This window comes from Chiloscyllium plagiosum, chromosome 14 (assembly GCF_004010195.1).
Source record: "Chiloscyllium plagiosum isolate BGI_BamShark_2017 chromosome 14, ASM401019v2, whole genome shotgun sequence".
In the NCBI taxonomy this organism is placed as follows: Eukaryota; Metazoa; Chordata; class Chondrichthyes; order Orectolobiformes; family Hemiscylliidae; genus Chiloscyllium; species Chiloscyllium plagiosum.
Window position 1 is genome coordinate 60,489,994 of NC_057723.1, and position 72,089 is coordinate 60,562,082.

The 72,089-nt window shown below is 42.0% G+C and overlaps 1 long non-coding RNA gene across 1 annotated transcript; it reads right to left on the minus strand.

The window, feature by feature from the left end:
* Positions 1 to 9,534: 9,534 nt before the first annotated feature.
* LOC122556764 lies at positions 9,535 to 36,265 on the minus strand. Its single transcript, XR_006313653.1, has 3 exons — positions 36,208 to 36,265; positions 22,338 to 22,357; positions 9,535 to 9,605 (listed from the first exon to the last, which is right to left on the minus strand). It is a non-coding gene; the product is annotated as an uncharacterized LOC122556764 (long non-coding RNA).
* Positions 36,266 to 72,089: the final 35,824 nt, after the last annotated feature.

The window sequence follows — 72,089 nt, forward strand, 5'->3', positions numbered from 1 at the left end:
ACTCAAGCTTGACTGATATTGATATCCCCTGTGATAATTGGAAATGATTCAGAAACATAATGGTTCAGCACTGTGGCATACTTGACTGCCACTAGCAGTGATGTTCCAGAGTGCTAATCAATTGGAAGGTTAGATTTAAACTGATAACACAGTTTCCTCACAGTCTTCTAACTGAAACAAAGGGTTTTCCTTAAGTATATAGGTCTACAGACCCTGGGATTATGTGAATAAAGACATTCACTCTCTGGTGAAGTATAACCTGCACAGTATTCTGTAATCATCCTCTTCCTCTTCCAAATGAAACAAATCTTGTTAGAATTTACCTTTGCAGATTTCCAAATAAAAAATGTCCTAAAACCTTCAAAACAAATTTGAAAATATAAGTACCTTGGTAACTCAAATCAATTTTAGCTTTGCAGGGGCCCTGTCTTAAACTTTGACTCATGTCAGCCCAGAGCTTTCCTGATTCTGTAACTCTATTCTGCGAGATTCATTTGACTTTAACACTACATCCCCAAGTGACAGAACTACAGAAATGAATTCTGTGCTGATTCCCATCTCAGCACCTGTACCAGAAACTATGGTATTAGAAAGATTAGAGTTTAATCTTGCAGAATGTTTCTCAAGAAGAAACTTGATGTCACTTGATGGGCAGAAACTTGATGTCACGTTGAGGTATATTTTTCACGATCTGGAGAGCTAGCGAGAGGCCCTGGCTGGCTGTTCAAGTGAAAGCCTGTCAAACTACATATCAATCAAGCAGCACCCACTGGAGTCTCAGGAAACAGGTGACTGATATGGATTAGATTATTAACCCTTGTGGTAGCCCCCTACTTGACATCCAATCCCTCAAACAAGCCCTGATTGCTTTTGTTATAGGAACTCAAAATGCTCTTTAACATGACGTGATGATCTGCCTGCAGAATCATGACTATTGTGAAACTGAGGAATTCTAGGCAGGTGTTCAGAAGGCGAAAACCTCATAGTGTTATCAATGGACAGTTAATCCAGTGACCCAGGTAAGATTTTGAGTGCCTGCATTTGAATTACTGAATTTGAATTCAATATGAAAGGAAAAAAAGAATTGAGAATCTAAAGATGACCATGAATATTTTGTTGATTGTCAAAAAAAAAACAATCTTGTTCACTTCCTACAAGTGATTCCAGAACCACAGCAATATGGTTGACTCTTAACTGTCCTCTGGGCATCAGAAATAGGCAATAATTGCTGCCTAGCCAGCAATGCTGTCATCCTGTGAATGAATAAATAAATAAATTAAATGGTTATTTGAATAAAAATGCTGTGATGGGAAATGTGGAAAAGCCAAGACATTAGCATTATGTAATGGGGAACTCATGGAGGCACATGAGCCGAAAGGCCTCCTTATTTATTCTATACAACAGACCCTCCTGCAGTTTAGTTAATGCTTTTGAGTGGTTCTTAATTGCTGTAGCATTGAAAGGTCAATGATGGGCCTTCCTGTCCATCATTTAATACTGGTGGGAGGGTGGCACCCCATATAATTACACATCCTTCTCATCTCCAGCTTTGTCATCTCCAGGAGTAGACAATTTCACCCAATGGTTGGAAAAAGGACAGAGCAATCTTCATCTAATTTCCACCTCCTTCATAGAAAAGGTTTTATCATGTTGCATGGATCAAATGATAAAAGCAATTCTTCAGCATTCTAATAAAGGCCAAAGTAATCTCAAAGTAATATCAGCAGCTTGATAAATTATAAGAGTGCACAAATTATGCAATAAGTTTCTTGCTACTTTCTTTCCTCTCCCAGTGTGTAGAGAAAGAACAGAGCTTTTCAAGTCTTAAGCATATCATTACTTTTATTGTGATCCTGACACCTGCTTTATTTTTCTCTAGGCTTTCTGAGAGATGTATAGTTACTGAGGTAATACGCCTTGATGAATAGATCTTATTTTACTCTTTTATCATGTCATGCTCTCAATTTCTTTGATCTAATAGATAAATTTCCCGATTACCTTGATTTCTATTTGATCTTTTATCTTTTTTCATCAATGAACTTATTATTCGTATTAACACATTTTGCTCAGATTGATCATATACAAAGTAATTTCTTCAGGATGCTGTCTCAAATATCTCCCACAGAATAATTTTGACAAGCATTTTATAGCATTTTAAACCATGCAGTTGAGCAAGTTTGAAAGTATCAAACGCTGTAATTCTTTCGACTGAGGCATAGATGGATTTGTACATGTCAGCGTTTGTCAGATGGTTGTTATCACAATGGCACCCTTGATATGCCATATCTTGCTTCTGTATAGGTAGAGGACACCTTTGTGAGAAGTAGATCTTCGATCCATCTGTACAAGGCCAGCAATGACCAGGGGAGACACTGATTTGGGTCATAGAGTCACAGAGATCTACAACAGGGAGACAGACCCTTCAGACAAAACTGGTCCACGCTTACCAAAATGCCCATCCACGCTAACTCTATTTCCCCAGACTTGGCCCATATCTTTCTAATCCTTTCCTTTCCATGCATTTGTCCAAATGCATTTTAAATGTTGTTAATGTACCCATCTAAACCACTTCCAATGGCAGCTCATTCCATATGCGTACCACCCTCTGTGTAAAAATGTTGCCCCTCATGTTCCCTTTTTATTCGTTCCCCTCTAACCTTAAGCTGATGCTTTCTAATGCTTGGTTCCCAACACCGAGTGCATTCACCCTCCACGCTGCATAAAAAAACCCTCTCAGTCTCCTATGCTCTAAAGAAAAACATCCTAGCTTGTCCAACCTCTGAGTCCTGGTAACATCCTTGCAAATTCTTTTCTGCACTCTTTCCAGTTTAATAATATCCTTCCTATAGCAAGGTAACTAAAATTGAATATAACCTCCAAGTGTAGCTTCACCAATGTCCTGTATAACTGCAACATAAGTTCCCAAATTCTATACTCAATGCCCTGATCGATGAAGGCCAGTTTGTCAAAAGCCTTCTTCAGTGCCCTGTCTATCTGTGACTCCACTTTCAGAGAACTGTGCTCCTAAACTCCCAAGGTCGCTCTGGTTCCACTACACTCCAACATCTAAATACCTAACACCTAAACCATTCATCATGAAACTCTAACCTTGACATGACTTTCCAAATGCACGACATCACATTTATCTATATTAAACCCCATTGCCATTTCTCGACCACTTCCCCAGCTGATCAAGATCTGCTGCAAATTCTGATAACCTTCCTCACTATTCACAATACCCCCTATTTTAGTGTCATCTGCAAACTTACTAATCATGTCTTGCACATTCTTATCTAAATCACTGATATAGATAATAAACAGCAATGGGCCCAGCACCCACCTCTGAGGCACACCACTAGTCACAGGCTTCCAGTCCAACAAGCTATTGTCTTCTATTAACTTCTGCTTCCTACCATCAAGCCAATTTGTATCCAATTTTCCAGATCCCCCTGGATTCCATGTGATCTAACCTTCCAGAGCAGCCTGCCATGTGGAACCTTATCAAAGGCCTTACTGAAATGCATATACATCTTTCACTCTGTCTTCATCAACATTCCTGGTCACTTCATCAAAGAACTCGAACAAATTTGTGAGGCACAATTTCCCATGGACAAAGGCATGCTGATTATTCCTAGTCAAACCCTGTTTTTCCAAACACATGTATATCTTATCTCTCAGAATCTTCTCAAGTAACATACCTACCACAGATGTTAAGCTTACTGGTCTATAGTTACCAGGCTTTTTGCAGTCCTTCTTAAATAAGGGCATATCATTCACTACCCTCCAGTCTTTTGGGACCTTGCTAACAATGGCAAAACTATCAGCCAGGACCCCCACAATTTCTTCTCCAGCCTCTTGCAGGGTGCTTGGATATATCTGGACAGGACCAGGAGATTTATCCACTTTCATACATTCTAATATTAGATTAGATTCTAATATGTCCAACTTTGATGTGGACTATCCACTAGATATCACCACAAACATCCCCAAGTTCTTAAGTCTTCATGTCTTTCTCCACAGTCAACACAGAGGAGAAATATTCATTGAGAACCTTGCCCATCTTCTGCAGTGATGTTCCATTAGAGGAAAGGAAGTGTATTGTTGAGCAACTTCATGGTGATGGGATATCTGAGGAATAGAGTCTGAGTTTCCACTCATGGACAGCCTTGCTGGAGAAACTGAGTCTCTGATGTATCTTCCTGAAATGTTATTTGAAGATCTGGTGGTGAATGGTCTGCACTCATACCAAAGGTGTGGAGGTGACTAAATTAAGAAAACCAGTTGCTTAGTCCTCCTGCTTCTCTTTGATCACCAAGAAAATAATAAAGTCCCTTCTTCTTTCAGAGATAACCTACTCATGCAGCAGTGGATAGCAAACTCTGAGATGTGACTAATGCCATCTTTCAGAAAGCAGCCCTGGGTGTAGAAATTAAGGGCAACATTAATCTTGAGGATTATTCTTTTCCTCACTCTGCTATGCGGCTGCTGACATGACTCTGCAGAGGCCAGCATTCAATCACTAAATCATCCTTTATTCACCCATGGAAAGTTCTTGACACTAATCCAGCTTCCTTGGAACCAACTCTCAAGTGAACAGAGCCTCTGACACTTCTGTTTCTATCTGTGGGCCAGAGCTCTCTGAAGTTGTAAATCTGGTCCAGTCAGGGAACCTGTATTCTATGAGGCCCACCTGCCTGACCTTATTGCAATCACCACATCTACATTCCAAGTAGTTGAGATGGAAAGGTTCAGTCAGCATTTCCTAGGGAAATGCAACTACCTGCTTATTAACATGGTGATTGGAGAGGTACTCCATCTTTTTTCAATGGACAGTTCCATTCTCTGCTACAATAAAAAAAAGATGAAACTCAGTGGGTATGGCAGTATCTGTGAGAAGAAAGCAGAGTCTGGTGACTCTTAGCAGAGTTGCTGAATTTTGCCAGCAATGTCTGTTTTTATTTCATATCTCAGCATCCTTTAGTTCTTTGTTTTATTTTCCTTCTCTGCTGCCTGTTCTCCATTTCCCATGTTTTGTTACAACTCAATAAGCATCCTTTCCTGGAACAGCCTTTCTCCTGACAAGCCTTCCAGCACCTCTGATCCTGCTAACAAAATCCAGCAGTAGTACTTTATAAGTCCAAAAGATTCATAAAATTTTATCAATGACACGCAACATGGGTAACTCTACATTAGCAAATGTAAGTCAAAAGTACCTCATCTGAAAATGAATAGTTATCCCTTCAAATAGTGTGTTTGTGTTAGGGAAAAAGGGTATAAATGAAAATGTGTTCAAATGGGAATATAAAGTTCAAAACAATAAATCGTATGGCAGATTGGTATGAGATGCTGTTTGAACTTGTCTGCACCCATACTGCATTTCTCCAGCACACACACACATGACATGTACACACTAGTACCTCTTACAGTCAAGAAAACCAGTGTGGCCAGCAATAAAAGTATCCCTGTTGATATCTTATGAGTTTCAAGTTCTGCAGCACAGGCCACATGGAGCCAAATTTCACTGCCCTTTTCTTTGCTGCATTAAAGTGCTTAAGTGCAGACAGTAGCACAAGTTAATGCGAGTATGCAAGTGTGTGTACAAGCTTAACAATTGTCAAGTCAAAAGTTATAGCTTTCTCTCTATCTCTGATAAAATATACACTGGTTATTTCCATTATCATTGAAAGTGCTATTGAGGTCATTTTACATTTATGGTGCCTGAGGTAGTGATGTCTGAGTTAATGACTGCATGCTATGTGGGCTAATAGTCTTTCACTATAGATGAAGCTCTTGGGTCTTATTAACATTTATAAAATTAATCACAGAGACATTTCTGCAAAAGATTTTTAAAACAAACTATGGAAGCTGCAGATGGATTCTTTTTAACGACAAGAATGAGAGAAAAATAGACAATACAAATATTACTATTTAACCTTTACCACAATTGCATGATGCAATGTCTGGGAAGATGTGAATAAAATAATCTTTTGATATACTGCCTTGAGTTATTTTAATGTACAAATAGACTTGTTTGTCAATGATGTTAAGTTATGATCTAATCATCTACTTGGAACTAGATTTATATGTTTGAAAGAAAAAATCAGATCTTCACTGGTTTAATGCAAGTCACAAAGATTCTGACAGTCAGAAAGAGATAATTGTTTATAGAGCAAGCTCAAAGCTGGATTTAAACCATGAGAATGTTTGAAACTTTCAAGGCGTGAGTAGATGTTTCACACCAACTGTTGAAAGGATTGATTTACAAAGAGGTCTTGTTTATGGAAATTTGAAAGACCACCATCCAGCTTCAAAAGATGACTCATTAATAGCAGGAAACCATTCCTGTGACTTGGAAACTCCAGTGAAGTGCCAAGCCTTATGAAAAATGATGGTATGGAAAACTGGAGCAAGGGAGATGCTCAAAGCTGATTAAAATGCAGCAGTATTATGGATGTTGAGGAGTTATTGCTTATGCAGATTTCTGTCTTTCAAATCAAATTCAGGTCAAGGGCACAATTCTGTTCACAAAAGAGGAAACCATTTCAGATGAAGTAAGAAAGGAAGACAAAACCCTCCAAGAAGAGGGATGTACATGAATTGTTCAATCAATCATCCAAAATGGGAAAAAGTTAAGGTGATTGAAAATTTAGAGTCAATGGCCAGAACTTCAGAAATATAGAAAACGGGAGTAGTTAGACTATTCAGCCTTTTAAGCCTGCTCCCCTCTTCATTATGATCATGGCTAATCATCCAACTTAGTACTCTTTTCTCACTTTCTCCCTATACCCTTTGATTTCTTTAGCTCTCGGAATTATACCTAACTCCTTCTTGAAAACATTCAATATTTTGGCCTTAACCACTTTCTGTCGCAGAGCATTCCAAAGGCTTACCACACTCTCGTGAAGGAATTTCTCCTCATCTCTTAAGCTTTGAATATTTTTCAGTTTGGTTGATCAATTATCTTTTAAAAATGTTGTGAGTAACTTTGGTATTAAGAACAGAGGCTACCCTTATAAGGACAGACTTGGCTATCTTGAAATGCAGCAGTCAGAAGTAAAAGTTACCTTCCTTTACAAAAAATAGAACTCACAATAAGACAATTTTTCTTATGGCCATGCAGTAAAACTGCTGTTTGTGTTAATTATCTGTTAATTTATTTTATTGGTACCAATCTACAAAGGCTGAATGCACAATTATAAATGTGTCTTGGAAGAGTAAAGTGTTGCAGACTCGGTAAAAATATGAACAAAAACACTTGAAATTTCAAATTAAAACAGAAAATGCTGGAAACATTAAGCACCTCTGTTCTGTTGAAAGAAATAAAGCAATCTGACAACTGTTCAATTTTGTAATTTTGGTTTCTGCCTCTGATAGGCCACAGCAATACTAGTCCAGGAAAACAAAGCCAAGTACCATGGAATGAGAAAAAAAGGTTAACTGTTACTCTGGTGCTGAGACCCCAGCTATCATTCCCAACTCTGATCTCCAGGTCTACCCTTCCCAATGTCCCCTGTGACCACAATCTGAAGCTTTCTCAGAGCATCTGGTATGTCCTTTTCCAGGTTTCCAACACCAACCACGTATACTGTCACATCACATTCTAAGGCTGAGTCATTCCATCTCTAGTCTTCATCCAATAACTTAGCTAAATACCAGTGCACCAACATTTGTAGACTACCACTGCTTGCATCTTCCACACAGTGTTGAGATACAGGATTCAAAAGCTCAAAATCCTCCCACCTCCTCATTTGAATATAGATTGTTAGCATTCTGAAGTCAGGTTCCTACAATGGAATGTTGTCAAATGTCTAGCCAACAGATCTTATCATTTAATTGGAAGATTAATTAAGCAATCAATATGGAATTCTTTCATTCATATTCATGTAACTGAGTTTCACTTGACTGGTTCTTGGAATAAGGTGAATGTCCTGTGAATAAGGATTGGGTATGCACCAACTTTTTTTCGTGGAATTCAGAAGAACAGGAGGGGATCCATTGAAATATATAAAACTATTCAGGAGCTTGACAAAATGGATGCTGAAAAAATGTTTTGCCTGGCTGGGGAATCTACAACACAATGAAAAAGGAATCGACTATTTAGGACTGATTTGAGAGAAATTTCTTCTTTCAATTGTTGGTGAATCCTCAGAATTCGCTAATGTAAGGAGCCATTAAGTATGTTCAAGAGAGAGGTTGATGGATTTTTGGCCAATAAGGAGATTCAGGGATATGGAGATAGAGCAAGAGTGTGGAGGTGAGGCAAGATCCTCCATGTTGGATGTTGCCATATGGGCTACGCTTCCTTCTATTTCATATGTTCTTATTCACATGTTGTGATAATTCTGTATTCAGGCAAATTGTACCAGGAAATAAGATTTAGAAAGCATAGTGCTCAGGGAAGAGGATGCATCCCGAAGTCTATAACTAGCTGGAGTTTCAGACAGTACATTCTGGATTGTTCACAATACATTTTTATTTAGCACCACATCCAATTTCACAAATATCGAGGAGCTAGTCACCATTGTCCATTCCTTAATGATTGCTTTATGTGGCTTTGCCTGTCTGAGTGCTCCTAGGCAATTTTATCCCAATGTTTCCAGCATGTCTGGTGGAAGGCTGCTGATGTTTAGTGGGGGAAATTGCAGAAGGCCTGGATTCAAACTGTATCACTTTGGCATGGATAGCACCAGGCTGAGATAGCTGCTGAGAGGCAATAGCAATAGCACAGGTGAAGTGGCACTGGTTAAAGCACAATTCTGTCAACCGAGAGCTCAGCGCAGATACCATATTGTGGTTATTTTGGGTATCTGAAAGTAGAAAAACAGTGGTCAGAATCTTACAGAGGTGACAAGGGTCTCAGAAGCCAATTGGAGAACCACCAATCCATATATCATCTTCTTCCAGCAGGCTCATCATATTATGTGCCATTCAGGCACTTCACAAGCCAGCAGCAAGCCTTCCCCCCCCAGAAAAAAGACCCAAGCGCAGAGGTTCCACTCACCAAGTCTAACCACAGGCTCCATCCAATGGCAACACCACCAAGATAGTGATGGCTGCTACTAGCATGATGATATACTAATGCCCCTGTTTGTTGCTGGACTCAATATGTTGGCAAGCAATGAGGGTGGAATTGGATTTCACAGGCTGGAGCAGTAAGGAGGTCAGCAGCAAGGGCATGGGATGGCTTTCATTGGCTGAACACTTTTTCCAACACCATGAGCTGTTGCCCATGGTCTGAATAGCTAGCCCAAAATCAGAATGGGAAACTTTTGAGACAGGTCCATGGGACTTTCAGAATAGGTCAAGCACAAAGCATTTGTGGGAGACAAAGTTAGGAGAGGTCCAGACTTGCACTGGAAAACAAGACTGGTTTGTGTATTGGAGTACAGCAAGCAGACTTGCTCCCCCAGCCAGGTTTCCACCTTGATCATGTATGGAGAGGGAAACGAACCTTTGACACATCATGGATCCATTGGTATTCTCTTAGAAGATTGCTTAAGACCACAGAGTGTTCTGGAAGGATGCAACAGGGAGGGATAAGAAGGAACATCTGGCCATTGCCTCAGCAAACATTTGACTTGGCTTAGCAACAGAGCTCCAACCACCTGGACAGAGCAAAAGAGAAGATGACCACATGTGAGGCCAACCCTTACCAAATTCATCAAAGCAAACTACACAGTCTGGCCATGTTTAACTGCGTGGATAATACCTATTCTGGCAGCCAGTAGTACTTTAGATAAGAATTGCGACAATGACTTAGTGCTGTAATTGGCAGTGTAATTAATATAAGAATCAGCTCGGTAATCACAAAAGAGTAGGGTTTACATAATATTCAGCCATATGGCCCCTTTTGTATCTTTAGTGTATTTTGTGAATAAATTTGAAAGTCAACTCTGACCCTTTTGTTCATCTCATAAGTACCGTACCTGAGTAAAACAAGTTTACGTGTCCATCACACAAACAACAGCCAGGTCACTAAGTGGGCACTACGTACATTTGAAAGACCTTTCCAAGAGCCAGCACGTAACACTCAATGGGGAGGACATTGGTTTCTGGCAATAGATTTGGTTATATTGAGGGGAGGGAGAAGGTCAAAGCAGATGTATATGCTTCCATTATCTGCTACTTAGAGGGTTGTAAAAAATGATAGCAGTTTTGAACAGGAGGTGAACGATGAGAGGAAGGATTAAGTTTGAGGATCACATCAGTTTCTAATGATTTATTCCTGCCTCTGGTCATGAACTGAGTACCAGCTACACTTAGTGAGCTGTGCTGTTATGATAGTGAGCATTATTTCATAAGTGCATTATTGCGTAGGAGAAGATGAGCAACTGGTTAAAGGGCCTGTGATGTGTTGAGCAGTGTGTGACATACTGAAGCAGTGAGTGGAATTTGATATTTGATAAACATTGACTGACTAGACAATTTGTGTGAGATCACTATACTTCTTATAATACTGCATCTAAGACCTTAAAGTCTCACCGTCAGAGCGACCTGACACTTCTGTCTTTTGAAAGTTCATTTTGAGGTGATATTTTGATACCCTATGGATATATGCCACCTTATACTACCCCTACAGTGTGGAAAGAGGCCATTCATCTAATGAGTTTGTATCAACCCTCTGAAGAACATCCCTCCCAGACCCAGCACCTATCCCGTCCCTACAATTGCCATTCCAATCCACCCAGCCTATATGTTCTTGGATACTACAGACAATTTAAAATGGCCAATTCTCCTAACCTGCTTATTTTTGAAGGGTGGGAGGAAATTGGAGTACCCAGTGGAAACCTCCGGAAACATGGGAAAAATGAGGAAACTCCATACAGACAATCATCTAAGGCCGAAATTGAATCTGGGTCCCTGGCACGGCGAGGCAGCAGTGCTAACCACTAAGCCATGATATCACTCTTAACCTTTTTGCATCAGCTTCTCCATTGCAATACCTGAAATTCTTGGATACCAGGTTCTGCCCTGTTGTAGAGAAGAAAGTGAGGTCTGCAGATGCTGGAGATCAGAGATGGAAATGTGTTGCTGGAAAAGCGCAGCAGGTCAGGCAGCATCTAGGGAACAGGAGAATCGACGTTTCGGGCATTAGCCCTTCTTCAGGACGGCTAATTCCTGAAGAAGGGCTAATGCCCGAAACGTCGATTCTCCTGTTCCCTAGATGCTGCCTGACCTGCTGCGCTTTTCCAGCAACACATTTCCATCTCTGCCCTGTTGTACCACTCTTGTCTCTCTTCCAAGTTAGAATCAGTTATACAGTGATAGAGTCATAGGGATGTACAGCACAGAAATAGACCCTTTAGTCCAACTCATGCATGCTGACCAGATGTCCTAAATTAATCTGGTCCTACTTGCCAGCACTTGGCCCATTAATCTCTAAAGCCTTCCTATTCATATACCCATTCAGATGCCTTTTAAATGTTGTAATTTTACCAGCCTCCACCACATTCGCTGGCAGTTCATTCCACTCACGTACTGCCCTCTACATTAAAAAGATGCCCCTTGGGTCCCTTTTAAATCTTTCCATTCTCACTCTGAATGTACGCCCTCTAGTTCTGGACACTCCCACCCCAGGGGAAAGACCTTGTCTATTTTAGATTACTTAGATTAGATTAGATTACTTTACAGTGTGGAAACAGGCCCTTCGGCCCAACAAGTCCACACCGACCCGCCGAAGCGTAACCCACCCATACCCCTACATTTACCCCTTACCTAACACTACGGGCAATTTAGCATGGCCAATTCACCTGACCTGCACATCTTTGGACTGTGGGAGGAAACCGGAGCACCCGGAGGAAACCCACGCAGACACGGGGAGAACGTGCAAACTCCACACAGTCAGTCGCACAGTCACATACTCTATCCATGCCCCTCATGATTTTATAAACCTCTATATAGCCACCCCTCAGCCTCTGATGCTACAGGGAAAACAGCCACTCCCCTATAGCTCAAACCCTCCAAACCTGGCAACATCCTTGTAAATCTTTTCTGATCACTTTCAAGTTTCACAGCATCCTTCCAAAACAGGGAGACCAGAATTGCATGCAATATTCCAAAAGTGGTCTAATCATTATGCTATACAGCCAAATATGACCTCCCAACTCCTATACGCAATGGTCTGACCAATAAAGGAAAGCATACCAAATGCCTTCTTCATTATCCCATCTACCTGTGACTCCATTTTCAAGGTACGATGAACCTGCACTCCAAAGTCTCTTTGTTCAGCAACACTCCCAAGGACCTTACGATTAAGTGTATAAGTCCTACATTGATTTTCCTTTCCAAAATGCAACTCCTCACGTTTATCTGAATTAAACTCCATCTGCCACTCCTCAGCCTATTGGCCCATCTGATCAAGATCTCATTGTACTCCAAGATAACTTCACTGTCTACTACATCTCCAATTTTGATGTCATCTGCAAACTTACTAAATATACCTCCTGTGTTCACATCCAAGTCATTTAGAACATAAAACATAGAACATAGAACAATACAGTGAAGAACAGGCCCTTCGGCCCTCGATGTTGAGCCGACCTGTGAATTATTGTCAGCTTGTCCCCCTACACTATCCCATCATCATCCATGTGCTTATCCAAGGATTGTTCAAATTTCCCTAATGTGGCTGAGTTGACTACATTGGCAGGTAGGGCATTCCATGCCCTTACCACTCTCTGAGTAAAGAACCTGCCTCTGACATCTGTCGTAAATCTATCATCCCTCAATTTGTAGTTATGCCCCCTTGTACAAGCTGACATCATCATCCAAGGAAAAAGACTTTCACTGTCTACCTTGTCTAATCCTCTGATCATCTGGTATGTCTCTATTAAATCCCTTCTTAGCCTTCTTATTTCCAATGGGAACAGACCCATGTCTCTCAGCATTTCCTCATAAGACCTTCCCTCCAGACCAGGCAACATCCTGGTAAATCTCCTCTGCACCTTTTCCAATGCTTCCACAATCTTCCCGAAATATGGCGACCAGAACTGTACACAATATTCCAAGTGTGGCCGCACTAGCGTTTTGTATAGTTGCAGCATGATATTGTGGCTCTGGAGCTCAATCCCTCTACAAATGTAAGTGAGGACTGCAGATGCTGGAGATCAGAGCTGAAAATGTGTTGCTGGAAAAGCGCAGCAGGTCAGGCAGCATCCAAGGAACAGGAGAATCGACGTTTCGGGCATAAGCCCTTCTTCAGGAATGAGGAAAGCGTGTCCAGCAGGCTAAGATAAAAGGTAGGGAGGAGGGACCTGGGGGAGGGGCGTTGGAAATGCGATAGGTGGAAGGAGGTCAAGGTGAGGGTGATAGGCTGGAGTGGGGTGGGGGCGGAGAGGTCGGGAAGAAAATTGCAGGTTAGGAAGGCGGTGCTGAGTTCGAGGGATTTGACTGAGACAAGGTGGGGGGAGGGGAAATGAGGAAACTGGAGAAATCTGAGTTCATCCCTTGTGGTTGGAGGGTTCCAATACCATACAACCCAGATGGCCTCCTTCTTCAAAGACCGCAATTTCCCCCCAGACATGGTCGACGATGCCCTCCATCACATCTCCTCCACATCCTGCTCCTTCGTCCTTGCGCTTTTCCAGCAACACATTTTCAGCCCCTCTACAAATGAAACCTAACACACCGTATGCCTTCTTAACAGCACTATCAACCTGGATGGCAACTTTCAGGGATCTATGTACATGGAGATAAGATCCCTTTGCACATACACACTACCAAGAATCTTTCCATTGACCCAGTACTCTGCCTTCATGTTACTCTTCCCAAAGTGCATCACCTCACATTTAGCTGCCTTGAACTCCATTTGCCACCTCTCAGCCAAATTCTGCAGTTTATCCAAGTCCCCCTGCAATCTGTAACATTCTTCCAAACTGTCCACTGACTTTAGTGTCATTCGCAAACTGACTAATCCATCCACCTATGCCTGTGTCTAAGTCATTTATAAAAATGACAAACAGTAGTGGTCCCAAAACAGATCCTTGTGGCACATCACTAATAATGGGACTCCAGGCTGAATATTTTCAATCAACCACCACTCGCTGCCTTCTTTCAGAAAGCCAGTTTCTAATCCAAACTGCTAAATCACCCTCAATTCCATGCTTCTGCATTTTCTCCAAAAGCCTACCATGTGGAACGTTATCAAAGGCTTTACTGATGTTTATATAAATGACAAAAAGCAGTGGACCCAGAACAGATCCTTGCAGCACACCAATGGTCACAGGCCTCCTGTCTGAAAAGTATTCCACTGCCCATCCTCTGTTTTCTACCTTTGAACCAGTTCTATATGCAAATGGCCAGTTGTCCCTGTATTTCATGTAATCTAACCTTTCTCACTAGTCTACCAACAGGAACCTTGTTGAATGTCTCAATGAAGTCCATACAGATCATGCCCACTACTCTACCTTCATCAATCTGCTTTGTTACTTCTTCAAAAAACTCAACAAAGATAGAGAGATATGATTTCCCATGCACAAAGCTATGTTGACTAACCCTAATCAGTCCTTGCCTGTCTAAATATATATAAATCCTGTCCCTCAGGGTTCCCTCCAACAATTTTTCCACTGCTGTTATCAGGCTCATTGGTCTATATTTCCCTGGCTTTTCCTTACAACCTTTCTTAAATAATGGCACCATGTAAGCCAATCTCCAGTCTTCCAACACCTCACCTGTAATTATCAATGATACAAATATATCAGTAAGCAGTACAGCAATAATTTCCCTTGCTTCCCCCAGAGTTACATAGAACATAGAACATAGAACATAGAACAATACAGCACAGAACAGGCCCTTCGGCCCACGATGTTGTGCCGAACATTTGTCCTAGCTTAAGCACCCATCCATGTACCTATCCAATTGCTGCTTAAAGGTCACCAAAGATTCTGACTCTACCACTCCCACAGGCAGCGCATTCCATGCCGCCACCACTCTCTGGGTAAAGAGGTAAATCTTCTCTGCACCCTCTCCGAAGCTTCCACATCTTTCCTAAAGTGAGGCGACCGGAACTGCACACAGTACTCCAAATGTGGCCTAACCAAAGTCCTGTATAGTTGCAACATCACTTCACGACTCTTGAATACAATCCTTCTGCTAATATACGCTGATACACCATAGGCCTTCTTACGAGCTCTATCCACCTGAGTGGCAACTTTCAAAGATCTATGAACATAGACCCCAAGATCCCTCTGTTCCTCCACCTCACTAAGAACCCTACCGTTAACCCTGTATTCTGCATTCTTATTTGTCTTTCCAAAATGGACAACCTCACACTTGGCAGGGTTGAACTCCATCTGTCACTCCTCAGCCCAGTTCTGCATCATATCTAAGTCCCTTTGCAGCCAACAACAGCCCTCCTCACTATCCACAACTCCACCAATCTTCGTATCATCTGCAAATTTACTGACCCACCCTTCGACTCCCTCATCCAAGTCATTAATAAAAATTACGAACAGCAGAGTTCTAGGCTACACCTGAGGATTTATCCACCTTTATGCATTTTAATACATCCAGCACCTCCTGCTGTGTAATATGGACATTTTTCAAGATGTCACCAACTATTTACCACTTTCTTCATCTTACATGTATTTCTCCACAGTAACCACTGACGCAAAATACTTGTTTGGTATCACCCCCATCTCCTGCACCCCCCACAAATAGGCTGCTTTGATGATCTTTGAGGGCCTGTATTCTCTCCCTAGTTACTCTTTTGTCTTTAATGTATTTATAAAATCCCTTTGGATTCTCCCGACCCTATTTGCCAAAGCTATCTCATGTCCCCTTTTTGCCCTCCTGATTTCCCTCTTAAGTATACTCCGACTGCGTTTATACTCTTTTAAGGATTCTCTCAATCCCTCCTGTCTATACCTGACATATGCTTTCTTCTTTTTCTTAACCAAAACCTTAATTTCTCTAGTCATCCAGCTTTCCCTATACCTACCAACCTTTCCTTTCACCCTAACAGGAACATACTATCTCTGGACTCTTGTTATCTCATTTTTGAAGACTTTCTATTTTCCAGCCATCCCTTTACCTGTGAACATCTGCCCCCAATCAGCTTTTGACAGTTCTTGCCTAGTACCATCAAAATTAGTCTTCAGCCAATTTAGAATTTCAACTTTTAGATCCGGTCTATTCTTTTCCATCACTATTTTAAAACTCACAGAATTATGATCACTGGCCCCAAAGTGCTTCCCCACTGACAACTCAGTCACCTGCCCTCCCGTATTTCCCAAAAGTAGGTCAGGTTTTGCACCTTCTTTCGTAGGTACATCCACATACTGAATGAGAAAACTTTCTTGTACGCACTTTAAAAATTCCCCTCCATCTAAACCCTTAACTCCATGGCAGCCCCAGTCTATATTTGGAAAATTAAAATTCCTTACCATAACCACCCTATTATTTTTAAAGATAACTGAGATTTCCTTACAAATTTGTTTCTCAATTTCCCGCTGACTATTAGGGGTCTATAGTTCAATCCAATAACGAGATCATTCCTTTCATATTTCTCAGTTCCACACAAACAACTTCCCTGGACGTATTCCCAGGAATATCCTCCCTAAGTACAGCCGTAGTTTTGTTCCTTAGCAACCCACCATTCCCCATCCTTTCTTGCCTCCCTATCCTTCCTATAGCATTTTTATCCTGGAACATTAAACTGTCAGTCCTGTCCATCCCTGAGCTACATTTCTGTAATTGCTAAGATATCCCAGTTCCATGTTACTAGCCATGCCCTGAGTTCATCTGCCTTCCCTATTTGGCCTCTTGCATTGAAATAATTGCAGGTTAATTTATCAGTCCTACCTCATTCTCTGCTTTGTTCCTGCCTGCCCTGACTGACTTGCTCCTTTTCCCAACTGTACCAGTCTCTGACTGATCTCTTTCCTCACTATCTCTCATCCCCCTACCTTACTGGTTTAAATCCTCCTGAGTAGTTCTAGCAAACCTCTCTGTCAATGTATTAGTCCCCTTCCAATTCAGGTTTAACCTGTCCTTCTTATACAGGTCACTTCCACTCCAGAAGAGATTTCAATGATCTAAAAATATGAACTCTTCACACCTGCACCAGCTCCTCAGCTATGCATTCATCTGCTCTATCCTCCTATTCCAATCCTCACTAACCCTTAGCACTGGGAATAATCCAAGCACCTAGCCTCAAGCACCTCCTTTTTGAATTCCTGCCTAACATCCGATATTCTCCCTTCAGAATCTCATCCTTTTCCCTTCCTATGTTGTTAATTTTAATGTGTACAACAATGTCCTGCAGGTCCTTCTCTCCTTTGAGAATATTTTGCACTCTCTCCAAGCTATTCTTGATCCTGGCATCAGGGAGGCAATACACCATTCTGATTTCTCACTGTCGGTCGCAGAAACATCTGTTTGTACCGCTGACAAGAGATGCCCCATCACAGTCGATCACTAGGAGCCTGACACACTCCTCGTTACATTAGAGTCAGTCTCAGAATCAGGAACTTGGTTGTTCATGTTACATTCCCCTTAAAGTCATCGCCCCCTACTCTTTTTCAAAACAGCATACTATTTTGAGATGGGAATAGCCACAGAAGACTCCTGCACTAGCTGCCTCCTTCTCCCACCTTTCCTAGGGATGACCCATCTACCTGATTGTATCTGTGTTTTTTTTCCTTTTGTATAACTGCCATCCGTCACACCCCTCACTCCTGTAAATTCCTCATTGTCTCTAACTGCAGCTCTAACCGATCTATACAATGTGATAGGATTTGCAACCAAACACACTTACTGATGAGATAATCATAAGTAACATGGAAATTTACCCTAATCTCCCACATCTGACAAGAAGAGTACATCACTTACTAAAGAGCATCTTTGCTCCATATCATTTACAAGTCCAGAAAATAGCACAGTCTTACTGTTCTAAAAAACACTGCTCCAGGCTAAATTAGAACCAATATTTTATATTTTTAAAATTTAATCAAGAGACAGATCTCAATAAAACATATAATCAAAAAAGAACTCACTATACTCACTGCTGTAGATTTCCAAAATGAAAAAAAAGATCGGTTATACTTGAAAACTATAAACGTAGCTGCTCCTGTGCTATGAGCTCCCCCACACAAGTTCCTCCAAGGCCAGCTGTGAATTTCACTACTTGTTAATTTTTCTTAGATGAATTCCAAATTCTAGAGCTATGTGGACTCAAACAGCAAAGGCAGTAGCTGTGCTGATTCACTATAGAGTGAATTTCATTTTCTATAAATTTTCCAGCCTTTCTCAAGTCTGCCGCCATTCAATAGCATGCTTGGTGTTCCCTGAAATCTATAATCATTTAGGTTAGCAAGCCAAATGAATTTTTCATGCTCATCACATCAAAAGCAATGCACATGGGTTAATGTCATCATGACCCATGTGCCCATTTTCAGAGATGCTGTTGTGTCCACAGCCTCTGCGCCAACAGCCCAGGAATCCTAGGGGCTGCAAATCTAACACCTCTTTGCCTCATTTGGTGCTCATTGTATTTTTCACTCTTGTCCACACCTTTACTGAGAGTTGAAGTATTGTTGAGGTGACAATCATTTGCCTTTACCACTTAGATTTTTTATTGCATGAATCACTACAATCTTTAGTTTGTTTTGGTTGATTTTAGTTTTTCTCAGATATGCAAATCAAAACCTGCAAAAGTAGGCCACCCTATACCTTCTAAAATATGATTCTGACAAATCAGATTGCCTGCCTTTTAACTTTTTCTATATTTAAACAATTGCATTGGTTTAGTCAATTGTGACTGACACATAATTCAAAATGAAATTTGGGGTTAGGTCTTTGAGCTCCAAGAGACCACAGGAAGGATTTTCTTTCATTTCATGTGTATATATCATGCAACATGACTTGTCATGTATTAAGGCTTTAATTGACTATATTTAGATGAAAGAATGAAATGTTGTACCTGGATATGCAACCTTCAGTTGCCCTTTCTTTCCTGCACTCCATGGGAATATTTTATTTGTAGAGGAGGAGCAAAAAGACTGCTGTCAGATACGACACAATTTCAGAAGTAACTTTACAATGAGGCACCACTGGAATTGTTTACAGAACTATAACTCTCAATTAATCCTTAATCACCACAATAAAGTAACTGCTTTGAAACTTTGTGTCATGACACTACAGCCAACAGACAGAAAATTACATAAGGTTAGGAAGAATTCTATGCAATATAAAATATTCAAACAAAACTGTTAACCATTGATAAGCCATATTAATGTCTGAAAAATTATTGAACTAATTTCTCTAAGGCTAATGGACATTAAGTTCTGTTTGTGTTGACAGCAAGCATTATATGAAATGGCATTTTTCATGTTAATCCTTCAATAGAGAATAGAGTCTTAAACCCAATAATAATTATAAATTAGAAGCAACTTTATAGGTGAAAACTTCTCTGCATTAGATGTGGGTTTTCCAATGTTTATGGTTTTGATTTTTTAATTTTATCTATATATAACTATTTTATGATATCTACTTTACTTTATTATGATTGTAAAAGCATCATACACAGAAGATTTATGCATTTTGCATTTAGATCATAAAGTTGTAGAGATGTATAGCATGGAAACATACCCTTCGGTCCAACTCATCCATGCAGACCAGATACCCCTAACCCAATCTAGTCCCACCTGCTAGCAACCGGCCCATTTCCCTCCAAGACCTTCCTATTCATAAGACCATAAGCCCATAAGACATAGGAGTGGAAGCAAGGCCATTTGGCCCATCGAGTCCACTCCGCCATTCAAACATTTCAATGCCACTTACTCGCACTCTCCCCGTATCCCTTAATTCCTTGCAAGATTAAGAATGTATCAATCTCTGCCTTGAAGACATTCAATGTCCCAGCCTCCACTGCACTCCATGGCAATGAATTCCACAGGACCACCAGGCTGAAGAAATGTCTCCTCATTTCCGTTCTAAATTGACCCTGTCTAATTCTATGGCTGTGCCCACGGGTCCTAGTTTCCCCATCTGACAGAAGCAAATTCCCAATGTCCACCTTTGTAAGCCATGCATTATCTTGTAAGTTTCTATTAGATCTCCCCTCAACCTTCTAAACGCTAATGAATGCGATCCCATCCAGATGCCTTTTAAATGTTGCAATTGTACCAGCCTCCACCACTTCCTCTGACAGCTCATTCCATATTCGTACTACTCTCTGCATGCCCCTTAGGTCTCTTTTATATCTTTCCCTTCTCATCTTAAACCTATGCTCTCTAGTTCTGGACTCCCCCACACCAGCGAAAAGTCTTTGTCTATTCATCCTACTCATGCCCCTCATGATTTTATAAACCTCTACAAGGTCACCCCTCAGCCTCCGATGCTCCAGGGAAAATAGCCCCAGCCTATTCAACCTATCCCTATAGCTCATATCCTCTATCCCTGGCAACATGCTTGGAAATTGTTTCTGAACATTTTCAGATTTTGCAACATCCTTCCAATAGGAAGGAGACCAGGATTGCATGCAATATTCCAAAATTGGCCTAATCAATGTCCTGTACAGCTGCAACATGACCTCCCAATTCCTGTACTGAATACTTGACCAATAAAAGAAAGCATACCAAACACCTTCGTATCCTATCTACTTGCGACTCTACTTTCAAGGAACTGTGAGCCTGCACTCCAAGGTCTCTTTGTTCAGCAACAGTCCCTAAGTCCTTACCATTAAGTGTATAAGTCCGGCTAAGATTTGTTTTCCCAAAGAGCAGAACCTCACATTTATCTAAAGTAAACACCATCTGCCACTCCTCAGACCATTGGCCCATCTCATCAAAATCCCATTGTAATCTGAGGTAACCTTCTTTGCTGTCCACTACACTCCAATTTTGGTGCCATCTGCAAACTTACTAACTATACCTACTATGTTCACATCTAACATCAAGGCCAACCAAACTGACAGTAAGTCTGATATTAATGTCTACCAGCTTTCAACTTGCTAATCACTGGAGTGCTGTCCATCAGAAGTTAGCCAGGGACCAAGTGCAAGCCATTAGTCACCATAACTTTCAGATTATCAATACCAACAACCAGTCAGCTTGCCACTCTATAGCCAGCTACTAACATTAGCCAACTACCAGACACTAGTCATCCATGAAACACACCCATATCAGAAGCACCTCCTTCTTAGTCAGATGCCAAACAGCAGTAGCCAACCAAGCCTGATGGAATCAGCATGGAATCAACCTAATAGCAGTAGTAGCTATTTACAACAACCATCAGTCAGATAACCCATTGTAGAGCATTAGAATCTTGTCAGTCATCATAAAGTAAGAGAAAGAGAATCATAAGAAGCAAGGTTACGAGCCCAGATGAAGTAATGTTGTCAAAAGGGCATCAGAAGCAAAAGTAGTATGAAATGAACCAGCAAGAGGAGAAGAGTTAAAATTTGAATTGTTATTTTCTTTAAATGAGTTAAAATTTAAATAAAATTCAATTATCTCATCAGGGCTCTGAAGATGAGACTCCCCTTCAAAGCTCTTTTATTTTTTACTCAGCCTTGCTCACCATGCCTGAGCTTAAATCCTTCAATCCCTCATTTCCATATGGATCATTGTAACAAACACTTCCACTGTTGTGCTGTGGTGTAGTTCACCAAAGGGAGCCCAAAGACCCCTTTAAATACCAATATATATTACTTTCTCCCAATTGTTGCATTTGATGACAATGAAATAGCATATAGGCCCTGTAGCCAGTGCAGGACTCCAATTGACATCATTGAGGGATTGTAATGAATGCCTGAATTATTTGTCTGGTTGAAAATGTCATCTAGTAGGCCTTTACTCTTAACACAAATGTTTTCTTTATCATGCCACTTTTATGCTATTCATGTTAAAAAAAAGCCTCTGGGGTATCTTACAACATCTTGCATATATAACTCTTTATGATATATCTGCTGACATGTGCATAGTTGACAACTCTGACTCACAGAGAAACGGCATGAAACACAGGTAATTCCTTTCATTAGCTTAAGAAATACGTGTATTCATATATTACCCTTCATTGCCATAGGATATTCCAAAACACGATGCATCCAATGAAGTAACTTTGAAGTGTGGTCAATGTTGATTGGTGATGAAGTTGAAAACTAATCATACTACCATTGTAGTATTACTCAGATAGTTTTACAAGTCACAATTTGGGTGCAGTGGGCATTAGAAGTAGTTCAGATGTTATAATGAAAAGAATATGATATTGCACAGAGACTTGCAGTTCACATTGTCATTTAAAATAATGTTCAGTGTTAGCAGTATCTCATTTTATCCAAAATGATCCATTAAACACAATCATCCCAAATGAATTTGATATGATTTAATCTCAATACTTACATTTATAAAGAACCTCTGTTCTAGTAAAACAAAAGAAAATGAATTAATTTTCGTTCAGTTCAGTTTCTTTTTCCTTTATTATAATCAGATGTTTCATTGTACTGACTACACTTATTGGAAATCATAACTTGCTACTTATGCTTAAGCAATTCAGACATTGTTAATAATAAGAATGTAAAGTCATGTCATTTCTTTCATCTAAAATTTGGGTTTTATGCTCTTCAATGTGTGCTGTGTTACAGCATCATTGTTATGATGAAGGGAAGATGCACTGTTAGAAGTACACCTCGAGATTTGGAAATTTACATTTGGTTCGGCAAATATTCTTCACATTTAGGTAGAAATTTCAAAGCATTGTAAGAAAACATCTTTTAATTTATCCATATACGAGCACTAAACACTCTTATTGATATAAATGAAATACCCTCCTCACAACAATAAATGACAAGCAATAAATAGAACCGTCAGGAATGCATTCCTTCGCACAATATATCAGAAATAAAAAAGAAGGCAGAAAATGCTGGAAATACTCGGCAGGTCAGGCAGTATCCACACAGAGAAAAATGGTGTTAATATATCAACTTAATAAGCATTCATCAATTGGAAAAAAATGAGAAATGTAACAATTTTTACGCAAACTTCAAGGCAGAAAATTTCCAAACTCAGTTTTAAGTTCGGGAGGATGTTCCTTGAACTTTTATTGAACCATGTTGTCAACGGTTGAGCATTCACAGTTCTATCTGTGTGGTATTTCTGAATGGGCTGGAGATGGACAAGAAATGCTGGCCTAGCCTGCAATACCCACTCCCTTGAATTAATTAAGAAAATAAATTCTTAATTTCTGTTTGCGCCAGATATTAATCTTCCCAGAAAATGAATGCATATTCTCATAGAATCGTAGAATCCCTACAGTGTGGAAGCAGACCATTCAGCCCATCAAGTGCACACCGACCCTCCAAAGAACAAAGAACAATATAACACAGGAACAGGCCATTTGCATTTTGTCCTTTCATACCAAAATTATGTTCACTGACAGGATCTGTATCTCTCTATTCTCTTGTTATTCATGTATTCGTCCAGGTGTTTCTTGAATGCTGCTTTCGTCTGGCAGCACGTTCCAGGCACTCACCACCTTTTATATAAAAAGCTTGCCATTCACATCTCTTTTAAACTAGTAATTGAGCCCACCACTTTGGGAAAATGTCTCATACTTTCTACTCTATCCATGCCATTCACAATCACATAAATATCTATCAAGTTGTCCCTCCACCTCCTGCGTTCCAGTAGAAACAAACCCAGTCTATCCAACCTTTCTTCATAGCTAAAATCTCCCACACCAGGCAACATCCTGGTAAACTTTTTCTGTACCCTCTCCAAAGCATCCACATTTTTCTGGTAGTGTGGTGATCAGAACTATTTGCAATATTCCAAGTGTGGCCTACCTAAAGTTCTATAAAGCTGAATCATAATTTGTCTATTCTTATACTCAATGCCCCTTCTAATGAATGCAAGCATGCCATAGCCTTCTTTACTACCTTATCTACCTACGCTGCCACCTACAGTGATCTGTGGACCTGCACACCCAGAACCCTCTACATATCAATCCTCCAAAGGGTTCTGCCATTCACTGTATAATTTGCACCTGTACCTTATCTTCCAAAATGCATCACCTCCCAATTGTCCAGATTAAACTCCATTTGCCATTTTTCTGCCATTACTTCAACTGCCATAATTCAGATTTGAAACGAGGTTCCTGCAGCCATAATGCAGAGTACTAACCACTACACAATCACAGCATCACTTGGAAACATACACTTTAGAAGAACAATACATATAGTGGCAGAGGAAATGTTAGGAACAGCGCCAAATACACAATGCATAAAACACATATGTAAGTATGGTATATGCAATAAGAAATTTCAGCACAGTAAATTTCTGAGCAAGAAGAGAATCAACTGATATCTTTCCATGTTCACATGACAACTAAACAATTTCTAAAATAACGTGTGCTGCTCCTGAATTCTTATCAATTGCCATTTCAAATATCTTGCTGTATCCTCTCACAGATGGAAATGTGTTGCTGGAAAAGCGCAGCAGGTCAGGCAGCATCTAGGGAACAGGAGAATCGACGTTTCGGGCATTAGCCCTTCTTCTCACAATCCTCCTCACTATTTGCAATTCCACCAACCTTTGTATCATTTGCAAACTTACTAATTAGACCAGCTACAAATTCCTGCAAATCATTTATGTTGACCACAAACAGCAGCGGTCCCAGCACTCATGCCAGCACTAGTCACAACCTTCCATTCTGAAAAGCATCCTTCTACCACTACCGTCTGTCTCCTCTGACTAAGCCAGTTCTGTTTCCATATTGCCAGCTTACCCCTGATACCATGTGACTTTGCCTTTTGTACTAGTCTGCCATGAGGAACCTTTGTCAAAGACTTTACTGAAGTCCTTGTAGACAACGTCAACTACATTTCCTTCATCAATCATCTTTGTTACCTCCTCAAAAAGCTTGATCGAGTTAGTGAGGCACAACCTCCCCCACACAAACTATGCTGTTGATCACTAATAAGTCCATTTGCTTCTAAATGCATAAAGCTTGTGTCCCTGAGAAGCTTTCCTAATAATTTTCCTACCACCAACGTGAGACTCACAGGCCTGTAATTATGAGGATTATACCTGTTTCCTTTCTTAAACAATAGGACAACGTTGGTGATTTCCCAGTGCTCTGGGACCTCAGCTGTGGCCAAAGATAACTCTTAATGCTCCTGCAAATTGTTCTCTTGCCTCTCTCAATATTCTGAGATCAATTCCATCAGGACCCAGGGATTAATCTACCTTAATACTTTTTTAAGATGCACAACACCTCTTCCTTTTTAAAAGCAACTTGGCTTAGTAATTTGACACTCCCTTCCCTGGGATTAACCTCCACCAATTTCTTCTCTTTGGTGAATGCTAGCACAAAGAATTAGTTCAGGGCATCATCTATTTCTTCTAGCTCCACACATAGATCCTCTCCTTTGTCCTTGAGTGGACTAAGCCTTTCCCTGGCTAACCTCTGGCTTTTTAGACATGTGTAAAGTGCCTTGGGACTCTGCTTAATCCTGTTTCCTAGCAACTTTTCATGACTGCTTTTAGCCTTTCTAATTCCTTGTTTAAGTTATTTCTGACTTTTGTTATATTCTTCAAGGGTTTTGTAAGTTCCCATCCTCCTAGACCTTCCATATGCTTCCCTTTTCTTTTTGACTAAAATCAAAACATCCCTGGTCATCCAAGGTGCACATAACTTGCCACACCTATCCTTCATCCTTTCAGGAATGTGCCACTCCTGAACTCTTACCAACTGTTATTTAAAATACTCCCACATATTCGTTGTGGATTTGCGCACAAACAGCCACCTGCAATCACCACTCTCCAGTTAATGCACAATATTGCTGTAGTTCGCCTTCCCCCAATTTAACACCCTCACCTGAGGACTGCATTTTAAAACTCATGGTATTATGGTCACGACTGATGAAATGCTCTCCCACTGAAACTTCACTTGTCAGCTTATTTCCCAATACCAAGTCCAATATAACCCCTTCTCTAGTTGGACTGTTTAGATATTATGTCAAGAAACCCTTCTGAATGGTCCTTACAAATTCTGCCCAACCAAGTTTCCAGCACAAAGTGAATCCCAGTCAATATGGAGGAAGTTAAAGTCACCCATCACAAAACCCTGATGTTTTCACATCTTTCCAAAACCTGTCTACATACTCCCTCCTCTATCTCCCGCTGGCTGTTGGGAGGCCTTTACTATATCTCCAGCATTGTGATTCCACCTTTCCTTATTTCTACCCATATTGCCTTGATGCACACATCCTCTGATGTATCCTCCCTCAGAATAGAAAAGAGTAACCCCCTCCCTACCTTATCTCTGTAACACTCCATTTCTCATGGCTAACTCACCTAGCCTGCACACCCCTGGACACATTCAGCAATTTAGCATGACCAATCCACTTAGCCTGCATATCTTTCGACTATGGGAGAAAACCCACACAGACACAGGAGAATATCAAACTCCACATAGATTGTTGCTTCAGGCTGGAATTGAACCTGGGTCCCTGGTGCAGTGATGTAGCAGTGCTAATCAGTGTGCCACCATGCAGCCCCATGTTTTGCTTCCTGTCCTATCATTCTTAACCTCCTTGAATAATAAACATAGCTTAATTCAATTCAATATTGGATTATGAATCATTTTTAATGCAGGGAGCTGTAAGAGTCCAGTTTCAGCATTCATAGAACCAGAATTAACATGATCTCAAGAGAGCACACTATAATGGCAGCTAATATACAACACTGAAAGAATATTTTCAAAGAGTGCCCAGTGGCCCCAAAAAAGTCTTCTTTTCTTAACTCTCAATATCGCCATCATCATAATAACCATTTTAGAGTTTATCTTCCCAGTTAACATGTTATGGGGAAACTAAAAGAATAATGTACTTGAAATGATCCAGACCTAACAGTAGACAGCAGTTTGTTAATGGCTACTACAGTAGCAGTTCCCAACCAGAGCACAAACAGAGCTGCCAGGAGTGTTCTCAATGTTTTTTAAGGTTCTTCTGTGTCAAAGCATCATTTTATACTACCATTTTGATTTTTGGGCAGAGGAACAAGGCACGAGACTCCATTTTATTTCCTACTTGTGGTGCAACTGGTGGCCATCGTAAGTATTGTCAAAGTTAATGAGATTGCGTTCTGCAATCACAACCACCGATTTTCAAAACTGTTTCCAGTTGCAGCAGTCTTCTTCTGAGCACTCTGCTGCAGTGCAATGTTTTTCAGTATATTTCAGTTCATGATACCTCATAAACAATTCTGTAGAACTTTCTGCAAACACTGCAAATATATGACAAGTACATAATATATAAGCCATAATGCAAAATGAAATTCTTGATGTGGAATGGGAAACTGCTGACCTTATAGCAGAGTCCCAATTATTCAAACAAAGGATGATACTCTATTTCATAGACCAATGAATAGTTGACCAAGAATAAAAAGCTGTCAAACTCCTCATTGCCCTTGAAAATGAAAGTTTGACAAAATTAATTTCTCTGCTCTATCTGATAACCACCAGAAGACGGCATGGTGGCACAGTGGTTAGCATTGCTGCCTCACAGCGCTAGAGACCGGGTTCAATGCCCGCCTCAGGCAACTGTCTGTGTGGAGTTTGCACATTCTCCCTGTGTCTGCGTGGGTTTCCTCTGGGTGCTCCGGTTTCCTCCCACAGTTCAAAAACATGTAGGTTAGGTCAATTGGCCATGCTAAATTGCCCGTAGTGTTAGGTGTAGGGGAATGGGTCTGGGTGGGTTGCTCTTCGGAGGGTCGGTGAGGACTTGTTGGGCCGAAGGGCCTGTTTCCACACTGTAAGTAATCTAATCTAATCTAAGACTTGATTAAATAACTAGAGGATCAGTTCAGGTTGATGTAAGCTTTAGAACTCATAGGCTAAAATTATGTTCAACAGGCTGCAACCAAGAGAAACAATTACCGATTTTGTTTGAAGATTTTGGCACTAAAGCACATAGTGGTTGGTCAGTAAAGAATGACTGGCCAAAGGATTGATGGAAATGATGATAGCAGCAATGCCAGTAAAGTAATTCTGAAAAACAGTCTTAATCAAAGAAAAAAGTCATGTTACTGACACATTGTTGAAAAGCAGGTAAACTGTTGAAGCCATTGTTAAAGGACATTAGCACCAACAAACTCTAAATCTGTGCAATAGTAGAAATAGTAACATAAAATAAATAAACCATCTCACATAAAATACAGCTCATCCACTTCCTAAACAGTGTATGGCATTCACCTTCTTTGCAGGAGACACAGAGCAGAGTATCACAGGGCACTAACTGCACAGTGTCTTAGCTAAGGGAGTGGGGTAACAGCTTACAACAACTGGTAGAAAAAAATGACATACTTTCTTCAGGCTTCAGATATTTACTGCACAAGGAGAGACACAATTTGCCCTTCAAGATGTCGGAAAATAAAATTATACAGTGTGCATAATTACAAGTAATTAACCTATTGCTGCACATAGAGTCATAGAGATGTACAGCATGGAAACAGACCCTTCGGTCCAACCTGTCCATGCCAACCAGATATCCCAACCCAATCTAGTCCCACCTGCCAGCACCCAGTCCATCTCCCTCCAAACCCTTCCTATTCATATATCCATCCAAATGCCTCTTAAATGTTGCAATTGTACCAGCCTCCACCACATTCTCTGGCAGCTCATTCCATGCATGTACCACCCGCTGCGTGAAAAAGTTGCCCCTTAGGTCTCTTCTATATCTTTCCCCTCTCACCCTAAACCTATGCCCTCTAGTTCTGGAATTCCTCACCCCAGGGAAAAGACTTTGTCTATTTATCCTATCCATGCCCCATAAGCAGATATAAACAATTGGCATATAATGCTAACGGAAAGCTCTTTTAAACTCCCCTTTAGACACACATTTTACTCTGCAATTTGAGAGGGTGAAGATAAAATCAGAGATAATGCTATTACAGCTGAATAAATGCAACTGCAGAGGCATGATGGAGGACCCTAGCAGGAAAGACAGTGGAACAGAGATGGCAGGAGTTTTGGGGAATTATTCAGGAGACACAGCAGAAATTCATCCCGAGGAAAGGGAGGACAAGGAAACCAATGCTGAATAGAGAAGTCAGGGATAGCATAAAAACAAAAGAAAATGCATACAATGTGGCAAAGAATAATGGGAAGCCAGAGGAATGGGAAGCTTACAATGACCAACAGAGAGGAACAAAAAAAGAAATAAGGAGAGAGAAGTTTAAATATGATGGTAAACTAGCCAGTAATATAAAGGAAGACTGTAAGAGCTCTTTAGATATATAAAGGGCAAAAGCTTGGCAAAAGTGTACATAAGGGCGCTGGAAAATGACACAGAAGAGATGGTAGTGGGGACCAAAGAAATGGCTGAGGAACTGAATAATTGCTTCACGTCAGTCTTCATAGTGGAAGACATAAGTAATATCCCAAAAATTCAAGAGAGTGGGGGGCCAGAGGTGAGTTTGGTGGCCATCACCAAGGAAAAGGTGCTAGAAAAACTGAATAGCCTGAATAAATCACCTGGACCTGATAGACCACACCCCAGAAATCTAAGAGAGATAGCTGAAGAGATAGTGGAGGTATTAGTGGTGATATTTTAGGAATCATTAGAATAAGGGACGATCCTGTGTGGGCTTTCAGGATTAACTGGATATGGCTGTTAGGGCAGTTGCATGTTCCTTCTGCCGAATGTGGCAGGTGAGAGACATGACACATGTCTCCACCAAACACATTTGCGGGAAGTGCACCCAACTCCAGCTCCTTGAAAACCAAGTTAGGGAACGGGAGCTGGAGCTGGATGAAGTACGGATCATCCGGGAGGTTGAGGGAGAAATTGAGAGGATGTCAGGGAGGTGGTAACTCCTCAGACACAGGATAAGGACAGCTGGGTTACAGTCAGATGGAGGAAAAGGAACTGACGGAGAGAACAGCGATATCCTGTGGCCATTCCCCTCAGCAATAAGTATACCATTTTAATACTGCTGGTGGGGACAGGCTCCCAGGGGAAAGCAATAGTTGTCACGTCTCTGGCACTGAGCCTGGCACTGTGGCTCAGAAGGGAAGGGGGAGAATAGAAAAGCACTAGTGGTAGGGGACTCAATAGTTAGACAGATTGGCAGGAGATTTTGTGGTCAGAAACGGGACTGCTGGGAGGTATGTTTTGTCCCCGGTGCCAGGGTCCGGAATGTCGCTGATCGGGCTTTCAGGATTTTGAAGAGGGAGGGTGAGCAGCCAGAAATCGTGGTAAATATTGGCACCAATGATATAGCCAGGAAAGGGATTGAAGATCTGAAAAGTGACTACAGAGAGCTAGGTTGGAAGCTGAAGAGCAGGACAAGTAAAGTAGTGATCTCAGGTTTGCTACTGGTGCCACAAGATAGTGAGGTAAGGAACAGTCAGCGAGTGCAGCTTAACACGTGGCTGTGAGGCTCATGCAGGAGGGAGGGCTTCAGATACTTAGACTATTGGCATGTCTTCTGGGGAAGGTAGGACCTCTACATGAAGGATGGGTTGTACCTGAAAGGGAGGGGCACAAATGTTCTGGGTGGGAGATTTGCTCGTGTGGTTCAGGAGGGTTTCAACTAGTTTGGCAGGGGGATGGGAACCAGAGCTACACATCTAAGTGGGGAGGGTGGGGGGAATAGTTGTAGATGGAGTAGTGACAGGATGTAGTGAATTTATTGGGAAGGTTTGTCATGTAATGGAACAAAGGAATCGGTTGAAGTGTGTCTGCTTTAACGCAAGAAATGTTTGAAATAAGTGATGACCTTAGAGCATGGATCAGTACTTGGGATTATGATGTTGTGGCCATAACGGAGATGTGTGTTTCACAGGGCAGGAATGGTTGCTAGATGCTCCAGAGTTTAGAAGTTTTAAAAAGAACATGGAGGGTGGAAAAAGAGAAGGGGTGTAGCATTGCTAATTAGAGAGTGCATCATTGCCAAAGAAACAAAGATTGTTGAGTAAGGTTTGTCGACTGAGTCAGTGTGGGTGGATATTAGGAACATCAAGGGAGCAGCCACTCATAGGGGTTCTGTAGAAAACCCCCAAATAGCAGTAGGGAGATCGAAAAACTCATCGGCTGGCAGATTTTGGAAAAATGCAGATGTAGCAGGGTTGTTGTTATGGGTGACTTCAACTTTTTCAATATTGACTGGAACCTCCTTAGTGCAGATGGTTTGGATGGAGCCGTTTTTGTCAGGTGTGTTCAGGAGGGTTCCTTACTCAATATGTAGACAGGTCGACAAGGAAAGAGAAAGGAGCAGTTATCATGGGAAGACATTTAATTGGGGAAAAGGAAATTATGACGCTATCAGAAAGGAGTTGGGAAGTACAGATTAGGAGCATTTGTTCCACAGAAAGGGCACAACAGACATGTGGAGACTGTTTAAGGAGCAGTTGTTGTGAGTGATGCATAAATTTCTTCCTCTGAGACAGGCAAGAAGGGGTAAGATTAAGGAGCCTTGGATGACGAGAACAGAGGAGCTTCTCGTCAAAAGGAAGAAGGCAGTTTACGTAAGGGTCTAGCAAGGGTCTAGTACAGCTTTAGAAGATTACAGGCTTGCTAGTAAGGAGCTCAGAAATGGACTGAGGAGAGCCAGGAGGGGACATGAAAAGAGCTTGGTGGGAAGGATTAGGGAGAACCCAAAGGCGTTTTACTCATACATTGGAATAAGAGAATGATCAGGGAGGAGGTAGGGCTGGTCAGGGATAGCGTAGGGAACTTGTGTGTGGAGTCTGAGCTGGTAGGGGAAGCCCTAAATGAGATTTTTGCTTCAATTTTCACTAACCAAAGGGACTTTGTTGTGAATGAGAACTTTGAGGAGCTGGGAAATAGGCTTGAACAGATCAAGATTGATGCAGTTGATGTGCTGGAAACTTTGGCAAAATTAAGATTGATGAGTCCACAGTTCCAGACTAGATTTATCCTAGGTTGCTCTGGGAAGTGAGAAAAAAGGTTCCTAAGCTGCTGGCGAAGACCTTTGCTTCCTCACTCTACATGGGAGTCATACCGGAGGATTGGACAGAGGCGAATGTTGTTCTTTTTTTCAAGAAGGGGAATAGAGAAATCCCTGGCAATTATCAACCAGTCAGTCTCACATCAGTGGTCAGCAAAGTTTTGGAAAGAAGTCTGAGGGATAGGATTTATGACTAGTTGAAAAGGCATCACGTGATTAAAGGCAGTCAGCATGGCTTTGTAAGGGGCAGGTCATGCCTCACAAATCTTATTGAGTTCTTTGAAGAGGTCGACAAAGGTCAAGCAGTGGATGTGGTGTATATGGACTTCAGCAAGGCATTTGATAAGATTCCCCATGGTAGACTCATTAATAACATCAGGATGTATGGGATACAGGGAGATTTGGCTGTCTGAATTCAGAATTGGTTGGCCGATAGAAGGTAGAGAGTTGTTGTAGATGGTAAGTAGTGTGCCAGGAGGTCAATGGTGAGTGGTGTCCTGCAGGGCTCTGTTCTTGGGCCTCTGCTCTTTTTGTAGTTTTTATAAATGACTTGGATGAGGAGGTTGGGGGTAGATTAGTAAATTTGCCGATGACACAAAAGGTTAGAGGTACAGTTGATAGTATTGAGGGCTTTTGCAAGCTGCAGAGCAACGTAGACAGAATGCAGAGTTGGGTTGAGAAATGGCAGATGGAATTCAACGTCGTTAAATGCGAAGTGATGCATTTTGGAAGGTCGAACTTGAATGCTGAATACAGGATTAAAGCCAAGATTCTTGGCAGTGTGGAGGAACAGCAGGATCTTGGTGTTCAAGTGTATAGATCCCTCAAAGTTGCCACCCAGGTGGATAGGGTTGTTAAGAAAGCATATGGTGTTTTCTCTTTCTTTAACAGGGAGGTTGAATTTAAGAGCAGTGGGGTTTTGCTGCAGCTCTACAAAACCCTGGTGAGACCACACTTGAAATATTGTGTCCAGTTCTGGTCGCCCTATTTTAGGAAAGATACAGAGGCTTTGGAGAGGATGCAAAGAAGGTGTACCAGGATCTGCCTGGACTGGAAGGCATGTCTTACGAAGAGAGGTTGACTAAGCTCTGTGGGCGGCACGGTGGCACAGTGGTTAGCACTGCTGCCTCACAGCTCCAGAGACCCGGGTTCAATTCCCGCCTCAGGCGACTGACTGTGTGGAGTTTGCACGTTCTCCCCGTGGCTGCGTGGGTTTCCTCCAGGTGCTCCGGTTTCCTCCCACAGTCCAAAGATGTGCAGGTAAGGTGAATTGGCCATGCTAAATTGCCCGTAGTGTTAGGTTAGGGGTATGGGTGGGTTGCGCTTCGGCGGGTCGGTGTGGACTTGTTGGGCCGAAGGGCCTGTTTCCACACTGTAATGTAATCTAATCTAAGCTCAAATTTTTCTCTCTGGAGAGAAGGAGAAAGAGAGATGACCTGATCGAGGTGTACAAGGTAATGAGAAGCATGGATAGAGTCAATAGCCAGAGACTTTTCCCCAGGGCAGGATTGACTGGTAATAGTTTTAAGGTGTGCGGAGGAAGGTATAGAGGAGACGTCAGAAGTGGGTTGTTTACGCAGAGAGTTGTGAATGCATGGTATGCTTTTCCAGCTGTGGTGGTGGAAGCAAAGTCATTAGGGACATGTAAGCGGCTGCTGGACATGCACATGGAGAGCAGTGAATTGAGGGATGCCTGGTTAGGTTATTTTATTTTTAAGATTAGATTCCCTGCAGTGTGGAAACAGGCCCTTCGGCCCAACCAGTCCACACTGACCCTCCGAAGCGTAACCCACCAAGACCCATTTCCCTCGGACTAATGCACCTAAAACTATGGGCAATTTAGCATGGCCAATTCACTTGACCTGCACATCTTTGGACTGTGGGAGGAAACCGGAGCACTCGGATGAAACTCATGCATACACGGGAAGAATGTGCAAACTGCACACAGACAGTCACCCGAGGCTGAAATCGAACCTGGGACCCTGGTGCTGTGAGGCAGCAGTGCTAACCACTGAGCCAAGGATTAGGAATAATCCTCGGCACAGCATCATGGGCCGAAGGGCCTGCTCTGTGCTGTACTTTTCTATGTTCTATGTTCTATGTTAACAGGAAAATCGCTAACATGACACACCTGTTCAAAAAGGCAGAAGACCGAAAATTACCGACTGATTACCCTAACCTCGGTTGAGGGTAAAATCCTGAATCCATTGTGAATGATGAGATTTCTGAATACTGAATGATGCAAAAGTAGGTAGAGGGGCAAATAACATTGAGGAAATGGGAACGCTGCAGGAAGATTTGGAAAGGTTAGGACAGTAGGCAAAGAAGTGGCAGATGGAATTCAATATGGGAAAGTGTGAGGTCATGCACTTTGGTAGGAAGAATAGAGGCATGGACTATTTTCTAAATCAGGAGAAAATTCAGAAATCTGAAGTGCTAAGAGACTTGAGAGTTCTAGTCTAGGATTCTCTCAAGGTAAACATGCAGATTGAGTCAGTAATTAAGAATGCAAACGTAATGATGACATTTGTTTTGAGAGTACTTGAATATAAAAGCACTACATACTCTTGAGGCTCTGGTGAGGCCACATTTGAAATATTGTGTGCTGTTTTGGGTCCCGTATCTCAGGAAGGATGTACTGGCCATGGAGCATGTTCAGAGAAGAGTCACAAGAATGGTCCAAGGAATAAACAACTTAACATATGAGGGAAGTTAGAGAACCCTGGGTCTATACTTGATGGAGTATAGAAGGATAAGGGATGATCAAATTGAAACTTACAGAATACTGAGTGGTGTGGATGTTGTGAAGATGCTTCAATTGGTAGGAGAGACAAGGTCCCGAGAGCAGAGCCTTAGGTTAGAGGGAAGACCTTTTGGAACGGAGATAAGGAGAAACTTTGTCAGCTAGAGAGTGGTGGATCTGTAGAATTCCAGACACAGCATGCTGTGGAGACCGGATCCTTGAATATATTTAATCTCCTATGTCTTATGGTCTTATGGACTTTCACCAAGAAAATGGGAAAATAGGTTACTGGTAGAGATAGAAATAAACTAGAAAGTCAATTCAATGGTCTTTACTTCCATATTCTGACATTGAGATGATCCTTAGGGTGGTTCGTGTATGAAAGGAGCTGCCAGAGGAGGTGGTAGAGGCACATACGATTACAACATTTAAAAAGCTTCTAGATTGTTACATGAATCAGAAGTGTTTAGAGAGATATGGGTCAATAAAATGTGATGCTGGAAAAAGCACAAGCAGGTCAAGCAGCATCAGAGAAACAGGGGATTTGACGTTTCAGGTCGGAACATTTCATCAGCACCTGAAAATAATAGACCTTCTTCCGCCTTCAGGTATTTACTGCACAGTGAGAGACATAACTTCAAAATGTCGGAAAATGAAATTATGTGGTATACATAGTGCAATAAGTCACTGACATGACACTCTAAAAAAAGAGACTTGCGATGTCTGGTAACATGCCAAATGTTAATAAAAACTTAAAGTTTGCACAATCCCCAAATTTCTCTGACTTTCAGAACAAAATTGAGGGAAAGCATGGGTCAAATTTCTGATCCAGTAAGAATTATTATTTATTTCAGGTAATTAAACTGTAGCTACATAGTTAAAAATCACACAACACCAGGTAATAGTCCAACAGGTTTATTTGGAAGTGCTAGCTTTCGGAGTGCTTCTTTAGAGAGCAGTGCTCTGAAAGCTTGATCTTTAACTTTGTCCACCCTAGTCCAATGCCAGCACTTTAACATTATGGCTACACATTAACAGGTATAAACAATCGGCACATAACACCAATGGAAAACTCCAATCTCCTTTTGAACTTCCCTTTGCATACACATTGAAAAGCAAATGGGGAAAATAAGTTATTGGGGAAGGTAGAGATAACCTAGAAAATCAAAGGTTCTGACCTGAAACACCGACTCCACTGCTTCTCTGGTGCTGCTTGACCTACTGTGCTTTTTCCAGCTCCACACATGATCAAGTCTGACTTTCCAGCATCTGCAATCCTTACTATCACCAAATTAGAAGATATGGGCCAAAGGCTAGCAAATGGGACAAAATCAATTTTGGATACCTGATCAGGATGGATGAGTTGGGACCGAATGATCTATTTTTGTGCTGTATGATTCTATGACTCGATGACTAGTCACGGTTTTAGTATTCAGTTGTCTTTTTCTGGAAGCTACCATTGGTTTGTACAAAGTATAGAGCAATTAATTTATCGATTCAACAGTCACAGCTCACAGTAACTATTTTTTCTTTAGGTTTAAACTGAAATTTTCTTACTGTGGAGAGCAGGCAGCTTCTAGTGGGCCCACCAACAGCTCATACTTCTGCACTGTCCTTATTCTCTCTCTCTCTGTATCTATATCTGTAACCTCTTTCCAGTTCCATCCTCTCAGAAAAGAACCAATCAGCTTCACTTGTAAACAACTTCTCGACTCCTGATCATCTGAACACTGTAGCCATAACAATAAGAGTTTATAAGAGGTATCGACTTCCTTGCTGTGAAATTATGCTACTATCCTGGTAAATTTCTGGGTTTTTAAAAGAAAATAAGCCATTCATTCACCTTACAGACTTTTTTAAAGACACAAAAGCAAAACTACAGTATTCTCACAACATATGTTAACAGAGAAGAATAAGAATGGCACAGGAACACAATTGAAGATTGTGCTGTCAATTGCCTCAGCTTCACCCAGATGGAAATATAAGAATACAAGACAGTAACACCAACACTTGGATACATGGAGGAGTATTAAGAAAATGTGTTCAAACAAGATAGTCTGTTAGAATTAGAATTAGATTTTATTGTTGCATGTACTCAAGTACAAGGATACAGGATTACAGTGAAAAGTTTACCATGTCGCCATTCACAGCCCCATCTTAGGAACAAGCTAGGTACAAAATTTTCAGGTACAAAGTAGAAAAATAAAGAAATAAGTTAAAAGTTCAACATTATAGTTCTTCTCAATATAAAGTAGTACAGAGGAACCTCGATTGTCCGAACGAGATGGGTGGGCACTATTTTGTTCAGATAATTGATTATTCCGTTAATTGATTTCCTCTGGGGCTCAGAGTTTTCTATGAAATCTGCTCCCCATTCAGGAGACCAGGCAGCAGCACACCACACTTGAGCCCCTGCACCCCTCGTCAGAACCCACCCCTTGCCCATCCCCACCCAACCCCCAATTGCCCCAACCCCATCCGCTCCCACCCCCCTGCCCGCCCCCATGCCACCCTCTGTCTGCCCCATCACTGTCCGCACCCCAACACCGTCCGCTCTCACCCTACGCAGTCCCATCCCTTTAACACCAAAACATAGTTTGAAGTACTACAACACAAAGATAAGGTCTCCACGTGTGCAACAGGAAACTTTCTGAAAGAGTTTTAATTACATTTTTTATACAAAGTACTGAGATGCTAAAGTGAATTTGTCCTGCATCGTTGGAAATCGGCTTCCTATTTTGAACACAAACAATTGAATCTGTTTCTATGCTGGGAATACTGGTCAATGATGACAGAAAATAGATGTCCCCAGAAACAAAAAGTGAAAATATTTCACCAGCAGAACTAATTTAGAATGTGTGGAACTACAATCCATTTGTAAAATCCTTTCCTGCTGGAGGGTATTTACACTGCTGAATGAAAACCACTCGGTAAAAATGTTACTGCAAAATAAGATTTGGCGCAATGGAAAGTATATGATTATCTTTGCAATAAATCTTGGTACAATACATTGTTTTCAGATCAAGGACAATTTCTTAGCAGCTGTGATTGTGGGTAACTTATAAATCAAATACTTCAGTTGTTTAAATAATTACATGTCAACAAATGATCTTATAACTCCTGTTGGATGTAGCAGAAAGAAAGAAAGAAAGAAACAAACAAAGAAAATAAATGACAGAGGCAGATCAAGAGAGAAGTTGCTGAGTTCACTGGCAGGTAGTCTGTCTTGGACAGAGAGTTTCTGCAGGTAGTGACAGAGTGCGATTTCCAATTTTAAACTTCAGGACCTTGAGATCTTGTTTGGATAGTTCGAAAATCAGATAATTGATGTTCAGGTAACAGAGGTTGTTCTGTAGTTGCTCTATGAAAAATCTTCTGACATTGTTCTCAGAAGTCCATTTTAGTAGTTATCCATGCTTTGGACAACTCAACCAGTTTATATATTAAAAACATTTTACCCAAACCTTCTTGCAGGTGTGGCAGACAAAGAGACACATAATTAGACTTGCAGCACTCAATTTTATTAACAAAATTAGGGCTGACCCACTTCCATGAAGATGGGACTCAAAGGTCAGGGTGAAACTTCTCTTAGGTGTCCTTGGATTAGTCTTCTACCATGAGTCTTTATTGAGAGGCTTCGCTGAGGAGGTAGCGTCCAAGTGTTGATTTTTATCCCCCTCCTCAGCCTAACTTTCTCAAATGTACTGTGCCCTTTAGCCATGGAGTCATGAGCAGTGTTCAAAACATCCAATGTGATTGTGCCAACCCGCTTCACTGTAACCATGCCAGGGAGATATAAAGTACACAAACATCAATAAACTTAACAGCACTATATACAAATAACTCAATACATAGTCACAGTTTATATGCACATACTCACTCTGAAGCCTCTCTGGTAATTATCAGAACAGAAAAGTCTACACAGGTTTTTCATGACACAATTTGGGTTAATTGATTTCTTGTAGGAACATACTGGCACTGGAACGTGTCCAGCGGAGATTCACACGGATGATCCCTGGAATGACAGGTCTAACATATGAGGAACGGCTGAGGATACTGGGATTGTATTCGTTGGAGTTTAGAAGATTAAGGGGAGACTTAATAGAGACGTACAAAATAATACATGGCTTGGAAAAGGTGGATGCTAGGAAATTGTTTCAGTTAGACGAGGAGACTAGGACCCGGGAGGAGGGTAGGCTTCAATCCACTTCGAAAAGACATCAGCAATAAGCAAAACACATTTATAGCAACTCAACTCATTTCTACAACTCAATGAAGTCCAGTTGAAGGCCGAGATTGATAGATTCTTGTTGTCTAGGGGAATTAAGGGCTACGGGGATAACGCTGGTAAGTGGAGCTGAAATGCGCATCAGCCATGATTGAATGGCGGAGTGGACTCGATGGGCCGAATGGCCTTACTTCCACTCCTATGTCTTATGGTCTTATGGTCTTATGATAAAGTCCAAAATTAATGTCTGAATGAGTTGCTTCTTCCAGCAGATGAATTTAACAAGAGGACAGGGAGGTAAATCAAAGTAAACAGGATGAACAATGCAGCTATATATGATAGGAGATGTACCCACAGATGTATCTGCATGTTTGAAGCCCATTCCCAGATGTCATCCCACCAACTAGTCACTATAATTGCCCTGATACCCTTTGAATTTGCTCTGTCTGCTGAATAACATTAGCAAAATGTTTACGTTCATTTGTCAATTGTGTCTGGACTTCTGTAAGTTTTCTGGTGGGAGTTCAATGCCACAGTCATACTTAACCCAATAATCCCTTAATATTTGTCTGAGTTCGTCACTGACATTGACAAAGATCTCACTTCTCCTGTGGATGTCTGTGAGATCAATTAGGCCTACCCTCATATGTGATATGTGATATGTGATAGGTGTTTTTGATTTTGCAGAATGAAGGTCTCAAACCGATAGTGTTTTAGGGAAGTCTTGATGCAGTATTCTCCCTTCCACCGATGTGTTACCATGGTGATGTTTGAATTCATGCTCCAGATCTGTACAGTATAATTTAGAGTGACATTGAAAATCACACAAGATATTTTATTTAAATATATGGAGTATGGGCACACAATTAATTCTTAAGCCTTTCCTTTCTCTCAACAACATACAGAAAGGTGCCATCACGGTGAACCATACTCCCTCACAGATAATGCTGACATTTTCCACGTCAAAGACTTCTAACCCATTTTGATTTTTTGTTATGATTGGGATCTCAAGCACCATCCCCATAGCCTTTCCTGGGGTCCCTTTACAGTCGTCAAAACTAGATTTTGGTCAGTAGCCATAATTGACAACTTAAAATATTGGCATGTCTCTTCCCAGTTAACAAGTCATCTATCTGCTTGCTACTGCTCCAAGACAAGACCTATCCTTGCTTAACTTGCTGGAGATTCTTCTTCTTCACTGAGACTCAGGTCAAGATAACGAAGAAGGCATATGTCAAGTATAGACTGCTGGGATCATGTGAATCCTTTGAGGAGTGTAGTGGATGTATAAATACGCTTAAGAGGGAAATCAGGATGGCAAAAGGGCACATGAGAAGGGTATAGCAGATAAGGTAAAGGAAAATCCAAAGAGATTCTTAAAGTATATTAAGGGCTACAGAATAACTAGAGATGGAATAGGGCCCCTTAAATACCAAAGGGGTTGTCTATGCATGGAGCCACATAAGATGGGTGAGATCCTAAATGAATATTGCTCATCAGTATTTACCATGGTGAAAGATATGAAAACTAAGGAACTCAAAAAAATAAATAGTTATGTCTTGAAAAGAGTCCACCTTATAGAAGTGGAGATGTTGCAGGTCTTAAAATGTATAACGGCATGGTGGCACAGTGGTTAGCACTGTTGCCTCACAGCGCCTGAGACCCGGGTTCAATTCCCGCCTCAGGTGAATGACTGTGTGGAGTTTGCAAGTTCTCCCCGTGTCTGCGTGGGTTTCCTCTGGGTGCTCCGGTTTCCTCCCACAGTCCAAAGATGTGCAGATCAGGTGAATTGGCCATGCTAAATTGCCCGTAGTGTTAGGTAAGGGGTAAATGTAGGAGGAGAAAGTGAGGTCTGCAGATGCTGGAGATCAAAGTTGAAACTTTATTGCTGGAACAGCACAGCAGGTCAGGCAGCATCCAGGGAACAGGAGATTCGACGTTTCGGGCACAGGCCCTTCTTCAGTAAATGTAGGGGCATGGGTGGGTTGCGGGTTGGTGAGGACTTGTTGGGCCGAAGGGCCTGTTTCCATGCTGTAATGTAATCTAAATCCCTGGGACCTGATCAAATGTATTCTAGAACATTGTGCAAAGCTAGAGAGGAAGTTGTAGGGTCTCCAGCAGAGTTATGTGTAACATTGACTGCCACAAGTGAAGTGCCAGAAGACTGGAGGGTGGCTAATGCTGTGGCATTATTTAAGAAATGCTGTTAGGGAAGCCGAGTGACTGGTGACCCTAATATCAGTAGTGGGTAAGTTGTTCAAGAGGATTCTGAAGGACAGGATCCACATGCATTTGGAAAGACAATTTGATTGAATTTTTTTGAAGAAGTGGCCAAGAAGATGGATGAAGGCAGGGTGGTAGACATTATCTATATCAACCTTAGCATGGCCTTCGACAAGGCTCCACATGGTAGACTGGTTAATAAGGTTAGATCACATGGATCTAGGGAGAGCTAGATAATTGGATATAAAATTGGCTTGACAATAAGAGACGGAGGGCGGTAGTAGAGGGTTGCTGTTCAGACCAATGTGCCTTAAGGATTGGTGCTGGGTGTACTGTTGTTCATTTATATAAACAATTTGAATAAGAATATAGGAGACATATTTATTAAGTTTGCAGATGACATCAAAAGTGGGTAGTGAAGAAGGTTATCTGAGGTTACAACTGGATCTTGATCAACAGGGCTGATGGGATGAGGAATGGCAGTTGTAATTTAGATAAATGCGAGTTGTTGCATTTTGGTAAGACAAGCCAGAGCAGGATGGACCTTGGAGAGTGTTGTCGAACAGGGAACTAGGAGTTCAAGTACATTGTTCTTTGAAACTGGCGCCATAGGTGGATAGGATGGTGAAGAAGGCATTTGGCATGCTTGTCTTCATTGGTCAGAGCTTGAGACCAATGATATGTTACACCTGTACAAAGATATTGATAAGGCTACATTTGGAGTACTTCATATAATTCTGGTAGCCCTCTATCGGAAGGTTTTATTGAACTGGAAAGCATGCACAAAAGACTTACAAGGATGTTACTGAGACTGGAAGGATTGAGTTAAAAAGAGAGGCTGGATAGGCTGGGACCTTTTTCCCTGGAGTGTATGACACTAAGGATAATCTTACAGAGGCTTATGAAATCATCAGGGCCAGAGTAGGGGAGTCCAAAACCAGGGGGCTTAGAATTGAGGATGAGGCGAAAGATTTAAAAGGGATCTAAGGGGCAACTTTCTTTCACACAGAGGATAGTGCATATAGAATGAGCTGCCAGAGGAAGTGATAGAGGTGAGTACAATTACAATACTTAAAAGACATTTGGACAGGTGCATGGATAGGAAAGATTTAGAGATATATGGGCCAAATGGAGGAAATGGGATCATTCAGTCGGCATGGACAAGTTCAGTTGAAGGGCTTGGTTCTATGCTGTTTGAGTCTATGACTGTATGTTCAATCATCCACTGACCATAGACGTTGTGCAGGATCGTATTCTACTGCATACTGTCTCACCATCCATCTTTCCCTGGTGATCTTGTTTTTGGTCCAGGCATGCCCTTCTAGCACCATTACCAGCTGTTGGTCTGCCTGATTTACTTTTACTGCACTCCCCATTCCCCCATCCCCAACCTCACCCCTGGAGCATCTTGCTGGATGTCCAGATTAATTTAATCCAAACTAGCAATTAAATTCCTGGTACTGGCTCAATGTACAAGAAAACTACCTCTGGAGTTGAGAATGCTTGGTTTGCTCGTTACTGCTGTTTCTACCTGTCAGTGCTCACTGGCACCTGTCTCACTTATTGAAGGGATAGGGCTCTGGAAAGAGTTTCCTTTCAGGGTACATAATGAATAATTCATCATTAACTTGATTTATACACATCTGGAAAATACTAGTTCACTTACTGGACTTGGCTCTCCAACATTTAGTACGTGAGGGCAGCTCACACGCTGGAGCCGCAACATCTAAGAGAACCTGGGCATACCCCTCCTCATGGCACATCGCCAATCTACTTACAGTACACTTTTGCACTTCCATGTTGTACCAACAAATCTCATTGTAATATCACAGCAAAAACTATGTACATACAACCAGGTCACATATTGGATCAGGCTGCATCTCCAGACTCTTTGCTTGCTCGCTTACCACACCCTTACTTTCGTTTACCTCCTTAGCTAAAGATGCCAGACTCTCAATACTGTTGTTGGTTAGCACAGGCACAAAGCCAGGAATCTTGACATGGCTGATAACAGATCTCAGTTAAGTTAAGATAGCCTTTGCTCCAGGGTTTCTGGCACAGTAATAAAAGGGTAACCTCTGCTGTCAGTCTAGGGGCTTGGATGCAGTTGACCATTCAAGCTGCTCACTGTCAGGATGCTCTCTTTGTAATGCATGAGAAGTTGAACGTTGGCAGCCCACTACCCATTTTGACTTTCTGCCTTCTGTTATCTACCTGAAATTAGAGAGACAAGCGTTAAGGGAGGCAAAAATGGTGACACAGTTATTATTGTTTGTGCAGGTGAGGAGGTGTACTGAACAAGTGGGTAAGCCGTGCAGACAGCATGTAGGGTAGTGCTGTTCAGAGTTGGGGTTGGAGAGAGTGAGTGAGGGAAGATTTAGTAGATAATCATGAAAATGTTAGAGCATGAGCCGTGGTAGGAGATAGGGTACAGTAGCAGAGATAATGTGAGATATCAGAAAGCAGATGTTGGCACTTCTGCTGGGGGAGTGCAGAAGGTCATTGACCTTCTTTCTATAATACTGAGTATTCTTCCAGATGGCTGAGACTGCATTAATATGGGAGGCAATTTTAGACCATGCTGGCATGGTTCAGTGTTGTGACCTCCCCTGCTGGTTTTGGGGAACAGGATATCTGCTCAAAGTTTGTGAGAAGATTTGTAGCTCAGGTGCTCGTTGTTGTAGTTCTGTTCGCCGAGCTGGTAATTTGTATTGCAGACGTTTCATCCCCAGTCTAGGTGACATCCTCAGTGCTTGGGAGCTTCCTGTGAAGTGCTTCTGTGATGTTACCTCCGGCATTTATAATGGTTCCGGTTGGCAGTTCCAGCTGTCCATTGCACTGGTCGGTATATTGGGTCCAGGTCGATGTGCTTATTGATTGAATCTGTGGATGAGTGCCATGCCTCTAGGAATTTCATGGCTGTTCTCTGTTTGGCTTGTCCTATAATAGTACTTTCATACCAGTCGAACTCATGTTGCTTGTCATCTGCGTGTGTGGCTACTAAGGATAGCTGGTCGTGTCGTTTCGTGGCTAGTTGGTGTTCATGGATGCGGATGGTTAGCTGTCTTCCTGTTTGTCCTATGTAGTGTTTTGTGCAGTCCTTGCATGGGATTTTGTACACTACATTGTTTTTGCTCATGCTGGGTATCGGGTCCTTCGTTCTGGTGAGTTGTTGTCTGAGAGTGGCTGTTGGTTTGTGTGCTGTTATGAGTCCTAGTGGTCGTAGTAGTCTGGCTGTCAGTTCGGAAATGCTCTTGATGTATGGTAGTGTGGCTAGTCCTTTGGGTTGCGGCATGTCCTCATTCCGTTGTCTTTCCCTTAGGTATCTGTTGATGAAATTGCGTGGGTATCCATTTTTGGCGAATACATTGTATAGGTGTTCTTCTTCCTCTTTTTGCAGTTCTGGTGTACTGCAGTGTGTTGTGGCCCTTTTGAACAGTGTCTTGATGCAACTTCTTTTGTGTGTGTTGGGGTGGTTGCTTTCGTAGTTCAGGACTTGGTCTGTGTGTGTGGCTTTCCTGTATACCTTTGTGATGAATTCTCCGTTAGGTGTTCTCTGTACCATCACGTCTAGGAATGGGAGTTGGTTGTCCTTTTCTTCCTCTCTAGTGAATCGGATTCTGTGAGTATGGTGTTGATGATCCGGTGTGTGTTCTCTATTTCTGTGAATAGAGATAGAATACAACAAACTTCTGCAATACAAATTCCCAGCTCGGCGAACAGAACCACAACAGGATGTCTGCTTCTGGACTACCCAATCCGGCAGGATCTCTAGACTCCTGACCATAAAGCAGGGTACCTTGTCTGCCATGCCTGGACTATGTTAAGAACTATGCGGGACAGCTCTGGAATTGAGTTCTAGCAGCAGTGAGTTGTTCAGGGCAATGGGACGAGAATCAAATGTAAAACGTGCCGTAGCTTTGGGGGGAGTATTTAGTATGGTGAGTTTGACAAGTGACAAGAAAACTCACCAGGCCCCACTGAAAGAAACCCTTTGTAAAATTCAACTAAACCAAAAAATGTAAGAGTAAGTCTTCTCAACTTCTGATCTTCCTGTCTTGAATGTAATGACTAATAGTTTCAGACATAGTTGTTAGTTAAGTCAGGGCAGTGAGCATTGACAAGGTATTTAACAATAAGATGGAGGTGAATTGTATTTAAGCCTAATCCTGTTCTCTTCTGATGACACAGCACACAAAGCTACTGACCACTTCCCACATAATTGAAACCTTATTCAAGATTTATAATTGAGGATTTTTTTTTCAAACATTCAAAATAGACTGGAAAGGAAGCCCACTCCTGTTGTTTCTCTGTCAGAATGTAGAGGTACCTAGACATTAAGCTGGGACTTGCAAAATCTTGTATGAATGATTTAAGCTTTCATGAGAATCTCTCTTTAAATGTAGAGCTAATACATGGCAGAGTTTGCAGCTTCTTGTCTAAGATGCAGCATCTTTTGATCTCTGGCTTGCAATTGTTCTTCTACCCTCATTGGTTACATCATCTCATTTTTGCTATATATCCCACCAATTGCTCCCTTGAATAACATTTCTTTACACTTTCCTTTGATTTGATCTGAATTTTTTTCAATATTTTCAGTTGTGATCTTTGCTGTTTTATGAATAAAATGTTTTAAAACAACATATTTGCTTATGTGTATGTTACAGAGATGTGGGACCCAAAGTGTGACTTGCAAATTATGATACATCAAATGCAGAAAAAAAGGTGCATTTGTAAGAAGACTTTTTAAAAAATTATAAATATTATTTATTTAACAGAGTTTCATAAACTCCTAGAGAAAACACAAAAGCTTCAATTATTTCACCTTTTGAGGCATCACTCTTGAATTTATGACAATAAAGATCTAACCTTGTACATGTATCAATTCACTTTGCACACTTGCGCAGTAGCCCAAAATTACAAAATAATCCAGATTTGAGCACTTCTATCAACAAACAGCATTATGTGACACCTTGATAAATTGTATTCTGACTCTTTCATGTTTTCAGTTCATCTGATAGTGATAGGCAAAGTTCAATGTTCAGTTTTTGTGAGAAGTAGGTCAATTATGTTATTGATGACTTTAATGTTCTTCTAGCCTATTCTTTTTAACTCAAGCAAAGGATGACTTCCGTCCAGGAATTTGCAGTATTGAAAGGACATTTCACAAGTGGATAGGATTCAAAACCACCAAGAGTTGGCCCTCTGGTGAGTGGGTGGGAATGGTGTGGGGGCTGGAGATGATGGGGATGACTACCAGTGTTTAGGACTTGGGCAGCTGCTGCTGTCTGACTAACCCTGAAGCAGCTGAAGAAATAATGTTAACCATTTTTAAAATTTTGAAATCAGTGCTGGCCAAGTGAAATCAATTACTTTCACTTTGTGGGTCATTTAAAATTCAAACCTCCCTCCCCCACTATTCTGCAACCATAGCAACATAAAATATCAGAAACACTGTTGAATTATATGTGCAAGCATTACTGTGGCATTTATTTTGTGATATTTTGTAACAGGATAAGAGCAGTAGCTTATGAGTTATATTTTTACCTTCCTCAAGGGTCTACCCTGTACCTCAGTTTATGAAGCTTTCTCACCTGATCATCCATATGACACTACAAAACTTCTCATAACTTGGAACATCTCGATTAACTCCCACATTAACCGTCTTTGTCCTAAGGAGATCAATCTTCCCCAGGCTCTCCACAAAACTGAACTTCCTCTTCCTTAGAAGAAGCAATAATCAGCCGAAGGGATAGTCTTCTCTCCATGTCTGCATGTTTTGCAGTCTTGTGTTTAATTACCTCTTCTGTTGCTTCTGAAAATCCCCCTAATTTCAACAGTTACCATTCTAGTAAACTTTCCATTGAATTCTTTCCAAGCATATCCTCCCTGAATACTTATGATGACAGCTTCTAAAGGTTTGCCATTAATCCTTGTTCTTTACTCTAGGGCCAGAATTTGATGGATGGCAGTGTTTCTCACTGTGCCAGCCAATCTGATTGGCCAGTAGTTCTGTAAGTAACGCAGCACTGATTGATAGCAATAGTATGGACCAGGACTACAAGCATTCCCCACATACAAAGTTGCAGAGTCCAGGAAAAGGTAATTACAGGGTTGTCACAGTGGGAAAGAAAAATGAAGCACAAGGACGAGTGGGGTATGAAAGTTTTACAGAAAGTCCCCATGGAGAGAGAGGTAGAACACAAACAAAGCGAAGAAACTGGGACTCTAATATGAAGAAAAGAGGCCCTTTGGAAGGAGGCACCCTCCCTCACCCCCATTTTAACTTCCTTCCAACTTCCAAGCAGGATGACTTGCTGAGCTTCCCCCCACCCTCAGAAAAGTACCTGCCACTTCAAAATTGAAGCTATGTGGGAAACAATCCTGAAATGGTGAGTAATTGTGGTAGCACCATACAACTCAATGAACGGTATCCCCAATCTGAAGACAGGACTTTGATCTTGCAAGGATTTTGCAATGATCACTTTTACTCATACTGTCATACAGAGCCATGCCAAAATGGGTCAAAGGATGTGGAGATTTGGTCAAGCAGAATTTTCCCACTAGTTTCTGTCACCACCTACTATAGGACCAGTTTATCCATTAGGACTCAACTAGCTTGGTCAGTATTCATAATACCTGATCACTTTTGGTGACTGGTAATGAATCCCTCCTCTAGAGTCCATTTGGTAATGTTACTACCCTTAGTGCTTCTTCCACTTGATATTCAATATGGAGGACCCATTGATACATCAGCTGAGGGTCGTCAGTAGAAGATTTCCTTGGCAATATTTGACCTGATGCTCCAAAATTGATGCTGCACACTCCTAGGACTACTCCCTTCCCTACTGCTGGTGAAACAGGAATGTCCAGGGTTGGTGGAGTAATGGTCTACAACTACAACAACTGATTCTAAGAGTATGACAATGTCAAGCTGTTCCTTAAGTCACTTGAGGGACAGTGCTCCCAATTTTTCCATCAGACCCTAAATGGTTATAAGAAGACGATACAAGGTTGACAGGGCAGGACGTACCTTCATCATTTCTCTTTCCTGGATCAATGCTAAGTTGTGAAAATATGTTGCTGGAAAAGCACAGCAGGTCAGGCAGCATCCAAGGTACAGGAGAATCGATGTTTCGGGCATGAGCCCTTCTTCAGGAATGTTCCTGAAGAAGGGCTCATGCCCGAAACGTCGATTCTCCTGTTCCTTGGATGCTGCCTGACCTGCTGTGCTTTTCCAGCAACACATTTTCAGCTCTGTTCTCCAGCATCTGCAGTCCTCACTTTCTCCTCAATGCTAAGTTGTGTCTGATTTCATTTTTATTTGCTATTCCACCCCAATGTTATACAGCTGAGTGTTTAGGCCATTTCAGAACTGTGAAACATTAATATACACTCCATGAAATATTATTTTAAAGAGAGAAGAGAAAGATTTAAAAAAGACACCAGGGGCAATGTTTTTCACACAGCAGGTGGTTCATGTGTGGAATGAACTTCCTGATGATGTGTAGATGTGGTTACAATTACAACATTTAAAAGACATTTGGATAAGTATATGAATAAGAAAGGATTGGAGGGATATGGACCAGGAGCAGGCTGGTGAGTCTAATTTAGTTGGGATTACATTTGACAAAAATTGGTTGGACCAAAACCCAATTTGTTTCCATACTTTATGACTCCATGACTGTATAAATATGCACCTTGTTTTAGAGCTATAATCTTTTTAGCACTATCCCTGAAATGTTCTAATTTTAAATAAGGTAGCAAAGAACCAACATGATGAATTTTTAAAAAATTATTGTGGTGCAGAAAAATCAGGAGCATTCCTTCAGATCCCCAAAGAATGTTTCCTGCTGTTTGCCATATCCAGTGTATCCCCCATCTTCTCTTGTATTGTTTGCTGCATGGGTGAATTTAAAAATGTAAATCAATGGGCTGTGAGGAAAAAGTGAACATTTCAGAAGCATTTACAAATTGATCTTGTATATCATCGTCAGACATCTCAGCACACTGCGACCTTCTTGAGTGTTTAAGTAGATCAACTCAATAGTGCCATTCATGGAAGAACAGGCCCAGTTTAAAATAAATGTCCAAATCTTCAATAAAATATTGAACATTACAGTTAGCACTTTCTGTTCTGAAATAATCTCTTGTGCTAAGAATTAAATCATCAATCATCTTTTGTGTCTCACAAGTCCTGACACAATCAGCTGCAGGCTGATGTCATTCGAGATGAGATTGGGTGTCAGGCTTAGTGATTGACTAGGAGATATGATTGCCTGCAGGAATGAGGTCAGTCTACTTGGGTAGAAATAGGAGGTGCCAACTGACGTCACAGTAACATTACAGCTGACATTATCAATACTGTTATTGGTGATTGAACGTTGTTCCATATAGTAGCATGTCAGAAATTCAGGGTGTCTGAAAGATTTTTCTGGTTCTGGAAAATATTGTGCAGGTGAAGTATTTGTACACAAATAGCCTCTGCTGGAATTTGTGTTCTGTTGTATCTCAGGCGCAGCAATTATTTTATGGTGCATACGTCAACATGGTTTCATAGCCATCAAATTTAAAAACATTTGATTATACAAGTACATATTATATTTGTACAACAATGCTTCTTGAATTAAATAATTATATGCTTAAATTAGCATTTAATATGTATGACAATAACATAATTACTATTTCTTGGTTGTATGCTTTTTCAGCATTGCTGTCTTTGGTCCAACTCTATTACTCATTCTGCACATGCTGTGTAACCTTCCAAAATTTGCAACCTTGGGAAACTCTCCAAGAAGTTGAATTTTGTGTGCTTCCTGAGGTAAGATTGCACTTTTACTTTGAGATGTTGTGCAGGAAATAACCTGTATGACTGAGCACTTAATTTGAGTTACTGAAAAGAGTGCATATTTCACATTGGTCAGAAATAACCAAAGTAGAATGCAAACATGAAATTCTGAGGTAAATGTGAGACCTCAGTTTCCTTTGGACTATAATAAATATTCCCTAATTCAAATGTCAGGAAAGTCTCTGTTGTATGTATGGGTTACTTCTTGCCCAAAGTGGTGAAGTGTGGATGAGGGGATGACGTTTCTGCTATAACTAAAATAGTCTTGTTAAATAAACAGCATAAATGTTATTGAACTGTTGAAACTATTTAAATTAATATGATCTATATTACATCAGAGACTATTAGGTCCAGGTAGACTTTGATATGTGTCCGACCAGCTCCTTCTTTATTGTGACATCATCATAGTGAGTGGTGCTTTTTGTACCAATCAAGTATTAACCCTTTTAGACCTATTAGTATAACCCAGTGATTCTGCTTGGCAGGTGGTTTTTGGCAGAATTCTCTAATTTTAATCTATATCACTAAATTTGACATCCATTTCCTGAAGCTTTATGAAATACCATCAACATGTTAAAAATGTATCAAATCAAAATATTTGTCCTATTAGCAGAATTTAATTACGCTCTGGCATCCACCATCATGTTCTTTATAGCTTCTTGCGAAGAAATTCGGGAATCTTGAATTAATGATCAATACTTTATAAATTGACATTTTTTCTTTTCTCATTACAGCAAAAATGCCGTTGAGTGGTAGAACAATATTGAGCTTTAGGTTTGTCTCTTTGAGCAGGAAGTTTTCTCTTTGGCAAAGTAAAATACAAAGAACTCTTCCCATACTTTTCTGGCAGACTTTTTCCAATACGTTGGAGTTCACTTCAAAGTGGGAAAGATTGGGAGGATTGGGAAAATTGTGAAAAAATGCATCAGGCCTGTTCCTTCGTATGTTCCCACCCAGCTGATCCCATTTTTGCTAAGGGCATCTTCAGATCAATTATAAACACATCAGTAAGCAGCGTGAAGCCAATTAGCTTAATTATGAACACAATTAGTATATATTTTTGTAAGGCTTTGGAATTCTGCTTGTGGCACATTGGATTCTTAATTTGTCTACTTCCAGGAAGTAAAAGCAGAGTGGGAGGTCAGAGGCATCATAAGACTCATGTCCACTTTGAGGACACCTGTAGGCAAATGTTAGCAGTTATTTGTTTTTCCACTGGATAGTGCTGGCTGCCACTTCTCCTCCATTCACCTCAGCAGCATAGCATTCATAATGACTCTGCTGTCCACCCTTGGCTTCAGGCATTCTGATGAGCATCCTACAATTCACAATGTCCTCAGGCCTCATGATGTTAGCTCCTCAACTGACATGATCTGGAAAGATTGCTCCCGATGGTGGTGGGTACCATGGGAGGCTGGAGTGCCTTAGTTACCTCCAGAAGCATTTTAATTTAACCCTCTCTCTTTCTCTACCTTTTTTTTGCTTCTGTGAATGTTGCACTGGCCCTGATGGACAGCACTTATTAATTGTTTATTTAGTTAACTATTTGGTGGTAGGCTACTTTCTTAGAAAAATGTTTGCACCTCTTGTCCTGCCAAGGTGCAAGCCCAGGTTCATCTGGAAAACAGCCTGACATTAGACTCATGAATCAAACAACAAAATCCAACTCATACAATTTATCAAGTGTTTCTGATAAGCATCTTAAGAAATTAACTTTTGATTCTTCACAAATATAAATCTACGACCAAGTCATATACTAATAAATTTTTCTCAAGCTTGATTTTACTTTTATTTTACACAGAATTTCAAAACCTAAGTAATCATCCCAGGTTAAATGCTTGCTGGTCCATTTGGAATATCAGTTTGTGAAGTTATTCAGGTCCTTCAATAGAGAGTAAAGGGTCTTCAAACAACAATTCCAGATTCGGCAGGACAGAACATATCATTTGTATATGACTTCTGGAAAACAAACTGTGCAAAGTCCTCTCCATTGAATGTCTCTGTCTCATTCTGGTTAGATAAGTATGATGTAATAAAAGAATAAGGTGGATTGAAACTTATTGATGGAACAGTTGCAACACAAAAAAAACTCTCATAGATTCAGTAGTATTCTATCACTGGAGTAGAAAAATGTAAAATTCAATGCAGGGTATTTAACAGTGAGCAAAGTGTTACATGACAATTCCAATACAGGATGCTTCTGATGCTTCAGTGATAAAGTTTGTGTTTGGGTGAGAAGTTCTTATTCAGTTGTCATATATTTTCATGTAGTGAAACCATTTGAATTAAAGTTGAAAATATGCTGTCGCTCTTTCAGTGCCATTGAGTCAAAATCCTGGAACTCACTTCCGATCAGCATTATGGGTGTACCTATAATAAATGGACTGCAGTGGTTCAAGAATGTAGCTCAACACCACCTTGTCAAAGGCAGGTGTGGATGGGTAATAAATACTGGTCCAGCCAGCAATGCAGCATACCTGGTGAATGGATAAAATGATAGGATGAGAATACATTGCAGACAAATGACAAAGATTATATATTTGACCCATGACCACTGAATATAAATCATGTTGATGAAATCTATATTTATCAATATACAATGCATTAGAAACTAAGCAATAACCTGCTGAGTAATTAAGAATTAATGACACGGGTCCACATATTATTCAAGAGGGAAATCAGTGACATAACAATTGTGACATGATAGTAATCCTCTTTACAAATTAGTTATTCACCTCACATCATGTTATTAAATGTAATCAATAACAACTTGTGGTATTTTTCCATTATTATCACAACATAGGGTGGTTTTTCTGCTGCAATATTTTGAACTTTAGTGACAATAAATGGGGCAAAGTGGTGTCCGGCCACAATCAAAAACACAGAAAAAAATGAAGATAGTCTTTACAGGTGAGAAAGGAAGACTGCTATACTGTGTAGGTAAACCTGATGGCAATGGTGGCTGTGGTTGTTGAGGGCTATTTTGTTCCAGAGCCCAGCTCCTGTCACAATTCCATTTGGGTAGGATCAGCTGCAGGGCTGTTTTGAAGTTCTAATCCATTGCTTCCCTAATGCCTTATCATTATTATTCATAGAGTCAAACAGCATGAAAATACACCCTTTGGTCCAACTCATCCATGCCAAGCAGATATCCTAAATTAATCTCATCCCATTTGCCAGCATTTGGACCATATCCCTCTAAACTCTTCCTATTACAATTTAAATGTTGTAATTGTGCCAGCCTCTACCACTTTTTCTGGCAATTCATTCCATACACACACCAGCCTTCTTGAAAACATTACACATCTGGTTCTTTTTTAAAATCTTTCCTCTCTCAACTTAAACCTATTGCCTCTAGTTTTGAAAAATAACTTTAGGTATTCAGCTTATCCATTTCCCTCATAACTTCATAAACCTGTATAAGAACACCTCTCAGCCTCCAGTGTACCAGGGAAAAAAGCCCCAAGCCATTGAGCAATTCCTTCTAACACAAACCATCCAATCCTGGCAACATCCTTGTAAATCTTTTCCACATGCTCGCAAGTTTCAGAACATCCTTCTTATAGCAGGGCGACCAGAATTGTATGCAGTACTCTAAACTGGCCTCACCAATGTCGTTTACAGTCGCAACATGACATTATTATTATTATTATTATTATCATGTTGCACTTTGACTTAAAACCACTGACAATAGGGTCAGTTAACCCATTTGCCTGGATAACTGGTTTGTGATCCAGAGTGTTACCAACAGCATAAGGTTTAATTTCTGCACTGACTGAAGTCCTGCCTTCTAAATCTCTCCCTCACCTGAGTTTCTCCTCCTAATAACAAAACAGAACTATAGTCCTCTGGGTTGTGGTGACTTGATTCAAGATGAAAGCAAGGGATAACCAAGAAACTATAGGCTAGTCAGTCTAACCTCAGTGGTAGGGAAACTATTTGAAGCAATTCTGAGGGATAGAACTAATCTGCATTTGGAGAGTTAGGATTCAACAAAGAACAGTCAGCATAGCTTTGTTCATGGGGCATCATGTCTGTTCAACTTGATTCAATTTTTCAAAGATGAGGGTGGCAGGGTGGCTCACTGGTTAGCATTGCTGCCACAGCACCAGGGACTCGAGTTTGATTCTACCCTTGGGCGACCATCTGTCTGTGGGTTTCCTTCAGTTGCTCTGATTTCCTTCCACAGTCCAAAGATGCATGGGTTAGGTGGATTGGCCATGCTAAATGGTGTCCAGGGATGTGTAAGTTAGTAGGATTAGCCATGGTAAATGCAGGGTCGAGGTGGGATGCTCTTCAGAAGGTTGGTTTGGACTCGGTAGGCCGAATGCATCCACATTGTAAGGATTGTATGATTCTATGAAAGCAATGCATTTGACAAGTTTACTTGGACTTCAGCAAGGCTTTTGATAAGGTCATGCATGGGATAGTGATGGTAAGAGGCATAGATTCCAAGGAAATTGGACTAACTGGAACCAGAATGGCAGAGATTAAACAATGATAGTTAAGGGGTGTTTTTATGTCTGGAAGAATGTGTCTAGTTGTTGTGGTTCTGTTCGCCAACCTGTTCACATCGACCTGGACCCAATATACCGGCCACTGCAGCGGACAGCTGGAACTGACAACCGGAAGCGGCAGAGATAAACCACTATAAATGCCGGAGAAAACATCACAGAAGTGCTTCACAGGAGGCTCACAAGCACTGAGGATGTCACCTAGTCAGGGGACGAAACGTCTGCAACACAAATTCCCAGCTCAGCGAACAGAACCACAACAACGAGCACCTGAGCTACAAATCTTCTCACAAACTTTGAAATGTGTCTAGTGGAATTCCACAGGGATCAGTGTTGGGGCCCTTAATGTTCCCCTTTGAGCTATATACAATTGATTTAGATTTGAATGTAGGAGGGTTGATCAGTAAGGTTGCAGATGAAATGAAAATTGGTGGTGTGGTAAACAATGAAGAGAATAGCGTTATATTGCAGAAGTTTACAGACAGGCTAGTAAGATGTGCTGATCAATGGCAAGTGGAATTCAATCTGAATAAGCATGATGTGATACACTTAGACAGGACAAACAAGTCAAGAGAATACATAAAGAACGGTTGGTCCATGATAAGCACTCAGAATCAAAGGGAGCTCAGTATGCATGTACAAGGGTCTGTTAAGGTAGTGGATAAAGTTGTTAAGAAGACATATGGGGTACTTGCCTTTATTAGCTGTCGAATTTTTTTTAGATTAGATTAGATTACTTACAGTGTGGAAACAGCCCCTTCGGCCCAACAAGTCCATACCGATCCGCCGAAGCGCAACCCACCCATACCCCTACATTTACCCCTTACCTAACACTATGGGCAATTTAGCATGGCCAATTCACCTGACCTGCACACCTTTTGGACTGTGGGAGGAAACCGGAGTACCCGGAGGAAACCCACGCAGACACGGGGAGAACGTGCAAACTCCACACAGGGAGTCGCCTGAGGCGGGAATTGAACCCAGGTCTCCGGCGCTGTGAGGCAGCAGTGCTAACCACTGTGCCACCGTGTCAATGTTAGTTATGAAGAGAGATTGAATAGGCTGAGATTGTAGTTCTTGGAGCAGAGGAGACTGAATGGGATATTATTGTGTAGTATCACATTATGAGGGGCATAGACAGTGTAGACAGAAGGAATCTTTCTCTTTGTTGGAGGGATCAGTAACTGCTGGGGGCATAGATTTAAGGTGAGGGGCAGGAGGTTTTGAGGGGATGGGACAAAAATGTTTTTCACTCAGAAGGTGGTGGGAATCTTAAAGTCACTGCACGTAAGGGAGGTCAAGGTAGGAATTCTCATTACATTTAAGAAGTATTTAGATGTACACTTACAATATCAAGGCAAAGAAGGCTATGGTTAAAGCTCTGAAACATGCGATTAGAAAAATTAGATGATTGATTTTGAACAGGATAGACATTTAGGGTTGAAGGGCCTTTATCTGTACTGCAGACCTATATGATTCTATGACTGATTAAAAGAATTGAAGATAGACCATTAGAAATAGCGAGAAGGGTGCAAGTATTGAAGCAAAATTAGAAAGTTTTCCATTTCATGCTGGGGGCAAGTCATGTTAAAATGATAGGAAAAAAAGAGTTGAGGGAGATGGCCCAAACAGGACAGAAACAATCCACTAAAAAAAGGAAGCATAGGCTAGCACCCTTTTGGGTACTCATAACTGCATTTCATTTGGAGGAAGTAGAATGTGTCAATGAGAGAATAAGTTCAGCCAGGCAGAGGAGGGCAATGTTTCATGGAACCTGATTGGCCTCTACTTCATGGAGAACTGGAGAGTTCTCAGACCTGGTTGAGAACGGAGGTGTGGAGTGATTGAACTATAAAGAGCAGACAATTAGGGAAAGAACTTGAAAATTTGCCACATATATAAAGCCATTTTTCTCCTGTAAGCCACTTTTGGTGACCTGTTTAATTTTTTAAAGGAACACATTTGAGTTAGATTACTTTCTTCACCCATGTGCATTATCTAATAGGGGTCACTGAACCGAAATAGGAAATTTGACCAGTTCCTCCTCTCTCCTTTCACAAGTAACAATGCTCTGAGGCCAGTTTTTGCTTCCCTACTGATATCCACACTAAAAATATCCAACTCTTTTTCAGACCATTGTCTATACAATCTCCAAGGTTACACTGACTGTACTCAAGGTTTTGTTTTGTTTGCTAAATTTAGACTGCTTAATATCACCATGTATTTAAGAAATTTCTATCTGCACAGGTTCATGCTGAACTTAAAATAGCAATGTAATTGTGTATGAATGCATTCAATTTGAAGACAAAATAGCTTGAAGATCTCAAGAAATTGCCAGCTTATTCATTCTAGTTACACATGATATGGTTCATAATTGGAAAATAGAAATGTTTGTTTTCATAATGAACAGTCAAACTTTAATCTTTGTAAATAACTTCTTAGAACTGAAATAATGGGGTTTTAAGTGAAGAAAAAGTTTGAGCTTACAAGTCTTGAGGAAAGAATACTTCAGAAAATGTATACTGAAAATCCTACTAAATCTGTATGGGGAATAAAATGGATTATGTATAATACTTCTTATTTATGCCTATTCTGTCACAGCTTTCTTCATGTTACAGGATAATATTCTCTATAATAAATGAAGTTCATCAATTTATTATGAACCATAATGTTTGTGCTTTCAGAAACAATTTCTAAAACAGATTGCAATGTCGCATCGGTCAAAAATGTCTGCAAAGAAATATGAGAACACATTTATTAAAACATAAAACCAGACGCTTCAAAATCTAACACTTTGAAATGAGTCCAGGGATTTTCTTCAGGCATCAGACTTATCCTGTGAGGTATCTCAATGTCATGAGTAACATTTGATAAAAGGAACAAGCTCATTTTTGCTTCCAGTGTGAATCAGCTGAGAGCTACAGTTATATAAAAGGAGACATAGGCTACATTTAGTCTAATCTCCTAGACTGCATTCATTAGCTTTCAAATGCATAATGAGTAGAAATATTTGGGCTTCTCAGGGCTAAAACCTAAATATTGTGGTTTGAGAACTGAAGTATCTGTCCTAGAATTGGGTAAAATGAAAATGAATGGCACAGGAACTTATCTTTTTTGCATTAACACATACATAATTAAGTCATATTTAAAATATATTGTGCATATTTTCATTATGGTTGAGTTTAATACCCAGATGAGTATTCATTTTGTCAAGACTTCTTTGTGCTAAGCACAGTAAAAAATGCTATGTATCCAAGAGCCCTGGTGTACATATGCACTTTACACAGGTTCCCTGTTGAGATGAGAATGATTTTCCAGGGTGCCTACAGAAGTGTTAATCAGCCCCAAGTTCCCTTCAGTTTGGAAAGCCAACTTATAAAGATTTCTGTAAAGACCAATATTAATTCCCGAGTTTAAAATGCTGTGAACTCAGTTGGTGTTATTGTAAAATGATGTGTGAAATCACATTTCAATGAGGGAACATATGACAGATAGTTGAGTTTACAAAGAATTAGAAAGGAATTTTGTTATGTCCGGGGTGCATTGTTCAAATATTTTTACTGATATTTCCGTTTTTACCGAGTTATTTTATAAATTCCAGTTATGGCATCTTTCTGTTCTACTCACTTAAATCTGGACTGAAAAGCATCACTTTTTTGTTGCGGTCTGGGAGTTGTTGTTGATATGGGAAATCTCTACCTCCTGGTAGTTTCACTATTCTCAGATTGCTGTCCTCAGTCTCTAAAATGACATCAATATCAATGGCCCAGGGCAGCACTGTAACACTGAAACTTGAACCTGTATCGTTATGTTTCAGGAGAAAATGAGGACTGCAGATATTGGAGGTCAGAGTCAAAGAGTGTGGCACTGGAAAAGCACAGCAGGTCAGGCAGCATCTGAGGAACAGGAGAGTCATCAGGAATTCATCCTGATGAAGAGCTTATACACAAAATATTGACTGTTTGACTTTCATCCTTACCTCATACGACAGTATTGAGTATTGAATGCTTGGTGCAGTTCCGCCTCATGACACTGATATTACTTTTTCAGACAGTAACTGAAATTTATGTTTTTTTGTCAACTTAACCACTAAAATGCCAGTGCTCAAGTATGTGCCTATCCCTGCATTCTAAAAGGGAAGGGAAAGTGCCGGGAGTGGAGGGTGGATTGGTGAGGGGCGATGACCTAATGAGAGCATCATGGAGGGAATGTTCTCTGTGGACTGCTGATAGGGGTGGGAAGAGAAATATATCCTTGCTGGTAGGGTCTGACTGCAGGTGGCACCTTCCCTTGCCACCACAAGAGATGTAAAACCTGTGTCCACACCTCCACCCTCATCTCCATTCAAGGCCCCAAAGGATCCTTCCACATCTGGCAGAGATTTTCCTGTACATCCAAACACCTCATCTACTGTGTCCAATGCTCTCAATGTGGTCTCCTCTACATTGGGGAGACAGGATGCCAATTTGTGGAGCGTTTCAGAGAACATTCTGGGACACATGCACCAAACAACCCCACCACTGACCACTTCAATTCCCTCTCCTACTCTGCCAAGGACATGCAAGTCGTGGGTCTCCTCCACTGCCAAATCCTCGCCACCTGACGCCTGGAGGAAAAAACACCTTATCTTCCGCTTTCTGACCCTCCAACCACATGGCATCAACATCGATTTCACCAGTTTCCTCATCTTCCCTTCCTCCACCTAATCAAGATCCAATGCTCCAACTCAGCACTGCCCTCTTGAACTTCTCCCACCTATCCATCTTCCTCCTCACCTATCCACTCCACCTCCATTCCAATCTGTCACCATCACTCCTCACCTGCATCCACCTATTGCCTTCCGAGCTACCATCCCCCACAGCCCTATCCCACTCCTATTTATCTCCCCTTGGGGACACCACATTCCTGATGAAAGGCTTGTGCCCGAAAAGTTGACTTTCCTGTTCCTCTGATGCTGTCTGACCTGCTGTGCTTTTCCAGCATCACACTTTTTGACTCCAATCATATATTGTCTGCTGCCATGGAGAGCCAGGTCCAGCAGAATGCTTATTGATTGCCAGAGATGAACACAAACCTGCACTCCAATGCTATAACCTTATGGTTAAAGCTGACCACCAAGACCAGTTCCAGTAGGCACCCAGCCTGAAGAGGAACCACATACAGGCCCTAAATAAATCTCCTCTCAGGACCCTTCAGAGGTGATTGGTCCTTCCACCTCTACATTGATTCCCAGTGATTCTCAACATTTGTGAAAGTTAAAGCTAAGGAGGGTAAGACTACATCTGGTTCAGATATTCTCAGGATATCTGGGTCCTCTTGCCAGAAATGCCCCCGGTGTTGCAAGAATCGGGTCCAAGACCAACAGATTCCATTACAGGGCAGGCTTCCTCTATCCCACGTGTGAACCCTGGGACTGTATCTAGGAGCAGTGGAAGGGAAAAGGAAAATAAAACTCTCTGATGCACACAGGTGGCATGGGTCATTTACATTTGAAAATTTATTGTGAAGTTCTCTCACTACCAGTCTGATTGTCTGTGATATTAGCTGTAGCTATAAGAATGAAGCCAACTATTCTTTTGTGCAACCCTGGTTGGATCCCTTTCTGAAGGAGTGATATTCATTCTCTATTATCCATAATAGCATAACACTTTGTCATGTTTGAATGTAAGAGCATCAGATGTTATGAAGCCTTCCAACAGTTATTAACAATAACTTGCATTGCAAAACAGGGATAGCAAAGACATAGAAAAAAAAAACAGTATTTGGGAATAAACAGGAGCTGTTTGGCCTTCTGAGCTTCAACATATTTACAGCGAATGAATGTTAACTCCACATATATAAATTCCATTGAAAGTGATAGTTAAATGAATCATGCCTGACTTCTTGTCCCTGGTGTGCCTGCACTCTGTTCTCCTGCTCAAAGTCCTCATCTTCCAGATTAGAAGATGCCACCACTCTCACAGCTTCTCATTGTGCACCACAGCCCTCTTCTGTCTGTTCCAGTTGTCCAGAGCAAAGTATGTAAAGATTATGAGACACACTCTGCATAAACTGCAAGAAAATGTAAAACCACATGAATCTCATCTTCAGGAGGCCTATTGTCTATTCCACATTGACTCTGATAGAGGAATAGCCTGGGCTGTATCTGTTTTATCAGTTGAGCATTGTGTAGCAAGATCATCAGTCATGGCTGCAAAGCTAGACCTGTGTCACCCAGCAGCCATTCTTTTGAGGTCTTTGAAATGAAGTAGGAACCTGACATCGTTGCAGTTTCCAGCATTCCTAGTGCAGATTTCTATAATCTGATTGCAATGCTCATGGGTGAATTGACAATGGAGCCCTTTCCTATTAATGAAGTTAGTCTCATTGTGATATAAAGCTCTCAATGCTACCTGTGTAGTATTTAATGTGCCCTGCACCTGGAATCAGCAAATGGAAGAATTGTTATGTTGTCTGGGGACAACATTCAGCAGCAGCACTATGCCTCACTGAACTGGAGGACAGTTATCTGGGGCAAACGTTTGAGGGCTACCTGCATTTTCTCTGAATCCTGAGAGAACAGTATGCTGCAAAGCCTTCATATGGAGGCTTTTTGGCAGCCCCAGGACTTTGCTGCTTGTTTTGAGTTTGCAGTGACGTGTTCCTCCTCCAACGTCTGTAACATTGTGGTTGTGGTGATACAAACACCTGAATCTATTGCTGATGGTTCCAATTAATGTATGTGGGAAATACAGGTAGTTCTCCTTTAACATTTTCCATCAGCGCAAATTGGCTATAATGCGATTGATGAATTGTGGACATTGTTTGCACAGAAGGGAACATTCTGCTGAATGCGTATAGGGGTTTTCCATAACGTGGTTTTCTATAATGCGAGGTTGCAGGCGATCACAACTGTCAAGTTATGTCAGAACAACCTGTACCAGAAGCCATCAGCTCCTTCGTCATGTGAATAGTCAGCAGTTGTGGCACACAAATGATAGTTGTTGTCCCCTCCAAATATCAGAATGTTTCCTGTTATTACCATTCTTGATTTACAAAATTTCCCCAACACAGCACCAGCCCCTGACAATACACTTGAATTTCAAACCACAACCCTCAGGAATCATCCTCATGGCTGATGACAGACCAGATCCCTGATCGATTTTGTGCAGCTCCCTAACTGACTTAACACTGATGCACAGACTGGTTACACTGGATCTGCAAGACTGACTGTGGACCACTCCACAGACTGTAACAAAGTCTCAGACACTATTCACACTAAGTGGCCAACTGATGATGTTTAAATCCCTGCAATGAGGTCAAACACTTCCCTTGACTGACTGTGGTGGAAGCCTGTGACTTATCATTGTCTCATTGACTGGATTAAGACCTACTCCCCTTAGACTTTAAGACATGGCCATTTGGTTGAAGCACATGCAGTGTGTTTGCTGCTTAATCTGCTGGCATATTATGTATATGTAACTTTGATATAGCATGGTGCTGTACAGAAATATGTCCACCCCTTTTGACTGATCATTTCTGGCAAACATTGCTGCCTGGCTTTCTGTCCCTGTTAAGATTAAATTACCTGCAGTGTTGAAACAGGCTATTTGCCTCAACAAGTCCACACCGACCCTCCGAAGAGTAACCCACTCAGACTCATTCCCCTACCCTATATTTATCCCTGACTAATGCACCTAACAATATGGGCAATTTAGCATGGCCAATACACCTAATCTGCACATCTTTGGATTGTAGGAGGAAACCAGAGCACCTGGAGGAAACCCACGCAGACACAGGGAGAACGTGCAACCTTCACACAGACAGTCGTCCGAGGAGGAAATCGAACCCGAGTCCCTGGCAATGTGAGGAACACTGCTAACCACTGAGCCACTGTGCCTCCCTCTGATCCACCATAACACCCTCAAAGACAAAGCAAGTCAGAAGTAATGATCCTGTAAGATCTAATCGAGGCAAGCAATATACTAAAAGGCAAGGCAAGGCAGAGATGTTGTAAGTATTCAAAAAGGCGCAGCATGAAGAAGTGCAGAGCAAACAAGTTGAGAATCCAGAGGTGCACCATATTACAATGTATGAAAATGTATGTGAATTTACACACAAATTGGCCTGACAGCAACACTGTAATATAAAGGTATCAGTGAGCTCCAATGTGCAGTATTACAATATTGAACTATTTTATAAGTAAGTCTGAGTTGTGCCATGATAATGTGGTGAGGGTGGTGTTTTGCCAAAGTATATCTCTGTGCGTGGAGGGTGCAGGCAGTTGCTGCCGACAGAGTGAATCCTGAAATGATGAACAAGATGGAGGCCTAGATAAGATGCTGGTGAGCTACAGCCACCAGATACCTGCTCTGACTTTGATATTAAAAATTGGCAATGTCTAGTTTTCTCTGCTACTGGAGAATATACCAACTGTATATAAATGAGTGAGATCAGATATTAATGAGATGTTAATGCATGCAAATAGACCCCTTGCCACGCAGAAGCAAAATTCTCATGTAGCCATTGAAAACTTGAAAATATCAGACCTTCTTTTGACACCAAAAATCTTATTTTTCAATTTTGTCTCTGTCTTTTACCAACTATCTCACCATCGTCCACATTGTTTAGAGGCTGGGTCTATTCAGCCTTAAATTCTGACAGAACTGATTGTCAGTTTTCCTAGAAATTAGTTTATTAGACTGGTGAGAAGTTAAACTCTGTCTAATGTTGCTGTAGGGGTGGAAGGCATAAAAGAAAATCTAATAATACTAACTGGAATATTAATTTGCTGATTGTGTCTCACAGTTGGGAGCAGGACACAATTACAAAGATATTTAAGTAAAGCCACTGGACAGCAGAAGAAGCAAACTTTTCTGTGAAAGAGACAGTTTTAGCAGAGCCAGCTAGATTCTTATCAAAGCTTATTCAGGGGCTAGTTGCAGGAACCTTTGGAAATTTGAGCTATCTGGATAGAGAGGAATAGAAGGAGAGGACACTCATTTGAAAGTGACTTGTTGGTAATAATTGTATCTAGACTCATAAAGAATGTCGTAGTCTGGAACATTCCTTGGAAGATTCAAGCTGGTATGCAGAGGATTAGTTAAACTGTGCTGGAGAGGTGGGAACACCTATAGGACTGTCTATGATAACTATATATCTGCCAGTAATGTTCCTTGGGAAGATATGGTAAGCTGCCTTTTTGAAGTGCTACAGTCCATGAAGGTAAGGTATATCCATGGTGCTGTTAGTGATGGAATTTCAGGATTCTAGTCCTGACAGTGAAGGAACAGTGATATAGTTTCAAGTCAGGGTAACATGCAGCTTGGAGGGAAACTTGAAGATGATGGTGCTATTCATCTGCAGGTTAAATGTAATGTTGAAGGAGCCTTGCTGAGTTGTTGCCATGCGTCATGTAGATGGCACACACTGCCACTGGTGTACCAGTGGTGGAAGGGAGTGAACTTTGAAGATAATTGTGTGCTACTCTGCTTTGTACAAGATCGCATTGAGCATGAATATTGTTGAATCTGCACCAATCCAGGCATGTAAAGTGCATTCGATCATAATCTTAACTTGTGGACAGATTTTGCAGAGTTGGGAGGTGAGTTATTTGCTTCAGAATTCCTAGCTTCTGACAGCTCTTGCAGTCACAGTATTTATATGTTTCTGTTCAATCTTTTTGTTTACAGTGGTGTATTCTGCAATGCTGATGCCATTGAATGTCAAAGGGTGATGGTTGAATTTATTTTTCTGTTAGAGACAGTTCTTCTGCAGCACTAATGTGGCGCAAATATTAATTGCATTGTCACCAATACTGAGATGAGTGTTCTTTGTCAGATAACTTCTGGAAGTAAGTTCCACCAACCTTCCACTAACTGTTGTGGTGGGATTAGAACCCATGTCTTCAGAGCATTTGCTTGGATCATTGGAATAACATTCATCACATCACTCTGTCACACCACTGGTGAGTAGTTTTATTACAGCAGAAGTTTGAGAAAGCAAAATTTTGTTAATCAGTCTTGAAATAACTCCACAAAGGATGGTATCTCTTCACCAAGTCACCCTTCATTTATGTGTGAGGAGTTTTGACACTGATCCAGTTTCCTCAGAGCCAGCTCTCAGAGTGAACGGAACCTTTGACACTTCTATTTATATCTATGAGCAATATCTTCCCAGTTGGACCAGATTATATTCTCTGAGGTCCACCTGGCTGATTTCATTACAGTCACAACAACTCTTCCCCCGTGAGTTTGAGGACATGGTTTTTGTTTCGCATGTCTTCCTGAGGCTTTTTAGCACACATCAGGTTACTCCAACTCGGCTTTTGATACAAGCAGCATGGAATATACGATATTTGTGCCTCTTGCTCCCAGAGCATCTTGGAACAAACTCATTGTCCTCTTCAGGTGGGAAAGGCATCGAAGTGGTGACATCCACCATGTCAGTCTCAGGTTCTGACATATCATCAATGTTTGATGGACAGCAAGAATGGATGGGTTCTGGAACAATCTGAAAGGCAGTTGAGGAGCTGGGCACATTTTTGGTTCTCCAACACCTTTTGCAACTTTACAGCTTTCATATGGTCCAAGTGCTTATTCAGGACTGTCGCACTTAGCCGAAATTTATATTCATTGTTCCTGACCTCACCTCTTACCCATGCAAGGCCACTCTCTTGCTTAGTGGAGTCTGTGGAGCCCACCCTCACCTGTCTGGGAATATTTAATTTAACCTGGTGCAGAGTTTTCTCCCCAATAGCAACTCTGCTGGAGCTATACCTGTAGTTGCACAAAGGTGGTCCTATCATCAAATAGGAACTGGGACAGTCTGGTATCAAGTGAAGCTGTGGACTGTTTGTTTCAGCCTGCCTTCAAAGTTTGGAGCACTCCTGCTGCCACACCATTGGATCATGGATAGTATGGAACTGTCCTTATGTGATGAGTACCATTTGACTTTAGGAAATACTCAAATTCCTTGCTGGCGAATGATGGTTTGTTATCTGTGACCAATGCTATGGGAGTCCATACATTGTAAAAAATATGCTCAGTTTTTTCTATCAGCATCCACGTGTTAGACCAAAGAACTCCATGCACGTCCAACCACTTTGAGTAGGCATCCACAATGACTGAGAACATTGAACTCATGAAAGAAATTGCATAGTCAATATGTAACCGAGTCTAGGGTTTGCCTGGTCAGTCCCTTGATTATCAGGGTGCTGCTAGCAGTAAGTTTTGTCCTTGTTGGCACTCTAGGCACCGCCCCACTAATGCAGCTATGTCTGCGTCCAAGCCTGACCAGCAAAAATAACACCTCATCAACATCTTCATTTTGGAAACTATGGGTGACCCTGGTGGAGCTCAGCCAGTGTCTGGCAGTGACCTTTGCTCAAGACAATCACTCTCACTCCCAAATAACAATATGCTGTCCTCTACTGTGATCTGGTCCCTCTGGGTCCAAAAGGTTTTAATTCTAGTTATAGTGATCCTTTGCTTCCCCCATCACCACCAGTTGTTTCAGTTTTGGCAGGACTGGATTTTTATGTGACCAAAGCCTGATATTATCAGCTGTGACTGGAAGTGAGCCCAGAAAATTGAAAACCATAACAGAGTTTTCCCGAGGCAATACCACAGGTAGCGTATCTGCTAGTAGGAGGCAGCTCAATGTATCTGCATTTGTTACTTGGCATTCCGAACAGTTCTCCAATTTTAATTAAACATACTTAGTATTAGAGCCCACTGCTGAATTCATCCTAAAGCTATCGGCAACACTGCCTTGTCCTCTTTCAGTAAACCTAGCAGGGGTTTGTTAGCCATAACTATTACAAATTTGTGTCCGTAAAGATTTTGGTGGAACTTCCTGACTCCACATATGACTGACAATCTTTCCTTCTCTATCTGGAATGCTCTTCATTAAGCAAAGTCCTGATGCATCTGCTATTGGGCTTTCCTCTTCATTCGGCTACCTATGAGTGAATTCTATCCTGATGCAGTACTGGGAGGCATTGCATATCAATACCAATTCTCATTTGGCATCATTTGTGCACCAATACCTGAGAGGATGAAAGCTGTTTCTTCACTTCCCTGAAAGCTGTAGCTTGGCTACGCAACCATTTCCATGACTGATCATTTTTTTAAGAGCTGATGCAAAGGTACTAAGATGAAGGCCAGGGTATGTATGAACTTTCCATAGTAATTCAACTGTCCAAAGAAAGACTTAAGCTTCAGAACAGTCATAGGAGCCAGGGAACCTTTGATCACCCTGACATTACCTCACAATAGGTGTAACCTGGTCTGTAAACTCTAGCCCAAGGAGGTCACTTGGAGTGCCTGGAATGCACATTTTTCCCTTCTAAGACATATATCCAACTGGGATAAATGTCTAAGGATCATGTTCAAGTGCTCCTTATTGGTATCCCCTGTGACTGGCAGATCATCTGCATAGATGGCAACCTGGGGTAGACCATGTCAAAAGGTTCTCTATCATCCTCTGAAAAATTGTGCCGACTGATGATACCCCAAATGGCAATCGCTAGAACGGATGAGATGATCATTGACTATTTACTATTGTGGTACTTAGCTGTCATGTTTCCTACATTATGAGTGGGATTCTACTTCAAAAATGACTTAATGAAGTGTGGCACCTGTGGTTTTGAAATGCACTGTATACACGAGAGATTGTTTCTTTAAGTGGACTGAAGCCTATCATAAATTATTCCCATAACACCATGTTGCAAAATCAAAAGTAGACACTGATTAGAATAGAATATCTTTGTATTGTCACAAGTATTCCATTGTAGGAATACAGTGAAAAGCTTTTACACTGTCTGCCTTCTTATGGCAACAACTTAGGTACAAGTACCAAGGTGCAATTCTTGAATATAGCACAGGAATAAAAGTAGCTGAATTAATTCCAGATTTGACAAATAACTTTAAAATAGGACATCATTAGAGGGTTGACATTACAGTAAGCTTGGACATTTCACATAGACATTACAATGTAGCAGTTCAGCGTAGGACGTCTGCACTTGATCTGACCACTCGCGCCAGACTCCAGTCCAACAGTCATCTCCACTCTGCTCCACGCCACAGCCGCTCCGTACCGGCATTCAGCTGTTCCAAGATAACTTCCAGAATTGCCTCCCCCAACGCTGGTCTCTGTCTGGCTCTTGCTGCTTGCAAGCCGCTCTGGGGTTGTTTCGCTGTGCTACTCTGGACTCGCAGCCCACATACTGTACCACAGCTTCCACAGCCCACACACTGTACCACAGCTCCCACAGCCCACACACTACTACAGCTCCCACAGCCCATACACTGTACCACAGCTCCCACAGCCCACACACTGTGCCAGGGCTAGCGGCTCACACCCTTATGGGGCTCACAGCCCACATACTGTACCAGGCCTCCCTCCTCATACTGTTCTGGGGCTCACAGCCCACACTGTACCAGGGCTCTCTGCTCACACTGTTGTAGGGCTCACAGCACACACACTGTACCAGGGCTCGCTGCTCATGCGGTTCTTTGGTTCACAGCCAACATACTAGATTAGATTAGATTAGATTACTTTACAGTGTGGAAACAGGCCCTTCGGCCCAACAAGTCCACACCGACCCGCCGAAGCGCAACCCACCCATACCCCTACATTTACCCCTTACCTAACACTACAGACAATTTAGCATAGCCAATTCACCTAACCTGCACATCTTTAGACTGGGGGAGGAAACCGGTGCACCCAGAGGAAACCCACGCAGACACGGGGAGAATGTGCAAACTCCACACAGTCAGTCGCCTGAGGCGGGAATTGAACCGAGGTCTCTGGCGCTGTGAGGCAGCAGTGCTAACCACTGTGCTACCGTGCCGCCCTGTACCAGAGCTCCCTGTTCACAACACTGTTGTGGGGCTCACAGCACACGCATTGTACCAGGGCTTCCTGTTCACACTCTTCTGGGCTCACAGCCCATGTACTGTACCAGGACTCACTGCTCACACTATTCAAGGGCTCACAGTTCACACACTGCACAGGGCTCTCTGCTCACATTGTTCTGGGACTCACAGCCCACACACTGAACAAGGGCTCTCTGCTCACATTGATCTGGGGCTCAACGCGCACATGCTGTACAGGGGCTCCCTGCTCATACTCATCTAGGATATAAGCCCACACACTGTACCAGAGCTCCGTGCTCACACTGTTCTGGGGCTCACAGCCCACATACTGTACCAGGCCTCCCTTCTCATACTGTTCTGGGGCTCACACCCCACACACTGTACCAGGGCTTTCTGCTCACACTGTTCTAGGGCTCACAGCACACACACTGTACCAGGCCTCCCTCCTTATAGGGTTCTGTGGCTCAAAGCACACATACTGTACCAGGGCTCGCTGCTCACACGGTACTTTGGCTCACAGCCGACATACTGTACCAGAGCTCCCTGTTCACACTGTTGTGGGGCTCACAGCACACGCATTTTACCAGGGCTCCCTGCTCACACTCTTCTGGGCTCACAGCCCATGTACTGTACCAGGACTCACTGCTCACACTGTTTGAGGGCTCACAGCCCACACACTGTGCCAGGGCTCCCTGCTCACACTGTTCTGAAGCTCACAGCCTATACACTGGACCAAAGCTCCCTTCTCACACTGTTCTAGAGCTCACAGCCCACACATTGTAACAGGGCTCCCTGCTCACACTGTTCTGTGTCTCATAGCCCACACACTGTAGCAGGGCTCACTGCTCACACTGTTCTGGGGCTCACAGCCCATACACTGGACCAGAGCTTCCTACTCACACTGTTCTGTGTCTCACAGTCCACACACTGTACCAGGGACCCCTGCTCACACTGTTCTGGAACTCACAGCCCATACATTGCACCAGGCCTCACTGCTCATACTTTTCTGGAGCTCACAGTCCACACACTGTCCCAGAGCTCCCTACTCACACTGTTCTAGGGCTCACAGCCCACACACTGTACAGGGCTCCCTACCTACACTGTTCTGTGGCTCTTTTCTGTTGTACCAGGGCACCCTGCTCACACTGTTCTGGGACTAACAGCGCAGACACTGTTCCAGAGATTCCTGTTCACCCTGTTTTCGGGCTCGCAGCCCACACACTACACCAGGCCTCACTGCTTACACTGTTCTGTGGCTGACAGACCACATACTGTAACAGGGCTCCGTGCACACACTGTCGTCAGGCTCACAGCCCACATACTGTACCAGGTATCGCTGGTCACACAGGTCTGGGGCACACAGCTCACACATTCACCCAGGGCTTCGTGCTCACACTCTTGTAGTGCTCACAACCCGCACACTACACCAGGGCTCCTTGCTCACACTGTTCTGGGTCTCGCTGCCCACACCCTCTACCAGGGCTCCCTTCTCTCACTGTTCTGTAGCTAACAGCCTACACACTGTCCCAGGGCTCCGTGATCACACTCTTCTGGGGCACATAGCCCTCATACTGTACCAGAGCTCCCTACTTACACTGTTCTGGGGCTCACAAGCCACATGTTGTACCAGGGCTCCTCGCTCACACTGTGCTGGGGCAGTTCCAGAGATCCCTAATCACATTGTTCTAGGACTCAGCCCAAACACTGTACCGGGGCTCCCTATTCACACTGTTCTGGGGGTCGCAGCTCACAAACTGCACCAGGACTCGCTGCTCACACTGTTCTGAAGCTCACAGCCCACACACTGGACCAGAGCTCCCTACTCACACTGTTCTAGGGCTCACAGCCCACACACTGTAACAGGGTTCCCTATTCACACTGTTCTAGGTCTCACAGCCTACACACTGCACCAGGCCTCACTGCTCACACTCTTCTGGGGCTCACAGCCCTCATACTGTACCAGGGCTCCCAACCTACACTGTTCTGGGACTCACAGCCCACATTGTTATGCAGCTCGCGGCCTACACCCGGTACCAGGGCTCGCTGCTCACACTGTTCTGCGGCTAACAGCCCACACACACTGTTCCAGAGATCCCTAATCACACTGTTCTAGAGCTCTAATCCTATACGCTGCACCGAAGCTCCCTGTTCACACTGATCTGGTGCTCGCAGCCCACACCCTGTACCAGGGCTCATTGTTCTAGGGCTCACAGCTCACAAACTGCACCAGCGCTCATTGCTCACACTGTTCTGGAGCTCACAGCCCACACACTGGACCAGAGCTCCCTACTCACACTGTTCTAGGTCTCACAGCACACTCACTGCACGAAGGCTCACTGCTTACACTGTTCTTGGACTCACAGCCCACACACTGTACCAGTGTCCGTGCTCACACTGTCATGGGGCTCACAGCCCACATACTGTACCAGGGATCGCTGCTAACACTTTTCAGGGGCTTACAGTCCGCAAGCTGCATCAGGGCTCGCAATTTACTCTGTTCTGTGACTGACGGCCTGTCGCACTGTACCAGGGCTCCCTGCTCTCATTGTTCTAGGGCTCAAAGCTCATAAACTGCATCAGAGCTCGCTGTTCACACTGTTCTGGAGCTCACAGCCCATATACTGAACCAGGGCTCCCTGCTCTATTGTTCTAGGGCTCAAAGCTCACAAACTGCATCAGAGCTCGCTGCTCACACTGTTCTGGAGCTCACAGCCCACACCCTGTACCAGGGCTCCCTGCTCTATTGTTGAAGGGCTCAAAGCTCACAAACTGCATCAGAGCTCGCTGTTCACACTGTTCTGGAGCTCACAGCCCATATACTGAACCAGGGCTCCCTACTCACACTGTTCTAGGGCTCACAGCCCACACATTGTAACAGAGTTCCCTACTCACACTGTTCTGGAGCACACAGCCCACACCCTGTACCAGGACTCGCTGCTCACACTTGACCAGAGCACCCTACTCACACTCTTCTGGGGCTCACAGCCTTAAACTGTACCAGGGCTCCCAACCTACACTGTTCTGGGGCTCACAGCCCACACACTGTACCAGGGCTCACTGCTCACACTGCTATGCAGCTCACGGCCTACACCCTGTACCAGGGCTCGCTCCTCACACTGTTCTGGGACTCACAGCCCACGCCCTGTACCAGAGCACCCTAATCTCATTGTTCCACGACTCCCAGCTCAACAACTGCACCAAGGATCGTTGCTCACACTCTTCTGGGGCTCATAGCCCTCATACTGTACCAGGACTCTCTGCTCACACTGTTCTGCAGCTAACAGCCCACACACTGTTCCTGAGATCCCTAATCACACTGTTCTGCAGCTCTAAGCTCACACACAGTACCGGGGCTCCCTGCTCACACTGTTCTGAAGCTCATAGCCCATACACTGGACCAAAGCTCCCTACTCACACTGTTCTGCAGCTAATAGCCCACACACTGTTCCAGAGATCCCTAATCACACTGTTCTAGGGCTCAAAGTTCACAAACTGCACCAGAGCTCGCTGCTCACACTGTTCTTAAGCTCACAGCCCATAAACTGTAACAGACTGTCCTACTCACACTGTTCTGGAGCACACAGCCCACACCCTGTACCAGGGCCCGCTGCTCACCCTCGACCAGAGCTCCCGACTCACACTGTTATAGGAGTCACAGCCGACACACTGTACCAGGGCTCACTGCTCACACTGTTATGCAGCTCACGGCCTACACCCTGTACCAGGGCTCGCTGCTCACACTGTTCTGTGGCTAACAGCCCACATAC